The following is a 72,089-nucleotide window of genomic DNA, read 5'->3' as shown; positions in this document are numbered from 1 at the left end:
GACGACTCAAGGTCGGCGGACCGCGTCGCGTCGTTCGATGTTCGAGTTCCCGAGGGAGCATCAGCCCTGGCCAACCACAATTTAGCCAGGAGGTTGTGTCAGGCAACCATTCTCCCGATCGATCGGGAGCTCTTGAAGAGTCGGCAGGTGACCGAGATGCTCTCTTCATTCTACCCAACCATGATCGAGGTGAGTTCTTCTTTTTCTTTCCTCTCCATTATTATTTTATTTTTCTGACGACCGACCTTCTACTTGCAGCTGATCTACAATATGTCTGAGTTGGAGGTCGGGTATCGGAGGTTTGGCGACATCCAGACGGCCTGGAAGGATAGGGGGGAAACCGTCGAAGTCGAGAAGGCGACGCTGGTGGAACAGCTGAAACTGTCAGTCGACCGTGAGGCCAGGCTTGAGGAGGAGATTTTCTGACTCATCGACAGCCTGGCTGCCTCCGAGGTCGAACTTCAGTCGACCCGCGAGCAGGCCAAGCGCAAGACCCGTTCCGTTCATCGGCTGCAGCGTGAGCGGACGGTTGCATTAGTGAGCTCGAGGCCGAACGCGAACAACTTCGGGTCAGCCTGGAAAATCTGGCTAAGCTCGAGGAGAACCTGTCCTCCACCCAAGCCGATGCCGACATAGTGAAGGCGGAGGCGGAGTCAGCTAAAGAGGTGTTGAGTCGGGCGGTGGAGGACTTCCGCAGCTCGGATGAGTACTAGGAGGAGCTTCTCGAGAGCGGCTTCACCTCCTACGAGTGGGGTACGAGGATGCTCGGGATGCAATTCAGAGGCTATACCCGAACTCGACCTGAGCAGCATCGTCCCTCCAGGGTCGGAGGACCAAGCCGCAGAGGAGAGGCTGACCCAATATCGGAGGATCAGATGGCTGCGGAGGAGGCCATCCCTGGGCCGGTGGAATGAGCTATCGAAGGTGAGGTGGCTCCAACCTCCGATCCCACTCCGACCCGAGCGGGTGCACCGGTCGCTTCCGAACCCTTTTCGATCCAGGAAGTCGATTCCGACGAGTAGTCAAAGTATCTGCTCCATTGTTTTTATTTTATTTTTGTTTCACCTTTGATACTTGTAATCGGACTTCGGCCTAATTTTGTAAGTCTAACTTCAACTAAATAAAATCGAAGACTTTTCAAATTTTTTCCTGCATGTAGTTCAAAATGTATGTCTTGTCAAGACATCTCCGAGAGTATAGGTTGTAGATCCGACATACCTCGTTAGGACGTTCGATGAGATCCAGCGTAGTTGATCAAGGTAGTCAGTAGTGTACGCCATGCTAAGGGCAGAGCAAGCCTCGATCGCAGACCGGCATCCTGACTGTCATACAGATTGCGTAAAATTCGATGGTCGAGAGCCATTCGACGCAGTTAGCTTGGGTGTCGACTGTAGGTCGAGCGTCCGTCGCCCAGACCTTGGTCGGCATGCACGTCGAGCCGGGTGTCGATCAATCTCCGAACGTAGCTTGTTGACACGATCATTCCGTAAAATCTAATAGTCGAGTAGTGTCCGACGTATTCGGTTGGGATAACGATGACAAATCAATATCCATTGCCCGGCCTTGATCGGATGTATACGTCATGATGTATGATAAACAGTGGCAAGCCGAATATCCTTCGACCGGTCGTGACCAATTCGGTATGTCGCAAGTGCGACCTCGGTCGTCTTGATATTTTGTCCTTCTTAATCGAAGCCAAGTCGGCAAGTTAGCCAACCATGTTGACCGAGAGTCGACTGTGGAAGGAGCCGGCTTCAACTTAGAGAGGTTTCATCGCCAGCACTGGCCTTTCGTTAGTGTAGGCAGAACAGTTCTCGTAAGAATTCGATGTGTCATCAGCGATCGGGCCGTAGATTCCCAACAAAATGTTGGGCCAAGTCAGGGTGTCGGGGCTCATACTTCTGACGAGGGCCGACCCACGACGGAGAGCCGAACTTTGTTGACTCTGGGGTTTTGAAGAACGAGAGGTATCTCCCAGCTAATCGAGAAATGAATCGACTAAGTAAGATGATCCTTCCATTGAGCTGCTGTACTTTTTTTTTGGTGTTCGAGTGCCGTATATCGATAATTGTCTTTATCTTCTCGGGGTTGGCCTCAATTTCGTGTTGAGAAACGAAAAACCGAGGAACTTTTTCGAAGTCACCCCGAAGGCACACTTAGTCGGATTTAGCTTCATCTGATGTCGTAGAAGTGTGCAAAAGTTTCTTCCAGATCTTGGACGTGATCTGAAGCCTGTGCGCTCTTCACAGCATGTCGTCCACGTACACCTCCATGTTGTGCTCGATTTGAGCTTTGAAGATCTTATTAATGAGTCACTGGTAGGTGGCTCCGGCATTCTTCAGACCGAAGGCATCACTCTATAACAGTAAAGGCCCTTAGCAGTCATGAAGGCCGTATGCTCTTCATCCTCGGGCACCATCCGGATCTGGTTATATCTGGCAAAAGCATCCATGAAGCTGAGCAGTCGATGATCGGACGTCGCATCCATCAGTTGGTCAATCTTCGACAGTGGAAAGCTGTCCTTCGGACAGGCTCGATTCAGGTCGGTGTAGTCGTACAGATCCTTCATTTTTCGTTGGCTTTCTTCACCATGACGATATTGACGAGCCAGTCGGGATATGTGGTTTCTCTGATGAAGTCGCCTCGAGTAGTTTGTCTATTTCCTCGTCGATGGCCTTCTGTCTTTCGGGGGTGAAAGCTGTTTCTTCTATCTCACCGGCCTCATGCCACGGACGATGTTGAGTCGGTGAGTCATTTTTTCGGAGGGATACCAGACATATCCGCTGCCGATCAAGTGAATATGTCGGCATTGGCTTTCAATAGCTCTATCAGCTGCTGTCACTCTAGGTCGGATAATTGCGACCCGACCCAATCACCTGTTCAGGATTCTTTGCCATCGGGATAAAATCAGCTGTTCAGCCGGTTCACCCCATTCCTTCTCTTTCTGTTGGTCCAACTTGTTGACCGACAGAGAATCCTTTGATTTATTATTTTGAGTTGAGATTTGAAAGCATTACCGAGCGAGCCGTTGATCCCCACGCATTTTTTTAGCTCCGTTTTTAGTCGGAAACCGGACCAGCAAGTGATATGTCGAGACCATCGCTCTGAGAGCATTTAGTCCGGGTGTTCCAAGTATGGCGTTGTAGATCGAAAGTACTCGGACGATCGTGAAGGTCAAGTAGATGATGCTTTATCGTGGTTCGGCCCCAGCTGTCACAGGAAGAGCAATTTCTCCTTCCACTGTGACGGCATCCCCGACGAAACCTACTAGGGGCATAGAGACTCTCCAGAGTCGGTCGGTCGACAGTCGCATTCGGAAGAAGATCGAGTAAAATAAAATGTTAGTCGAGCTTCCATTATCAACAAGAATCTTTTTTACATCATAATTCGCTATTGTTGTCGAGACGACAACAGTGTCATCATGGGGAGTTTGGATTCCCTAAGCATCTTCATCTGTAAAAATGATTACATCATCTTGGCATGGCTTCTTCATCGACTCTCCTTCAGCAGTCGTCCCTCGGTCCAGTTGTTTGAAGATCATGTTGATGACTCCGGCAGTAGGCTGATTGTTTGCTGCTCTTCAGTCGGTTGGGATCGTCGGTCAGGAAGGGATCGAGTCGACGGGTCCTTTCGATACTTTTCGAGATACCCTCATCGTATGAAGGCCTCTATTTCATCCTTGAGTTAGAAGCATTGCTCGGTGTTGTGACCGTGGCCTTGATGGAATCGATAGTATTTTCTCCGGTCTTGCCCTTTGCCTTCAGAAGCGGAGGCCGTCGAGATATTTCGCTCCTTCGATCTCCATCAAGATCTGTGCACGAGGAGCGGAGAGAGGGGTGTAGGAGTCATACCTATGATGCGTCGGTCTCAGACTCTGCCATCGGGGTGATCTCGAGCTCCGTCATTGGGGCGAGACCCGTTTATCGGTCGGGGGCCTGCTGGATTCAGCAGAAGCTCGATTTTTCTTTCACTTCTCCTTCTGGCCCTTGCTCTCGGTCAGACATCGGTCAGAAGCTCCTTCGTCCATGCGCATATATTTGTACACGTACTCCAGCAATTCGGCATATGTCCGGAGAGGGTCTTGTCCAAGAATATGTGAATTGGGACCCTCTTAGCCTCCTCTTCATGGCCGAGATAGCCATGTCTTCGTTGAGGTCCCGAACCTCAAGTGTGGCCGTATTGAATCGAGCCACAAAGTGTCGAAGTGTCTCATTTTCTCCCTGCTTGAGAGAAAAAAGATTGTCCGAGGTTCGTGGTAGTTTTCAGCTGGTGCTGAAATGGGCCACAAAAGAATTCTCGAGCTGTCCGAAGGAGTGGATACCTCCTGAGCGGAGGCCGGAGTACCAGGCCCTGACAGCTTTACGAAGTGTGGTGGGGAAGTCTATGCAGAGGAGGGCATCGGTTGCCCCTTGAATTATCATGAGAGCCTTGTAGCTCTCCAGATGGTCAACTGGATCGGTGGAGCCATCATAAGGCTCCACATGAGGCATCTTGAACCGACTAGGGATTGATTCGTCGAGGATAAATCAGGAGAGAGGTTGGGTGGTCCGAAAGTCAATGTCGTTTGAAGACTTCTAACCATCTGCTGGAGCTAGGCAAGCCGACGGTCGATTTCTTCGAACTTACGTTCGTAGTCGTCCAACCGTCAGTGTTGAAAACCCCAAGGGTCGAACCTCCCGACGAATTTGAGAGGGAGGCGGACGATATCTGCGGTCGCTTCTCCTTCCTTGCTCGCTCCAACTGGGAAGGGAGGGATGCTGAGACCGGTGGGTGTCACGCCATGGCTGCCTCCCCCCTTCTCGGTGAGAGTGCTGAGACGGCTGCTCTTGAGGAGGAGACGGAAGTTGACGCGGGCGTCGGCGGCTGCTTCTGGACAGCATCGGGTGCACCGCTGGTTGTTCCGTCGGTGGTTGTGGCAACTAGATCGGTTGTTGTTGGAGATTTTTGACCGCATCCATTAGAACAGTTATTTGCTGCACGATCGCCGCAATCTGTGCCTCCGTGGTCACCACAGGATGCAGAGAGCTGAGTTCCGCCATGGATGGTAAAGGAGGGGTCTCTTCCCGGCAGGAAGAGTGCCTCGCCGATCCGATAACTCTCGATCGCTGAGCCTTGATTTTTGTCATCTCTAGAGGTTTTTCAAGCTCTATGGAGCTCGCTGTCTTACCGCCACTGCGGTCGCTCCCCCTACCTGGCGTGCCAAATCTATTGCGGCCAATCCCCTCGTCGCCTGATCGCCGGAGATGCGCACCTACAAGGAAAGTCCTCACTGACCGGAGATGTCTCCGACAGGGACCCTCCGATCCTTAAGTCAGAGAGGAGACTAGGCAACAGTGAAAAAACCAGAGACTCAGCCAGAGAGAGAGAGAGCTCACCAAAACCGTTGCCTTACCCCATTTTATAGTAGAATGCGGTATGGTCCCGTCATTAATGGTGTAGACAACTGGAGAATTGTCAATCGTCAGAGGCTATCAAATCGTCGTGGGTTGTCAGGTCATTAGAATTAATCCATATCCCTGGCAGGACAACGTCCCATGGAGGTCATACAGCATGTCCTTAGCAGGACAACAGTCCATGATGGTTGTACGGCGTTTGAACGGGCTGGCCGACTATATGTCGGTATTTGGTTGTCAAGACGTTGGGTGATGATTCGAAAATACGTCGGCTGATCTGGTACCTTGTGGGAGTCAGATGTCGGCTGCCATCCCCGACAGTGAATCGGTGATATAAATTTGGCTGCTCGGCCAGTTGGAAATAGTATTGGCCTGTTTGGCCGGTATTCTTTTGGCCGGATATTGTCGGCAGTCATTGTCGGAGTCGTCTATCCGTTCGGTGGATAGAGTCGGATGTCGGTCGGACCGTTCTGAGGATAAATCGTCGTATAAGGGTCAGTCGGTATATCCCAACAGATCATTACGATTTTTTTCATTTAAGTTGCCCGTTTGGCGACAGCCCAATTTGCACTTTTCTTCCGGCTGTTGCAGCCTAATCTAAAGTTGCTGCCTTTAGTGTTCTAACAGTGTGCATCGTTTTGCTGGGTACTTCCTTAATTTCGAAAGGAGCTTCCTTTTCTAACCCCCCCCCCCCCACCACCAACCTCCCCCTTCCAACAAAAAAAAAAAGAGCTTCCTCTGTGTCATGGTAGTGCGAGTGAAGATTTATCCTGTTTATTCACTTTGGCCCAACTTTACATCAAACTACGATTCGTCACCGGAGCACAGAAACACTTGATTTTACCGGATACTGCAAAGATACAGCGAAATAATTTTGTGCAGAAACGGTTCTGAACTTTTGGAATATCAGGCTGAAACTTACGCAAATTACTGTATCGAGATAGCGCTTGTGTGTATGCAGGCATGCAAATCTTGCATGGAAATTTCTCAACAGGAAAAAAAACCAAGGGGAAACAAGAAAAAATCACGATACAATGAGGGCACAAATCCATCTCTTAGGCTGCACCCAAAGATTACCAGTTGTATATATAACTTATATAGGATACCACCAATACACCAAAGACATATTTAGTTGGTGGGAGTTAAGGCTGGAAAAGGCCGGGCCACACTCCTATCTGAGCCCAGCCCGAAATATTTTTCGGACTTTGGGCCAGGCTTAGACCTTAAATTTTTTAAAAATTCAGGCCTGAGCTTGACTCATGTCCACGCCCAAGCCCGGCCCAACTCAATTGGGCCGGCCCAAATTATCCACCATATCGCCTCCTGAGAGCCCTTCATCAGCTCCTTCCACCTCCAAACACCATCGCATCCATAGAATCCCTTCATCAGCCCCTCCACCATCGAGTCTTGTATGCCGGAACCCTCACTGGAATCCACCCTGATGCCTCTAGATCTTCAAAGAAGTTTGGGATCATCAGTGGCTCCTCCACATCAATGACGGTTGGCACATGGCACAAAATCCTCCTCCCCGACACATCCCCCAGCATCACCACCAAACCCATTGGAGATGAATCCATTGCGACGAACGGACAAAAGCGAGATGAGGAAAAACCAAAAGATGGTGGATAGACGAAGGTGGCGGCAAACAGATGAGGGCTAGGACAAAGACAATGATAGGGGAGACTGAAGGGAGATCGAAGGTGGCGATGGAGAAGACCATAGATGAATCTACGACAGCGGACGGACGAAGGCAAGATGAGGAAGACCGAAAGATGATGGATAGACGAAGGCGGCGGCAGACGAGGGCTAGGGCGAAGATAGCGATGGGGGAGACTGAAGACAGTGATGGGGGAGATCGAAGAGAGACCGAAGGCGGCAATGGAGGAGATTGGAGGGTTAGGGCAAAGGTGGTGACAATTTGCCCAAATTTAAAGAAGATGAAGAACAGCGATGCTGGTGCCATGGATGTAAAATGGGAAGCAGAAGAGTGAGGGCTATTTCAAGCTCATTTGAGTCAAACCCAATGCCAGGTCTAATTTAAATTAGGTGGTTAAGCTTAGCCATCTTAAACATTTAGATCTTGACTCGAACCTAAATTGCGGGCTAAAATCGGGCTTGCAATCAGGCTCGGGCTCTGACCGAGCCTAGGCTGGGCTAATGGTAGGTTCAAGCCCGACCCAAAAATAAAGCGGGCTCTATATCTCAGTCCAAATCCGGCCTGATTATGTTCAGACCTAACCTGAAGCCCAACCGTCTGAGTCCATTTCCAGCCTTAGTAGGAGTTAAGCTCTGAAATAGAAATAGAGATGAGCAACTCTCACTGTAGCCAGTTGGATGAGAGGAGTCTAGAAATAGAAATGCTCCAATCTTCCAAAATCCAATCCCAACTTCCCATTATCCAAATTCTATTATGCTAGATTTGAGTTAAAAAATTTGATTTTTAAATCATTTATTTAATTAATTTTTTTAAAATATCTTTCTATTGAATTATTTTTTGATTTCAGCCACGAACCAAATATACGAGGAATATGACTATTTTAATCTCCAATCTAATCTATTTTGATTCTAATCACAATCCAAACATGTGAAAATTAGATATAGAGTTGAGACCAAATCACGCAAGAAGAGGATATCTTTTTCCTTTCTTCCTTTCCTCCTCCATACTTTCTTTATTATTAGTGAAGTTGCCATTGATCATCTCCACCATTGAAGATAGGTAGTAGGCCAAATCACATGAATCTCTATATTATTCTCTTTTTGTATTTGCTTTTTTTTTTTTTTTTTTTGGCACAACATTAACTTTGTGCCTGATGCATAAGAATTTGTGGTTGAAGTACTTACAAAGTTGATTTCATGAAAAGGACAATACACATGGCTAGAACCGCAACTTGCGTGATGGTAGACATGGATGCCCGTAATTTTCCTCCTCGAAATGTTGCCAACTTTTTCTTTGTGAGTGAAAATAAATATATTATTAATACATAAATTTGCTAAATACATGGTATCTTTTGACAATATACCAATCTTGTTGCTCCTCCAGCGAAAGCGTGAAACGAGCCAAAAGATGTGTATCTCCTGACTAGACTAGATAAGCCCAACCTGGGTTAGCACAATTGACTCGTTTCCAGGGTTACCAGGTCCTTTCACGAGTCGTTGGGCACTTTGAATGGGTCATTAACGGATAATTGCTGCTCCATTTTCAGGGAATTAAATGCTGGAGGCTTCACGACGAAACGCACCGTTGTAACGTCACAAATAATAATAGTTGATGATGATGCCGGCATTGTAATCTCAATGAATCTGTGAGAAGTGAAACTGCTATTAATACCAAGGCCAAGGAGCAAAGAGTCTGAGCAAATCAACGAGGAAAGAATGGAGTTGGAAGGAGTTTTGGCAGAGTTGAGAGGAAGTTTCGAGAGCGGGAGGACGAGAAGCCTTTCCTGGAGGCAGTCTCAGCTGAGAGCCCTGTCAGACATCCTCCACAAAGAGGAAGAGGGCATCTTCCGGGTTCTCAAGGCGGATCTCGGCAAGCACCAGGCCGAAGCCTATCTACATGAGGTCACCCAAGAACTTGAAAAAACTTTTTGATCAAATTTATATGGATGCTTCTCCTCTCTTTTTCTTTCTTCTTTGTTTTTTTTTTTCATCCCTTTCTTTTTTTCTTGTAGGTGGGGTCTTCCATCAAATCGTTGAACCACGCAATAAAGAATGTGAAGAGATGGATGGCTCCAACGAAGGCAAATTATTCTCTTCTTTGGTCAGCTTTTATTTATTTTCTTTGTCGAATCTGAAAATAAGAACGTAATTTTTTTTTTTTTTTTTTTTGCCTTTGAGCGGTTATAGGCTGTCGTGCCAATGGTAGCGTTTCCAACAAGTGCGGAGGTGTTGCCGGAGCCGCTTGGCGTTGTGCTCATATTCTCATGTTGGAATTTCCCAATAGGTGGGTACAAAGTTCTCATCTTGGGTGTTGTCTTTTTGAGTGTTGGTAGAAATGGTGACAATCTGAAAAGCTAGAAGGAGGTCTACCTCTATATCCATCATATGCCATCGAAAAAACTAGTGGAAAGATCCTAATATTCTTTTTCTTTTGCTTTTCTTTTCTTTTTCTTTTTTTTTTTTCTTTCTTTCTTTCTTTCTTCTTCTTCTTCTTCTTCTTCTTCTTCTTCTTCTTCTTTTTTGTGTGTGTTGAGGTGAAACAGAGGAAGTGGGAGAACACTTCCCCCAAATTTATTAGAAAAAGAATATTACTACAGAACAAAGATCCAAAAATTCATTCCTCAGGAACATAAATATATAAAACAAAGAAGACGCTCTCCTCTCCTTTATTGAGAGACTGAATCCATCTAAAAGCATTGTGCTTTTATTAAGACGCTCCCCCAAGACGCTCAAAACTAAGAACACTTCCGCCAAGACGCTCTCCTCTCCTTTATTGAGACATTTCCACCTTACGCAGGATCATAAATGGACTTGATATGGGCTAATTTGGTGAAGCACTTTTGGGGCTAGCTAATTGATGAGATCTCAAGGGATAGTTTGAGGTTCCATAATTTTAAAGGATCAAAGTTGTTGAGTGGTTGTTCCGAGTGAGTTAAATCTATGAGTTACTATGGTATACTATGGGTAAGTATAAGCTAGGTATGGTTATTGGTGACTCTAGGAGACCAAGATTTGTTTATTATAGATAGGCCTGCAAATGGGTCGGGTCGGGTTGGATTGGGTCCTGATCCCGACCCGACCCGATTTCTTGATCGGGTCTTGATATTGGACTCATACCCATCCCGATAAAAAATCGGGTCGGATCTAGTCTGGTCCATGATCGAATTTATTGACCCATTGGATCATTCGGATCGGATTAAGTCCATATATAACCTGACCCCAATCCATGAAATGCGGATCCGATTCGGATCAGATCGGATCACGGATTTAATTTATTTGAAACCTACCATCAATGAATACTAATGTTGGATGACAACTAAGAAAGGCCTTTTTTTCTTTTGTTTTCTTCCAATCTTCCAACTATAACTTCTAATAATTAATTGTATTGGATAGCAGAGGGAAACAAGCGGTTTTTGTGAATAGAAAAGATTTCAGAAGTCAATTTTATATAGTGATATAATTATCCCAACCTAAAATATCATACAAGAGGAATACTTGTACATGATTAAAAATGAGACTGCATATGCTGTAAATGACACAACATCTGTGTACATTAGAGCATGTTCTAAAATTTTTTAAAGTCAACAAAATGAATTGGAATTCAAGAAGCCCTCTTGCTTTTGTACTTCACGGCACAGTAAACATAAACCAGAAGGTTTAAAATACTGAGCCCAGTAAGAAGTCAGAAGAAGTAATCGAAATGTTCTTCATTTAAATTATCATAAATCCATCCAATCTTTCCTCTTTGAGTTGTTATAGATGTTACAACAGTCAGAATAAAAGAACTAAAGAGTTTGAAAAATTTTTAGTTTTGGAGATTTTTAGTTTGAGAATCAGATGGAGAAGACCGAAGGGTTTGAAAAATTTTGGCCCAAGCTCAAACCTCTATTTGGGTGAGTCACTCTAACTGGGTTCAGATCCTATGTTTGGGTCCGGATCGAGTCGGGTCATGCATCTTAAGATCCAAATTAACCCAAAAGTCTCCACGGATTGAGTCAGATCGGGTTGGGTCCAAATTCAGAAAATCCAGACCCGACTCGAAAAAGGGAACGGGTCTAATTTTTTAACCTGACCCGGGTCCATGGGTCTTTTAAATGGGTCTGGGTCGGGTCTAACCGGGTTGGATCAGGTCGGATCATGGATCAATCCGATCCATTTGCAGCCTTAATTATAGAAGAGGCCCACAGATTCTAGGCTACAAAAGGGCAGTAGACATTCATTCAATATTCCTAATGCCTCAAAAACCTTAATGATCATGGGATTTGAACCTAGGTCCTTGCTAGAACCATGAGTGACTTTACCATTTTGTTGAGTTGGGGACCACTGACAAAAAATGGTTTAAGGGAAACTTGGTTCATGGGTACAAGACCTAATTTATAACGATTCTACTAAAAATAGAAGCCATGGGTCGAATTTTTAGCTAACTTTTGGCATGTGATCTTTTTTTTAGTCTCTGAATGTGAGGCCTCTTGTTAAACTGAGGGGATTGCTTAGCATAGATGAGGCTTAAGGTTAGTGATTTGATCTAAGAGTTTCGAATTAAGGATCATATTAAGAGAAGGGAGAATTAGTAATTTAGTAGGTTGAATTGAAGTATGATTTAAAGTTGCGAAAATCCAGACTCTTGATTCATGGGGCCTTACAAAATCAAGAAGGCTCCAAGGGAAATAGAGATGACTACAACAATACAACCAATATGATATCCCTATTTTTTACATGTAGAATGTATTCCCAGCCATTGTTCTTCATCAGAAGTTTCGGAAGGATGATGTCATGTCTCTTGTTGGTCTTACAAAGTAGCCTCCTGGTTAGCCTCTCTTGCGACATGCAATATGCAGTTTAAACTTGGAGAAGCCTTGAAATATATCCGAGGGTGCACAATTGTGATCGTATGTCTGCCAATGAGACAAATGATTGGATCTTTTTGGCATGATAGATGCTTGGATACTTAATTGTATCCTGAGCACTTGAACGCATTAAGCTAGCTCTCACCACCATTGCACGTCAATTTCCAATATTTATGTATAAAAGGTGTCAAAGTCCCACATAACATCATAAAATGTCCCATGAATTTTGTCAGATTAGGAGGCAGCTGTCCAACTAATTATCCACTATATGCATGCCTTCGTGAATATTTTAATGCAGATATATAAGATATGAATATCCTCTCTCTCAATTCTTTCGAAGCTTAACATTTCAAAGTTTTTAGTGTTGCTACCAAGAAAATCAATGAATTTGTTGGCCCATCATATTAGCAATCTATTTCAAAGGAGGCCCTACTACAACTATTCCCTGGGGGCACAGATGAAATCTCATGTGAAAAATTTTCAAAAGAAAAAAGGCTCTGCATTTCATTGTGATTCATTTACTTATTAATTTATTCTTTCTTTATTGTCTCCATTGTAATGCCATTTCCAATATTATCTACGAGGGAGACAATAGAACTGCTTCCTTGTTAGAACTCAGAAGTTTCAATGCCTTATACATTTCAATTTAGGAAGATCTTCTTTCACTTGTTACTATTTTGGCCTTTCCCTGTCATGCTGGTATGATGTACTCGAAGTAGCAAATCCACATATTCTTCTAATAACAATCATCACATAGCAAGTGAAACTAACCATTTCTCTTACTATTATTAACTACTCGCATGACTGTTTTATGTAGGACTGTCCTTGGAGCCATTAATTGGAGCCATATCAGCTGGAAATGCAGTAGTTCTAAAGCCTTCAGAACTTGCTCCTGCATCTTCAAATTTTCTGGCAAACAATATTTCCAAGTATTTGGACAATAAAGCCATAAAGGTCATTGAAGGTGGTCCAGATGTTGGAGAGCAACTCTTGGAGCACAAATGGGATAAGATCTTTTTCACTGGCAAGTTCAAGCCATCTAAACTACATGCCAGATGTTTAACATATTTAATGATTTTTTGGCATATTGGAAGCAACAGCTGCTTGACTCACACTGTAACATACTAGGATCCATAGGCCCCATTTTAATCACTGTTACAGGGTCTCTCTTTGCTTCAAATTGATGGAGTGAAAGTAGGAAGCAAATCATACAAGATCCATTTTACATTTATGAAACACAAATGCATAGTCAACCCATTACACATGAATTAGAGTTCAAACCAAGTGGTTAGAGTATTTAATATTTTTGACATTTATCATGTGACACCTGCTAAAGTTGACTCATAATTTCGTAGTGCATTATCTAGCACTTGTGTTTATTTTCCTCAAAAATAAATATTAGTTGCTCCTATCAACTTCTGACAGAACACTTAATTTTATTCAAATAAATTATCTAGCACTCGTGGTGCTAATTTTATTCAAATGAATTATCTAGCACTTGTGGTGCATTATCTAGCACTTGTGTTTATTTTCCTCAAAAATAAATATTAATTGCTCCTTTCAACTTCTTATAGAATACTTACTTTTGTTCAAATATATCTAGGGAGCCCACGGGTTGGACGCATTGTCATGACTGCAGCTGCAAAGCATCTAACACCAGTTGTTCTGGAATTGGGGGGAAAGTGCCCCGCCATTTTTGATTCACTATCAAGCTCAAGAGATAGAAAGGTATTATATTTTAATGCAAGGCAAGTTGATCACAAGTAGTTCTATAATATGTATATGATCGACATAATTTCATCAAATAAAAAAGGGAAAACCAAGAAAAAAAAACAGATACCTACATCTACAAAACATCTACAAAACCAAAAAAGCATAGCATTAACTTGTATAATATATAATCCAGTCCCTATAATAACATTACATGTAGGATGAGACATGCACCCCCTTTCTAAAACCCTAACTAGGGGTTCAACCATGATTTACCCATTTATAGAGATGTCAATATAGGTTGAAGCAAGACATCTTTTTATGATAGCTAAGATGCAAAGCATTATACGAAACATACTTACAATATTCCATCTCAAGGTTTTCAATCTCGGTACCGAATCCTATTCGTGTACCATGTTATGACACTATCGGTATACCTCTTTGGGGTTGGTTTGGCATACCAATACCTTGTACTGAGTATTGGTTCTATACCAGTATGGTATGGTGCACCTAGTATAGGGCAATATACACTGGCATGGTAAACCTTGTTCCATCTCACATGGAGCAATTACATGAAAGGCATCCTTTTGGAATGACATAGATGCATAAATAGATGAAGGGGTGTCATTGTTGAAGGTTGTAGTGTCAATGTGTCTCCACTAATGATACCAATGTTTGGAAGAGATGATTTGATGCCCACGAACACAAAATGAAAAATTCATGCTGATGAAAATAGTACTAGTTGGAGGCTAGGACCCAACATTCATGGTGTACACATATCATTCACAAATAGTTTGTCTGTTGTTATTATATTTTTATCCCATTGTGGATCTAAAAGGTCGTGGACTCAACAGTACTGATACACATAGCATATTGCCTTTTCTTTTCTTTGATGGCCATCACTTTACCAGTCTGTAACTTATGCCTTACGGTGTGCGTTTGAAGGGAACTACCTCTATATTTTTCTTTGTTGAGCTTGGACTGAGAAACAGTGCTAATGTTGTTCTCCCCTCATGCAGATGGCTGTTGAACGAGTAGTCGGAGGAAAATGGGGACCTTGCAGTGGGCAAACCTGCATAGCAATTGATTATCTTCTTGTGGAAGAGAAATTTGCTCCCATTTTGGTAAGCATCAGTCAGGAAGCACTGCGTTTTGAATTCTACTGTTAATATTGCTTCTGCTGCTTGATAAATTCCCAATCTATACATGTGCTATTCCAATGTTTTGGTTCCTAACTGTAGCTGGTCCTGTAATAAGCTGAGATATTCTTCCCCTGCCTTTTCCTTGTTTGTCTTAGGTTGATTTACTGAAGGAAACAATCAGGAGGTTCTTTGTAAGACCTGACTACATTTCTAGGATCATTAACAGGCAAAACTTTGAAAGACTGAGCAATCTTCTAAAAGATCCATCTGTTGCAGCTTCAATTGTGCATGGTGGCTCGCTAGATTCTGAGAAATTGTAACTTCCCAAACATCCATTCTTATTGTTGCATTCTTCCCTTTGATTCCAGCTGATCCTCGGTCTTCTGCCTCCGGAACTAGATCATGTAATCGTGTACTGATCAATCATGCAATGCCTGTAGGTCCATTGAGCCAACTATATTGATAGATCCCCCACTTGATGCTGAAATCATGACTGAAGAGATATTTGGCCCATTGCTCCCGATCATCACGGTGAGAAATCTCTCCGATTTGCATTACTTTCTTGTTTTCCAGTTAAGCAAGAACGTGTATTTTTCACACTCATGTTTCCTATTTTGTAGTTAAAGAAGATTGAGGAGAGCATCGAATTTATAAGAGCAAGGCCAAAACCTCTTGTTATCTATGGCTTCACTAATGATGAAAAGTTGAAACGCCGAATCATTGCAGAAACATCTTCCGGAGCAGTTGTTTTTAATGATGCCATCATACAAGTACTCTCTTGCTATTCTCTAAAAACTTTTCTACCTTTCATCTCCACACTTAATACAGTGTTTTTACATGTAAACTATGTTGCTGCTTCTCACGTTTTATATCAGTAAACTTCTTTTAGGTCTTTGATTGATGTCCTACGTTCATACACCTTTGGAAACCTGCAGCAATTGTTAAATGCACTCGAAGGGTTACAGATTTTAGAACATATCAAACAGCCGTGCTCAAATTTTCCAGTCTTATGAGTCCAACTTGCAAACTAACAAGTGACCCTTATTTTTGTAGTACCTATTGGAAACAATACCATTTGGAGGAGTTGGACAAAGTGGTTTTGGGCAATACCATGGCAAGTTCTCTTTCGACATTTTCAGCCATGGTAAAGCAGTTGCTGGAAGAACCTTCCTGATTGAATTTAGTTTCAGATATCCACCATGGAATGAAAGAAAGCTGCAGTTGATGAGATCTATCTATCACTTTGATTACATTGGATTTCTGCTTTGCTTTTTGGGATTCAAGTGAATTCCAGATTAATTTGATCCTTTATGCATGTCATAGCGATCCATGTAATTATTCCTAATCGCCTGTCATTAGCTACAGTTTTTAAATGTGAAAGGTCTCTTTCATGTTGGTGGGTGCCACTCGATGAAGTTCTTTTGGCAAAAATGTGAATTTGTGTAACTGTTCCACATTTAGTCATGCAAGATGATTAATTTATGCATACTTGTATGGTCTGCAAATGGGTAGGGATTAACATACCCCAAATCACAGATTGAGTCTAGGGTTTATTTTATCAATCCCATTGGGTTCTTCAGGTTAATTCAAGTTAAGAGCATTCAAACACACACCAAAAAACACAAAAAGTTATGTAAAATTATTTTTAAACATGTTATGCAAGAAAAAATGATTTAACAGTGTGTAGACATCATCAGCAACCCACGCACATAAACTTAAAATGATAAATTAAAGCAAATATTAAAGTAAATAAATTTATCATTAGATTTAATGGGGGTTATGAAAAAAATATTCCATCAGTTCTATATTAGTTTGGATTCAGTTTGAAATACTTAGAAATCCAGATCAAATCCATATGTAAAACCAACCATATTTTTCAATGAGATAATAATTAGCATTAATAATATAATAGCTACAAGTTGTATCATATTATGACATTAAAAAATAGAATTAGAATTAATGATATATTGTATTAATCATTAGCACTTAGTTAAAGTATTAATTTTACATAACAGCATTTTTCATAAATGATAAATAATACAATTAGAATGAATACAATCAAGAGAGTCAGAAAACAAAATACCCCGAAGCTGCCTTGGGATAAGCATAGTCCATAGGTTTCTCCCGTGTGTTTTGCTATAAAAGACGCCATCCAATCAACCATCAAATTCACCTCATGGAAGACATGCCTGATAATCAGCGCATTGCATCCTTCTAACAATCTCGCGGCATCATACAAAAGGGAGTAGGAGCTTCCAGTCGGAATACATCTCTGCAGCCAAGCAACCACTGTGGCAGAGTCACCCTCCACCATGAGTTGGGTCGCCCTCAGAAATCACCTGGCATAGATAATTCCTACCCAAGCAGTGCGGAGCTCGGCCTCAAAGACTGAGGGTTCCCGAAAATGGTAACCCCTGACGCTACAAAAACAAAGCCAGATCCACAAATGACAAAATCAGCCCCACTATACCTATCTCTGACACTCCCATCGAAATTGACTTTCAAGTACATTGGAGGAAGGGGCTCTTAAGAAATGAATATCCTATGGGTCGCTACACAAGTAAGGTTGGAGCTTCAGATCTTCGAACACCTAGCAGTCACATTGATGATCTCTGCTGCCATAACTGATGCTCTCTCAAAGATCATCCTCGCTGAAGATTGACTGGAGTCGAAGACAAGACTGTTTTTGGCCAACCAAATATGAAGAGCCAGGTAGGCTGCACGAACCCCTGCCATCCTGGTCTGATCACTTTCAGTGCTACTCTACAGAAACTCCAAAAACACCTGAGTAGAGTCTTCTACCTGAGCAATCCACAAGTCCACCTTAGCCAAGGATCAGACTACTGTCGCCCTTGGGCATCTGAAAAGAGTATACTCTGATGCGCTCTTGTCGCTAGAGCGATCAAAGATAAAAATTAACTCTGATTCAATTATTGGATAGAATAGCATAAGTCGGGTGTCGAATCCATGGGGATCAGAAGATTAAGTTAGTTCAACAAAATAAAAAATTAAGAGAAGTAAAAAAGCTTTTAGGAAAAATTTGTTTTTTGGAAGATATTGATGGTTGAAGAATAAAATTAATTAAGAAATAAAAATGGAGCAAAATATATGATAATGAAAGTTTCAAAATTTCGATTTCATCTTTAATTATAGTCTTAATATTTTCTTTTGAAGTAATCATAATAATTAATTAAGATACTTTTTTATCAAGTTTGATCATAATTTATCTCATCTGAGTATAAATGTATTCTCCTGATCACAAGCCGTCTCCCTATAGTATAAATTATTCGAACTTGAATCATAGAAGATCTTAAAAAGAAGACAAAAAAATATATGAGTAAATCCTTAAGATCGCTTATTTTGCTGGAGCATGGACCTGTATCCTCCGATCATGATCCATCCCTATGAACGCATAAGATATTCAAAGATTAACTATATAAGCATGAAGCACAAGAACTTGAAAGCAAATATAATATTTATTGATAAAAAAAAAACTTACAAGTTTTTCTAATTGCATCAAAGATAAATATAAAAAAAATATTTAAAATAAAATACAAGACTGAAATTTAAAGATTTATTCTACTCCTCCGAAGACTTGAACTTCTAGTCGTGCATGATGTGGATTTCGCTCGCCATCGCTTCCTTCATCCTCCTTCTTGCTCCAATGCTGAAGAAGAGGCTTTATTCTATGATCTTTTTAGGTAGAGGGTTGAGCTTTATTTATAGATGCTAGGAGGAAGAAGACTTATTTGGCTAGGCAATATGAGATTAATAGAAGAGAGTAAATATTTTTTATTTTTACAACTTTGAAGTCTCTCTATTTTCAACGCGTCCCAGGCCTTGTACTCGAACACCATCCACATGAAAACTGCTCCTGCATCCCAGTACATTTGAACCACCTCTTGCTCGGACCAAGCTGCATCTCAACTCCCACACTCGCATGAAGATCGTGCCCATGCACTCACCCAGATGTCCGTCCGTTGGCTGCACCCAAAACCCACTCGCCAACACGCGCCCGCTCGCCCACATCCGCTCGCCAGGACCCACTTAAACCCCTATACACCACGATAAACACCAAGAACTCCTATTCCCGTGCACCGCGCATGGACCGTACGGCTGTTGGTCCATGCACCGTGCAGTAGACCACGCGGCCCTTTTTTTCCATTTCTTTTTTTTTTTGCTGGGTCCTTCTGCTATCGACTTTCCTTTAGTCTCTGTTTTGGGTCCAATCTGCTTCCTTTAAGCCTGCAAATCATGCTTTTTGTAAGGGCGAGCATCTTTCCTGCAAAAGATATGAAGAAGCATCAATTTTTCAAGAATAAAGATCAATTAGTATATGTTTTGATGCTTATTATTAATATATTTGTGGTACTTATCATGCTCCATGGTCTCCTCCTCGGCCAGACAGTAGGGGCATTCTAGCTAGATATCCATACCTCGATCCCGAAGAAAGATTTTGGTCGGAAGTCGACGGGCTATCTTCCAAAGGATTAGACTCATCCTTAGATGTACTCCTATTCTCTAGATCCATCCAAGCTCCCTGTGTCTCCTTGCTTCACTTCGATAGATTTGGTAAAGACCAGCTGTCACGATCCTCGCAATACAAGAGTGGCCCCAAACCCTGACGTCTAAACTATCAAAAATGAGAGTTGTAAGGGACAGCACCCAATTCCCCAGCTGCCCACCAAATAGTTGCTGCACAATCACATGATCCCACCCCCCACCATTTAAGCAGCGAAGATCTGCCACTCTCATAGCATCCATCCTCATAGATGCCAAGGCCACCCTTCTATCAAGGTTGACAAACCACGTCTCAAGCAAGCAAGTGGACTCCACCCCCTCCTCCCGAATGAAAACCCCAAAGAAAGCTTCGAAAATACTGCCCCAGTCTCGCCACCATGACTTGAGGGAGAGCCGCATGAGAAAGTAAATAAATAGGAATAGAAGTCAGAATAGACCTTACCAAAGTGACATGCCCCATCATGGACAGTGCTCGGCCCTGCCATCCCTCCAGCCACTCTCTGATCGTCCGATTAATATCCACACACTCCGTCCTCCTCATCCTATATCCGATAATCAAAACACCTAGATACAGCAAGATCCCACTATGCCCACCGATCCCTAGAATATCCTGGATCATGATCCGCATCTAAGATGGGGTCCTCAAACTAAAAATCACCATCAATTTGAGGAGATTGGCTCTCTGGCCCAACATCGCACAATACTCCTCTAAGATCCTTCGAAAGCCAAATGCATTTCAAGCAAAAGCTCGGCCAAGCAACAAACAATCATTGCAAAAAGGATATACAAGATCGAATGGGCATCGGATGCTGGCAGATAAGGATCTAAGACTAATCTTTGGGCCACAGCACGAATAGCTCACGACAGAGTGTCAGCATAGCTAATGAAAAGATAAAGAGATAGAGGACAACCCTAGTGCAGTCCGACTCCGGAGTAGAAGAAGCCCGATGGCATCCCATTAAGCAATATGGCAAAGGAAGGGCTCCAAGTACTGACCAAAATCCAGCTGATCCAAGTGGGGTGGAAGCCAAACTCCATCAAGGTCCTCTCCAAGAAATCTCAACTCATACGATCATGAGCTCGCTCGATATCTAACTTGATCACCATGAGCCCTCGATGAAGGGAAGCATGATGAAAGTTATGCATAAACTCCTGGGCCACCATGAAATTATAGAAGATGCTGCATCCTCCAACAAAAGCCCCCTGCTCTGGATAGATCAGTCGAGGAAGAATGTGCTGCATCCTATACACCATCAACTTTGCACAGATCTTATAAAGAGTAGTGTACAAGCTAATCAACCTGAAGTGGTGAGGCTCTACGGCATTCGGCTTCTTCAAAATTAGGACGATGAAAGTTTGCTTCCAAGCATCCGACATCTGAATCATAGCAAAGAACTCCTGTACCACAGCAACCATCTTGGTTTGAACTATCGGTAAGTATCATCTGAAAAAGAGAGGAGGAAATCCATCCGGACCAGGGGCTTTATTCTTAGCCATGGTCCATAGAGCCCTCCTCACCTCCTCAAAGAAACCATCCTCCACCAGACACCTGTTCTGCTCCTCCGAGACCACCACCCGAGGGAAAAAGGTGGTCCCACTTCCACCCAGCGGCTCCATCTATCAGGATCTAAAGAATTGGATAAACTCCTGTCTAATGTCCTCCTCCATAGTCATCCATTGGCTCGCAGCATCTTTGATCGTCCTGATCTGATTCCTATGTCATCTGATAATAGTGGATTAATGAAAGAATCTCGTATTTCGGTCTCCCTCACGAATCCACTACATCTAAGACTTCTGTCTCCAAAAAATCTCCTACTGTTGTAGAAGAGAGTGATGGGTAGAAAGTAAGCCCCTAAGGATGGACAGGTTGATCTCCACAAGGCCCCTGGCACTCTAACTCCTGGAGCTCCTAGATGGAGGCCTCAACCACCTAGAGTTGCCTAAAGATGTTGCCAACCTCTACTCTATTCCATCTAAGCAGACGCCTCCTCAGCAGCTCCAACCGCCTGGTCACAAGATATCTGGCATCACCACGCACTGGTAGTCTCCAAATCTCTCTAACAATCTTCTAGGACCAGAGGTAATTGAGCCAAAATTTCTCAAATCGAAAAGGACTGCAGTGAGGAGAGGAACTGTTAGTAACCAACAACAGCAGGCAATGGTCCGAAGCGATCCTTGAAAGGTGGTGGACTCGAAAGGTAGGGTAGTGCTGAATCTAACTAGGGGTCGCAAATATCTTATCAATCCTCTCTCAGATCCAAGCTGTCCCGGAACGATTATTACACCAGGTGAACCACTGCCCAACAAAATCCAGATCTATCAATCCTATATTATGTATGAACTCTCGAAACTTCTTGGAGCTCACATTGTCCACAAAGGGCCGACCATCCCTTTTATCCTCCATGCCAAAAATATAATTAAAATCACCAGCCACCACCATAAGGATCCCCTAGTCAAATAGGCTGATCGCCTCATGCCACACAATCCTTCTATCTCTATATTCAGTGCTAGCATACACAGCAGACAAAAGTTAGATCATTTCATTTATTTCTATGATTACCACATTGATATGTTGAGTACAACGGTGGAACACATCCACCTTAGCGATCCCGGAATGCAGCACAATAATAATGCCCCCCGACAGACCTGGGACTCTATAGCATAGAATCCCTAATTTACGGAAAAATGATGACGAGCACTGGCCACACTCAGCCCCGACAAGTTTGTTTCCGTTAAGATAAATTTCAGGATCATGTTGACGAACAAGCCTCCTGAAGGTGGAGGGGAAAGAAGGCTCCCCAGCTCCCCTAACATTCCATATGAAAATCTTTATGAGTACAATTGGCGGGATCCCGGTGAAGCCCTTTCTGGAGACCCCGAACCATCTAAAGTGCCCCCACAGCCTTCATTAACGCTGTTGTGCCCGTCCATAGCCCACAGGGCCATTTTGAGTTGGCCCACGGACACCTTATGCGACAAACCACCTTCCGTCTCCCCCTCCACTTCTCTTCCATCCCGTCGGTTCCCCTGATCCACCCCCATCGGAGGAGCTACCGCGGTGATCGCCGGCAACACCAGCTCCGGCCCTTCCCCGCCCCATTGTTGGGCGCTCCCCCTCGTTGCACAGTCGCTGCCGGCCAGCACAAGCTCCTTCCCCGACGGGCAGCCAGTCCCCCGCTCGCCCCCAGTGTCATTGGCGTCGGAGCCGCCCTCCTCCGTCGCAGATGCCGGCCGGTGGCACCCTCGCATCCCTTTCACCATGTCAGTCGCCGTCGATGCTGGAGAGGGACAGGAGCCCTTCCCCCCAGTCGAGAGGCCACTGTCAGGCGATCCATGACGCACCCGCATCCCACCCAATGTCCAGGCCCGCAGCACCGTCATGGGCGGAGGCCTGGCTTGCGTCCCAAGCCAGACTTCCAGCCCGTTTGAGCGAAAGCCCAGCAGCCTCCACCATATAATCTGTTGGCGCTATTCCTCCAAGGGCCTATTTCCATGGTTAAGCTCGAAATTCCGTGAGATTCATAGCTCAATCATTAAGAGATTGAATTATAGACTAAGCTAGGCATATGTCTATAACTATCCAGAACAATATTTTATATGGACCAGCCCAAATCACATAAGAGAAAAATAAAGGTCTTGGTATTAAAGATTGGAGTAATTCTTTGTGCACCGCATGCGGTGCAGTAGTAGCACACCGCCCAATAATATTAGGGCATGTAGCGTATTAGATGGGGTGGACATTAAATGTCACCCAACTTCTTTTTTTTTTTAATTTTCAATGATGAAAATATTCTTTTCTCTATACAATAAAGAAATAATAGTATTATTACTTCGTAATGTACTGTATGACTTCTTGTGAATATATATGGCATCCTAAATTATATATACAATTTTCTGTATATTTATGATATTCTGAATAATATATATAGCTTTCTGATGTCTTATATGACTTCCTATGAATATATATGACATCCTGAACGATATATATAACAATTTGAACAATATATATAACTTTCTAATGCCCAATATGACTTCTTATGAGTATATATGATATCCCGAATAATATATATGGCATCTCGTGAACATATATGACATCCTGAATAATATATATAGCTTTCTAATACCTTATATGACTTCCTGTGAGTATAAATGACATCCCGAACAATATATATGACTTTCTGTGAATATATATGATGTCCAGAACAATATATATGACTTCCTAATGTCTTATATGACTTGCTGTGAATATATATGACGTTCTGAATAATCTATATGATTTTCTATGAATATATATGATATCTCGAACAATATATATAATTTCTTAACATCTTATATGACATTAGGAAGTCATATATATTATTTCGGACGTCATATATATTCACATGAAGTCATATATATTGTTCGGGATGTCATATATATATATATATATATATATATATATATATATATATATATATATATATATATATATATATTGACATTAGGAAGTCATATATATTATTTGGGACGTCATATATATTCACGTGAAGTCATATATATTGTTCGAGATATCATATATATATATATATATATATATATATATATATATATATATATATATATATATATATATTCACAGGAAGTCATATAAAATGTTAGAAAGTCATATATGTTATTCAGAACATTATATATATTCATAGAAAATTAAATATATTGTTTGAAATGTCATATATACTCATAGGAAGTCATGTATATTCACATAATGTGATATATATTGTTCAGGATATTATATGTATTCATAGAAAATCATACAAGGCATCAGGAAGTCGTATATATTATTTAGGATGTCATAAATATATAGGAGTCATATATATGGTTCAGAACGTCATATATATTCATGAGAAGTTATATAAAGCATTAGAAAGTAATAATACTATTCCTTCTTTATTGTATAGATGAAAGGGTATTTTCGTCACTGAAAATTGAAGGAAGAAAAAGCTTGTATGTCCCATCGTTAAGTACACTATGTACTTTAAGATAACCGGGTGGTGCGCTCCACATCAAATTTACTGCATCGTACGTGGTGCACAAAGACTTTCTCTTAAAGATTGCTCTGGATAATTGTAAACAAAGGCCTAACGCAGCCTATAAATTATAATTTGATATTTTTGATGATTGTACTAACTTAACTCATGAATTCTATGAGATTTTGGATCCAACCATCTAAACAAGTCCTAAAGAAGCTAAAAAAAAAATTGTGGATACGATGGTACTGAGTTCATGGGTGTATCTTTCGCACAAAATAAGGATTTGCCTTACTTTGTACAAATCGGCCATTGAATTATTGACCATTCTCTTTGAGAGCTGTGCAAGTTGATGAATAACGGAGCTCAGATTGCTTTGAGAGCTGTGCAGTGAGTGATCCAACGGTGGATTCGTGCGAAAGAAGGATTCTCCTTCTTCCTCTCAAAAGACACAAACTCTCCTGGTGGTGGGTGGGAAATTTTATGGATGCTTCAGCTTAAGATGGCCTTTACGTGGGACACACACACACTCTCTCTCTCTCTGTTCATTTTCATGCACCGGTTTCCATTCCAAATACTTTCCTCCTTTGTCATCATCCAGCCATCCATATTCCATTCCATTGGCTTCCAAAGAATCCGAGGCGTCTTGGCAGATCACCAATCTTTGTAGTGACACATACTGGTTAACTGCTGGACTCTGTGCTGGCTAGCTGAGTTGAAAGATTTTCTGAGGCAGTATCGATCTCGGTTGAAACGGGATAGATGGAGGGGTATCTTCCGGAATCGGTGGGCATCATCGGTCTTTGGCTTGGTTTGGGAAGATGGTAGCTCCTTTGCCCTTTCCTTTACCTTATGGAGCTAAATAAATTGAGTTAAATATGTGCTTTATTTATGTAGGTTTCAACACAGCTGTGTTGGGCTGAGAGTGTATCTTGCTGCACTAAGCCTAGAAATTAGTTCGAACATCATGAAAGTTTGTGCTTCTGATACCTATGGATGATGCCATTACTACTGAATTTTGTTCCTTATTCTTCATCATAATTAGATAAACAGTTTCCCTTCATATTTGAAGGTTCACATTATAATATAATGTCTTAATAGGAGCTTGCCCAACCCAGTATTCATTGATCAAAACTTGGAGAGCTCGGTGACGAATCCTAAAAGAGTAGGAAAAACGACAAACTAATGAATGATAAAAGGAAGAAACCGAATAAACGAGACAATGGTCATTTTGCGTCTTAATTTACAAGATCCCACCAGATGATGCAGATTCCACCCACGAGCACATAAGAGTCAACCCAACCCAAGATCCGTTTAGCAAACAAAAATAAGTTCACCTAGTCCGATTTGTTCATAGATATCTGAAGAGATAGCATACCCAATACCGATAAAATACTTGGCACAAAATACAAAAAACATAAATACATCTTATAATATACTATAATAGTATATTTGCCTACATAGCTAATCAGATTAGTCCATATTTTATTATGATTATTTGCATTTAACCTATCAATATTACATTATTTGTAAAATATTATAAGTCCTCTTGAGATAATCTCATGTCTTTGTATGGAAATTCAGTATCCATGGAACCTACAATCGCATAGGCTAAAAATGAAAAACTGAAATATGGCCTAAAACTGATATGAAAAGACATCAGGCTGGACAGATGAATAAACCAAATATCGCCCAAATGGCAAACTTCTGCCACATATTTTAATATACTATTTCACACTGTTTGACACAACTTGCTTGATTTAGACCAACCTCTCCCTAAGCTTCATTTTACTTTACCACTGAAATATGAAGAAGATCACAGGAAAGTTTTGCTGCATCATTAATTCTAATATCTTATGGACTGCCACTAAATTCAAGATCTGAAAAGAGAACCGGTAATCCACATCTCCAGAAATGTCTATGGACTTGGATTGTCTGTAGCAGATACGACTGCCTCTTGTTCTGACTTCAACAGAAGATCCCACTTCACACATAGAATGGGGTGACTCGTTGCAAATTAGAACACAAAGGGGGAGTAGGTGGCGGGGGCAGAAATTTTATGGAAGAGTCTGAAGACTGATGTCCTGTAAACACGTAAAAATGGCCAGCATCGTTGTTGACTACAGGCTGTATGTTGACCTACACAGCGTATGTACATGCAAACCAACTATTCACATTAAAGATTTTGTCAACATGTAAACGGTGGTTGCAAGAGAAATGCTCCACATAGACCAGCAATGGAGCAGTTTGATGCCACCTATGCAAGAGCTACGAAGTGTTCCCGTGTTCTGTTATATTACAGTTGATCCGGTCTGCATGACAAGAAAGAGAATCATATCAAAGGGAAGCAGATGGTAGTAAAAAGCACAAAGACTTGGAAGATAAAATGTTTCTCATTTTGGTGCAGCCTCAAATATGAATGATTGTTGTCCACGTAAACTATCATAGTAACAAGTAATGACATCTTTAACCCTCAGATAATCATACTACATGCATAACAAGGGCATCTTTAATGAATATTAGCCTGTCTAAAATAATAAGGCGTCAGAAAACTGAACACCACCTTTGAAGATCCCTCCCATAAGGACTTGAATGTGCATGAAATGAAATCAAAAGGGATGTAGGTAATATATGTAGCATGTGGGATGTTGATGTGACATGACGAAGTTTTAAGGCTGACCTGTGCAAGGACACTGGCCTCCTAACTACTAGCACTATACGATAAAATTACACACACACAGAGTCAAAGTAATACACTGGAATTTGCCAGAGAACATACCAAATGTGCATGTGGGGGTTGGTTTTCTTTTTCGTTTGGTTTTTTTTCCTTCTTTCCCTTTTTTTTTGTTGGTGGTGGTGGTGGGGTGCCATGATGAAGTTAAAGGAGGCTTACAAGTGCAAAGATGCCTGCCTCCTAACTGCTAGCATTATATGATAAAGTTAATCATATACACACAAAAAGTAATACACTGGAACCTGACACAACATAAGAACATATACACAGCATATGCATATCTGTGAGAATGTGCATATCCGAGTTGGTTTTCTTTTTTGCTTTTTTTTTTTTTTTTCATTTGGGGTGGGGGCGGAGGATGGGGAGCTGGGGTGGGGGATGCTGCTGTGACATGACGGGGTTTAAGGCTCACATGTGCAAAAATGCCCGCCTCCTAACTGCTAGCATTGTATGATAAAATTAACCATATCACCCACAGAAAGTAACGAACTGGAACTTGGCACAAGAACATACCCATGGTGTCCATTGAGACCTCGATCCATTGCATTCTTGGGGGGGGCTTTTAACAGGAACGTTAAAAGCCAAAACCTTGCATCTTCCACCAGACAGCTCGACACACTTAGCAACTCCATGGTGAATCTCCTGTCCAGATCCAATAGAATGAAAACGTATTCAACCCTTTGTCGATCTACCACCATTGATATTATGGCCATTAAGCTCTGCAAATGGCTGTCGATCATGTATTGTTTCCACCTTGGGAAATTAAATCTTGGGTTACAAGCGTCAGCTCAATTCTTTTTAGCAGAAGCATTCACTTTGTCTTTCATGGCCTCCTTTTCCATTTTCTTCTTTTCAACTTCGGCTAACCGAGCATTCTCATCACGTGCTTTGTTGAACAAATTTACAAAGACAACTAAAATTGATATCACTGCAAGATGAAAATAAGTACTTCTCAGGTACCACATAACAAGAATTGCTAAGATAACAAAAACATCTTTGATGAGGAAAAGAAATCCTCGTTATTAGTACTTGATTGTAAAATAAGAAGAGATCCACCTTTTTAAACAGGCATCGAACTACTATCATGTTAGTGATTTCAGAAGAATCTCTGACAGATCTCTTCACCTTTAGATGACACAAAAGGGTGGGCAAGCAAGCAAAATAAAATTTGCAAGAATCCCTCTCACAGCATATTTGCCTCATAGCGTAAGTATCAACTGATAAATTCAATAATCATATAAGCTAATCTATATCAGTGATCAGTGGCATATAAATATACATTTAGAATTAAAAGCACTTACTGCTAAAATCTATACAAATACCGAAACCTGGATTCAAAATTGTAATTTGTAAGGTTTTCCACAGAATTTCTAGAAATATCAAGAAATAAATTTAGCTGAACTCACATTATTAGGAGCTGTAACTGTATAATATAGGTTTAACAGAGAAGTTTTGATGCAGAACAACTGGGGGACATCCTTCCATTTTCCCCTCTTATTCTGTCAAACCACCAAGATGCACCATGGAATAGAGCTATACCACTGGGTGGGAATAAAGGTCGCCTCACAGCATTGATCTATTCCAGCCTTGGGCTCGGATAGATTTACGCTGCAGAATAGGGTGAAAATCTATTCTCCCCATTTACTCTTCTGCCATCGGTGCCACAAATGGTCTATACAGAAGGTCAGAAAATGTCTTCACCTTTCCCTTTCTCCTTACCGCCTTCCACTCCTCCCATCTCTCTTCCCTCTCCTCTCTCCCAACATCCATGCCTTGGAGCACCACAAAGCTAGAGAGCCACTAAAGGGAGAGAGCCTTCATAAGCTACCTGCTTCGAGCTCGCAGTCATCCTCCACCCCTGCACCTCTCATCTGCTCCGGCCTCATCTTCCTGCTGAGCAGCAGCACCTCTCAGGCATCCATTGCTTCAGCTCCTCCACCTCACCAGCATCCTATGCTTCCTCTCTCATAATGACATCCTTGTGCCCTATCTCAGCACCTCCCTCATCAGCATCGCCATCTTTTTGCTCTTCTTCGGTGTGCATCATCTTCCCCTATTTTTGAGGTGCGGTGATCTCAATTTTCATTGCAAAATTTTGATTCAATTTCATTTCAGACATAATGACATGTTCTCAAAAATTAGCAAGATCTCATATAAAATCTAATTATGGAGGCATATATCTGATGAAAGATCTATTGGCTTCTAAGCTAGAGTTGGAACATTTTTTTCTGAGCAGGAAATCTATGTTCTTTTAGGTAAATGCTTCTTATACTGAAAAGAGTTAATTATTTCTCATAGAATGCACAGTGAAGAACCAATTTGTACAAGGGCGAAGCATGGGAAGGGATGTGGGGGAGGGGATCTCCATATTTGCTCCACAACATGACATAATGTCTTCATATTTGCTAGTCCCAATAAATACAAAAGGGCAACTTTGGGTCTTAGAAAAATTACATAACACGGATCGAACCTATGGATGGGGTGAGGGAGGGGTAAAGGGGTCGACTGGTGTGTGAGCTGGGAATCAGGATACATCATAATTGAATGAGAAAGTCCATCCATCCTTAGCCTTTTTTCTTTAAACAGGGAATGGCAACATTGTCCTTAGAAAGAAAAAGCATGCTTCAGGCCCAGGGATAAGACGTGGGGCTTCCTAAATTGGGGAGGGAAGTGGCTACAGTGGTCCTTCAAATTTCCACAACAAAAAACCTCCATGATCATTTTCCAATCACTGATAGAGGGGCAATTTGTCGAGAAATATATAAATCCCACTTATCCCATCAACTTATTTCTCCAACCAAACAAAATCATGATAGGATACATCTCCTGTTTATTCCTCCAACCAAACGCCACAAATTTCTTATCCTTTGGAATAAGGCATAAACCCTCTGCACTCTACAGTACCTGGATAACTATTCCTTATCCCTCAAAATTTATTCTGCAACTAAAGAATACCTTAATAGCATTATCTACTTCTTTTAATAGCCAAATACCAACATATGAGAACAGGACATTAGAAAGAAATAAAATACTTTAAAAAATTCCTTTATCTTTAATAATTTAGACAAGACCACTGAACAGATATACTCAAAAATTGTAAGATATGACAAAAATACAAAATTTAACAAACTACAGCATAACCATAACAAGCCTCCAAGATTTTTCCCAATAAAATCTGAAAGGGAAATAATTAACTGAAAACACAAGGTAAAGATATATAGTGAAAAATAACCTAACCTTGTTCAAATGGACAACGAGCTGGATCTTCACCAAAATACTGAGCTAAGGAATCAGCATTTCTTCCCTACAAAAAGAAACTATGAAGTTGAATTCAAAGAACTCAGAAATGGCGAACAAATTATGACCGAAGGGGACTCACCACTTCAGAATATAATGATATAAGGGACCTCACATCAGCCTCTGCAGTATCAAGAAAACTTTTCAAGGCCTGGAATAGGGGGAAAAAATTTATGTTCCAGTAATTCTTTTCAAAGAAAATCATGTTCAGTGTGCACTTCAAAAGAAATGGGGGGAAGGGAGGGTGTGGAGAGAAAAGCAAATATTAGTTTATTTTATATTCTTAAATCAACATGTGAAAACAAATGTCAAAAGGCAAAGGAAAGTCAACTTTTTGTCCATACAATATTGACCACATTCACTAATAAAATGGTTAAAGTGACTGTTACTCTCACAATAGTTGGTGCCCAATATTCATCAATGTTTACATTATGGAAGACCACATTCAGTGCCTTGAACAAATGAGATGAATTTCAAGTACCACAGATAAAAACGAGAAAATAAAGGTACCATGCTTAAACATCCAATAGTCCAAATCAGGAAAATTCATTCTCAACAAAACATAGAACATTATGCAAACTTCATGAACCATCATGAAAAGGAAAATTTTAATTTCCGGAATGACTTGCAACAGCAAAGCTAAGCAGGGTTCAGATATTAATTAACCTAATAAGTATAAGAGAAGCAATGCCGCATTTGAATCATTAGCGATAGCTTGCAAAAGTTTATTTCTGAACCAAGCAGAATATACCACGATATGGCTGAGACCACTCAATACAAAGTTTCCAGCATCAAAGGTGTAAAACCATATTCATCAACCAGCATATGCCCTCCTCTCTTTTTTTTTGCTCCACAACCACCCCCCGCCCCCCGCCAAACCCAAAAAAAAAAAAAACTTCTCTCTTTTTATCAGGGGCAGGAAGGAGGGGGGCGGGGAGGAAGCTCACGCATATGGACCTTCTGTAACTTGGAGATGCCTGGTATTTACCATAATCAGGATATATATAATTAATATATCAGTATCAAAATGGTACTTTTATCTAGTTAATAATGTTAAAGATTGTTATATAAAAATAATGTAAATCAGATCTGGCTGTCTGGACAGTTGGGCCAAAATGCAACAATTTGGTACATGAGGAATAAATTTTTGCAATTACAATTTATGACCATATAGTCTAATAACAAAAATAGCAATACATAATGTTAGTCAAATTTATTTAATAAATACGCTTGATTCAAATATATTCAAGCTTGAAAGTCTCTAGTTCAACAGTAACAGATCATTGTACGTAAGAATGACCAAGAATTTGTAACTTCTACTTATCATTTATTTTGTTGTGCAGAAGATGTGAAAGTCATGAGAATGACCTTCCGAAAGACCATGGAGATATCACCATCATTTTCAGAAACTGTAAGTTCTTGCTCGACCTTTTCAAGACCCTTGCTAACTGCTTGCATTTCTTCAGCTACCAACTTTAATTGGATCTAGGAATTTCCAACAAAACAGTTGTTGTAAACAATTAAAGAAATAATAAAACACAATTCAACCAGAAAATAATTTAAAACCGGAAAATATGAAAATACCTTAGAGGCTGCTTCCAAATGAACCAAATCTTTATCAAAATCAAGCAACTCAGGCATTTTCTCAGCAAGAAGCTGCAGAAAGGGGGAAATAAAAGAAGTAAAAAAAGAATAATTTTATCAACAATTCCATGCCACTAACTTTGTACAAACCTAAGCAAAAGATTGACATGAGCAAATCCTGCAGAAAGGGTCAGCTGTACAATTTGCTGCTAGCATTAATAACCAAAACAAACAAGAGAACCAAAGTAAATATATGCTCTTTCAATTGAAGACAATGTTTCAAGTATGCAGGGCACACACTATTTGAAGAAAATCTAGATAACCAAAACAAAACAAGGCAACCAAAATAAAGATGAGTATCCAGTTAAAGTCAATAGTTAGAGACTTCACACAGGCAGGTGCAAATGCTGATGTTTATGGACCAGAAAATTGGGTTTGTACACAAAATTTGATCTTCTGCTAGCTCGAACTGAAGCACCATCTGATATATTAACAACTAGGACCAATTTTTTACCAGATAGAGTATGAACCATGAAAAGAAGCATATTCTCTTATGAGAATTTTGTCATGTCAAGCAAATTCTCATGGTTCTCAATCCAGATCAATTTCATATTGTCATCAGTCCATCAATGGTCAAACTACTAACCATATCACAACAAAAAGTCCTCATAATAGCACACCAGCTTCCCAGGAAATGAAGTTTCAGGTGGTGGAAATGTATAATTATATATTTGCTAGTAATTATCAGGTCAAATTTAACATACAAACACCTAACCATACTGAAATTGGTGTTATATATATGCTACAAGGGAGGACCCAACTTTAACTCCCCAACCCATTAAAGTCCCAATTTACCACTCCCAATTTTTGGATCCAAACCCCATAATTAGCTAATAATGATAGCGATGAAGGCCAGGCCCATGCGACACCCCAACCAGGACCCAAAGGGACCAGAAATGATCTGACAGCAGACTCTTTTGCCATTAAAAGGCATCTGATGCCAGGTAGTCTGCCATCAGAAGAAAGCTTACCATCAGAGTGATCTAACAACAAAGAAAGGCCTTCTAGAAGTCCAAGAGCAAAGCCAAGTTGGAGCTAGACACTACCACATTTAATGGTACCAAGATCACCATCCGAAGTCATCGAACAAGCAGTTCACCATCCGAAGACTCAGGAACCAACTCCAAGGAGGATACAAAGACAGCAAGAGTTGATGGCACCCTGGTCACTTTTAAATCACATCTGACAGCAAACAAACTCATCCAGACAGATCTGAACACTAGGTCCATCACCAAATCCATGTTGCTTCTAGCTCGGCCCATGACAAGTTTGCTTAGTTTGATTGTCTCAGTACTTTGTTTTCTTTATTTTTTTCCCGAAACTCTAAGGGTGCCCACATGCCCCTATCACTGTGTGGGGCCCCGAAGCCAATAACTACCCCAACGTGCTCCAGTTTTTCACAGCTGAATGTAGATGCTTTCCCTTTGACTACAAGCTCACTCATGATTGCTATTAAATTTTCTTTATATGGTGGATTCCACTCAACCATTGAAGATTCTATGGAGCAGCAATGTGATCGGTTGATGGAGCCTTGGCCGCTCATTCTGAAGGCATCAATTCGTGGGGTCCTGGGTGGGCAATAAGGCCCTTAAGCAAAGAGGCAGTAATGTTACTATTTATTCCTCAGTATCTAGTTTCCATTAGCCTTCAGATTTTAAAATTATATTTGCTTTCTTACCTCTAGGCTTAGCTTAATCTTCTGCTTAGTATTAGACTTTCACTGCAAAGCTCAGACACTAGTGGTAGGCCCCATAGCCAGTGTCAGATTGTCAGATTATATAGTTTAGTTTACTCGCATGTTACTGATAAACATTCGCCAAGGTCCATTTTCATGGTACGTGCATCTAGCTATGAGCAAAGCCATGGGGAGTGAAGGGGGATCTTGTTGCCCTTGAAAATTCAGGAAATCTTAAATTTTTCTTTACATCACTGAGAGTTATAGAACGACCAAATCCAATGAAACTCATCCATTGCCAAGAAAAAGCTACAGCCCTTATAAAATTCTTCTTAAGAATGACTTACCTGAAAGTCTGCAAGTTTTCTTTAACTTGCATCCAAATAAGCGTCACCAGACATGCACAGAGTTGCATCCACTACAAACATAAACTCAAATGAAGAATAAACATGCTATGTATGACATACGTTCTATAGATACTACTAATATACCATCCATATCTAACATTAAAGATGAAAAAGAGAGACAGAAGGTTGAAAAACAATGCATGAAAAAAGAAACAGAAACAATGAAATCAGAGAGAGAACAAGATGACTAGGGCATAAGTCCCATGCACAGGGCCTAGCATACTATATCTATAATATCCTGTCTTCTACATATTCAAGCAAGTCAAATGATGATCACAAGTCAACAGAAGAGGTTGCCATTTTGACATGCTGACACATTTATCTTGTGCCAGATGTGACTGAAGAGATTCATATAAAGATGCTAACGAATAGGTAGGACTAAATATATTTGCAAAGAAAAAACCTGGATCTAAAAAGTGCCCATATTTTTGCATAACTAATTTCAAAAATGCATAAGTCTGAGTAGGCAAGGTTCCCGAAGCCGGAACCGGGACCCGTGCCGGCTGGCCGGCAGTATGAGTCGGTACGGATCCGTACCGGATCAAACAGGTGCGAACCAACACAGCAGAAAAGGGCCCAGAGGGAGAAAAAAAAGAGAGGAAGAGAGGGGGGGAGAAGGAGAGGAAGCCAGAGGCCATCAGAGCTCCTTCCAAGCTCGGTACAAGTAGAGGGAGGGAATGAGAGAGAGGGAGAGACTCACTGGATCACCGAAGGCCGTCGGAGGTCTCCGAACGGACGCCGATGCGACTTCTCCGATGGCCAGCAAGCAAGGGTCGAGGGCGGCCGACGCTGGGCATGCCGAGGACGACCTCCGCCCTCCTCCCATGCAAAACAAGGGTTCGCCCTTGTTCCATGTTTTTTTTTTTTAAATAGACAAAGTCGACAAATGATATGCCGACTCCACCTTATTTTTTTTAAAAAAAATCGTGAAGTCGGCAACTGGATTACCGACTTCATGTGTTAAAATCAAAAATAAAATCCGAAACAGAGGCGAACCCCTGTTTCGAAAACGAAGGGGGCGGAGATGCGAAGGCCCTCCTCCGGCTCAGCCGTCCTCAAGCCCCGTCAGCGTGGGCTCACCAGCCACTGGAGATCTCGTGACGAAGGCGTCGTCCGTCCGAAGGCCTCCGGAGGCCCAATAAGGACCTTCCACTCTCCTTCCCTCCCTCCACACGTACCGACCTTGGCAAAACATCGAACGGCCTCTGACGGCTACCGACCTTGGCAAGACATCGGACGGCCTCCGACAGCCATCGAGGCCCTTTCTTCCTCTCCCTCTCCTTCTCTCCCCCCTCTCTCTCTTCCTCTCTTTCTTCTCCATCCCTCCGAGATCGATATGGACGCCGGAACCATCCCGGTTCCCCGCCGGTCTGGCTCGATACAAAGTGTACCGAACGGTTCGACACGATTTCAAAAACCCTAATCTTAAGGCTCAACAAGTACATTGTTAGAATTAAAAATGTAATTTTCGACAAAATATTGTAGAAAAGTGTGTCACATAGATATTATCATGACAATAACAAATAAATGCCTACTTTCGGATCAATTCACACAACGTCGGAGCATGGAAGGAAGTCGAGTCCGCCCATCAAATGACTCATAATTTGAAGAGAACCATGAGTTTTTAGTAAATTTGCCCAATTCCAAAAAGCTTTCTAACCATAAGGCCGCTACAATAAGACTGTAAGAGCATGACTTCCACTTGGCTTGTTAGATATAGTTCTGGAAGGTTTTTTTTATTTATTTATTTACTGTAATAGAAATTTGCATATCAAGTTTTTTATTTAAGAAAAAGGAACTTATGCAACCTAATATACCTTGCATAAATAATGCATTAATGTCATTTTGTTATTTCTCGCACGAGTATCTGATAGTTTAAGAAGGCTGTCCAGTCTGAATCCCACAGCAGAACCTGCAAAATAAATAGAAATATAAATTTCATTAACCATTCCTTACATTAAAACTTAATGATGATTTTGCATATTCCATGTATCAATACCTCGTGCCGTGCCTTGGTTTAGTGCATTTCCTAATGTAAGAATTGTCTGCATTATTTGTCGCAACTTCATAGACTCTTTTACCTAGTTGAAAAATGAAATATTACAATCAACTCAATTCAAAAAGTAACATTTTTTTTTAAAAAAATTTTGCAGTGAGAAGATACCTCTCTAGATGCACCATTGATTGTATTCAAGTTGGCTCGTAACTCCTTCACCTGTTTATATTTGAATATTTTTCATCGTCTTCAGTTGCAATATAAAAATTAAGGCATAATGCGATATATGCCCAAAAAAAAAAAATATCCAGCTCATAGAGCAATGTACCTGAGTGGAGAAGGTGATCCTAAAAGAGAAGACCCTTAACTTGGATTCTACTCGAGGAACCTTCATGAGCTCCATGAAAAACTGGCAAAATAATTGACATCAACAAAAATAGCAAACATGATAAACATATGCACTCAGGGATCCAAAAAGACCTGCTCACATCTCCCAAGCATTCCTTTGTTGCCAGTGTAGTTCTGAGACATTGTAAAGCATAGAAAATTGTCAGAAAAAATAACATATTCAGTAGATCAACCAAGAAATATATAAAACAAAATGAACTAGCGAACTGGAATTAATAAACTGAATTCTAAGCCCTCATTATTACACTACCCAGGTAAAGGCCAGGATTAGAGGGTCTCATTTTCAAAATCATGTTTTCCTTAATTAGAAAAATGAAATTTTGCATTGAAATCTTTTATATTCCGTGTCACTGATTGATTACAAGTCAGTAGTAGTTAGAAAAAAGTATTAATGTAAGATGCAGGAGAAGTCAAAACCGATAATACTACCCTAAGTGCAAATTTCTAATTCCATGACCTCAGGGATGTTTAGACATTTCTCAAACCCTTCCAAGTATTCCAAGTATATTTCTAAAGATAACTATAACTTGCTTTTCCAAAAAGCATGCAACATCACAAATTTTTCGTGATTTTTTGGTACATCCAAACCCAAACAAAATCGTAAAGCATCAGGTTTCACAAGATCTGTATACTATGTACAAAAATCCAGAGCTGAGTGAAATATTAAAAAGCCTTGATTTTTCTAAATTTATTTTTCTTCAATTTAGAAATCAATTAAATCATTGTATACTTTAATTTATTTCTATATAATTTAATTTTTCCAAACTTATTTTCCTTCAGATTTGGAAGTCATATTATCATTCAACCAGTAAGTTGATTACATGCATGCCATGATTGTTACAGCAAATCTACTCCCTCTTTTTTCGTTTCTTCCTCTTTTTTCTTTTTTCGTGATACACGTGGGCGATCACACCACTCTAGTGTGAGTACCGTCCATAAAGTCATAAAACAAAAGATCCTACAGGGCCCGTACGCATGTCTCACCCTGTTGTCAGGTCCAATCTCCGGTATGCTCAGCAATGTAAGTTGCGTCCCAATTACTGAGCTGTTCGCCTCCCGGAAGACATGCCAAACAGACACCACGACGGACTCACAAAAGGTCCAGATGTCACAGAGCAGATAGGCCTCCAGCTACATCGTGTCGTCCCGAATCCAACTGATAACGATAGCCGAATCTCCCTCTATACAAATCTTCTCCATCCACAGCTCCTATCTGGCACAAATAATGGCCTCCCAAACGGCTCGAAGCTCAACTCTCGAAACGGAAGGCTCATACAGATATGAGCTCCCCCGCCGCCAGCAACCTGACGTCCGAACCCTGGATACAAAATCAAAACCATCCCTGCCAAGGTTCGCTGTACCGGTACCAAACGGCGTGCCGGTGCCAGACCAATACGATATCGTACTGTACCGTACCGTACCGACACACGGTATGCCTAGGCATACCGGTCCGGTACCAGTACACTATTTTTTTTTTATTTTTAAATTTTTTTTTGAATTTTTGAAGTTAATAATTGATAAATACAACCTCAATATGGCATTATATTGCATATTATTAACATATTTGGGTTCAATTTAAAGTTAGATTGCGGTACAAAGACTCTTGATCCAAAATTTCAAACATATATTTATTTACATTATATTTCAACTATGTCATCTTAAAACTAAAGAAAAAATATATAAAATACGTATTAAAATGTATCTAAATATTTAAGTACAAAGCGCAATAACTGATATACGAATCTTAAGATGTACTCTGCATTTAATTTCTTGTCGAGTGTCTATGATGTCGTAGATGTCTGGATCATCAACATAGTCTGAAGGGATATCAGTCCAACCCTCTAGCCAAACTGCACCGTACTCTCGAATATTCATCATCCCATAAGGCATCCTCTCTGGATTGTAAGACATCTCAGACCTCTCGCTAAAATTCTGACTCTGAGAAGTATCCTCGAGATGATGGTACGATTGTGAAAGAATCCATCCAAATATGCCAGTAGCAAAATCTGATCCGTAAGATGCTCCAGACTGCATAGGGTAGTAACCACTAGAAGATGATGCCTCGGATGCACCATATGCAAATGGATCATAAAGTGACTGTGGATAATAGGATCTATAATGCGAGGATGATCCAGATACATCCATGGACCCTACTCCACGTGCAAGATCGTCCGCAGGATATATATAATTAAAATATATGCAAATATAACAAAACACAATAGTTTAATGATAACTAAAATAATTATATATAATTTTAAAATAATTACAATAATTATTTTAAAACTTATAAATTCAAAATAAATATGTTATATGCTTCAAATAATATTTTTAAATTAACTAAAATATAACACTATTTTTATATATTTTTATTTTATAATTAATTTTTTTTAATTTAAATAATTAAAAAAATAATTTTTTTAATTTTAAATATTTTTAAAAAAATTTAAAATTAGATTTAAGTAGCTTGAATCATTCTAAACATGATTCCCAAACTCTAATTTTTTTTCTAAAATTTATATTTTTTTATTTTTAAATAAATAAATATTTAAAAATATTTAAAAAAATATATAATTAATGAAAATTAACAATTTTGATGTCATCGTGTAGATCTTTCAAAGTTCTATCACATATAATTAAATCATACCAAAATCATAAGATTTTGACATGATTTTTTTCTATTTTTATTTTACCTCATTTTTATCCTATTTCTAACAATAAAAACAAAAAAAAATATTTACTAACAAAATAACAGATTATCTTACCTCCGACCAAAGATCAGCCTCTTCTCAAATCACTCCTCCAATTTCACAAAATTTTGCCTTCTTTTCTAATTTTTTGGAGATCTCAACGATTAAGTTGTCCACGGCCATGGATGTTCTCTGAGAACTTTCAAAGAATACCGAAGGTCTGGTGCTTTAATAAGCACCAGGTCCTCCCCCCATGTGAAGTGGGCCACGCCCATTTCTCTCCCCCCTCCCTCCCCCCAACTACGTGAAAAAGCCCCCACCTTCCCCCCTCCCCCCTTTCTCTGGGCGGTACGATTCGGTTCACCCCGAACCAATCCAGAACCGAACCGTACCGCCCGATTTCGGGCAGTATGGGCCCGAACCACACCGAATCGGGCGGTTCGATGCGGTTCGGGGTCCTTTTTCGAAAAACAGGCCCAAACCAAACTGATAAGGGACCGATCCGGCTCGGTACGCCTCGTACCGGGCGGTTCGGCTCGGTACGGCAAACCATGATCCCTACCATCCCTGACACTGCCATCAAAATTGATCTTGACAAATATTGAAGAAAGGAGCTTCCAGAAAATCAAAATAACCCTCTGGTTCACTCCAAGAAAAACATCGGAGTTCCAAAAATCGAGGGCATCAAAAGACAGACTAGTAGCATCGAAACAATAGTACTCTACCACCAAGTTGATGGCTCTCTCCAGCATCCGATGTGCAGGCACTATCTTGGCTTCGAAGACCAAACAATTCCTGGATAGCCAGATCTAATAAATGACATACACCATCCTAACCCCCAAGGTACAAGTCAACCCCCCAGCCATACTCCTATGGATCCAATCCAAGAAAGGATCCAACCAAAGGCCATCGCTTGCCTCCCAAGACTAGCCAAATGTGCTCCAAATCAGCCTCGTCCTTGGATAACGCAGGAGGACGTGATCCATCGACTCATCCTCCAACCCACAGATCGGATAAAAAACTGAAAGGTCCATGCCCCTATCCCTAAGTTACATGCATGTCAAAAGTCAGTCCCAAGCAACCTTCCAGAGAAAGAGCCTCACATTAGGATGAGCAGCCACTCTTCAAATCCAAGCAGCCTTGATCCTCCTATGCGGCGTCGACCTGCACATCTCAGGTAGGTCCCTCGTAGGGGCCTTAGTGCAACAAAAATGGCTCCACACCCTCAAATCTGGATCCGATGAACGGACATCGGAATGACGAGAATCCGATCAACGAGCGGACAACCAAAAAGATGGATGACATCCTATGCTCTTTAGCCTTTACCGTCCACCACCATGCTTAACATAGGTCGGCCATCGAGAGAAAGACAAGTCGAAAATTCAGGCATCCTGGCTCACATCGATCGATACCCCATCTCCAATCAACCATTTGACCTAGACCAGCACTGCAAGAATGTGGACACAAATTTACGTCTAGATGGAGCAGCCGTGAACAGCCCAGATCCAAGACCCCTGACTCCACGCCCCATATCGAGCCCTCATCATCCTGCTCCATAAGCAATCGGACTGGAGCAATCATAGCCTCCCTCCTGACCAACAGAAATTGAATCTCAAGGCCTTCATCCCTCACAAGCTAGCAGACTACCTCCCAAGACACCAGGTGGAGCCCCCGACCATCACACCTTGAGCCCCATAACAAGTTCTGGAATAGCTGCTCCAATCCTCTCAAACAAGAGCTCGACACAACTATGTTCACCAATAGCATACCAAAATGGAGCTCAGGATCGATCCGACAAGGGTCATCCGACCCATCATAGAAAGGACATTGGCTTGCCAGCCTTTGAGACGATCCTAGACCCAATGTTCCATGGACTTACAGTCAACCCTCCGAAAATGCTGTCTCGTGATAGAAAACCCCAGATAGATCAGGATCTTGGTCTGCTCCTGGATCTCCGGTCTATTCCAAATCATCTGTTTCACCTAGACCTTCATCTTAGGGCTGAAGATGATCGTAGAATTCTACAAATTCATAAGCTGGTCAGATATCCGACAAGAGGCCTCAACATGGATGCAAAGTACCTTGCATTCCAGATCGAGGCCGACCAATAAGAAGACAATCACCTGCAAAAAGGTGCAAAAGCAGCTGAGCTCTAGGAATGGGCCAGCAGGGCTCCAGCTTCACCCCCTGAACCACCGCTCTCAATGCTCGGGACAGAGCATTAGCATACAAAATGAACAAATAAGGAGAGAATAATCTTGACAAAGTCCGACCATCGAGTGAAGGGACTCCGTTAGGGCACTATTGGTTAGAATAGCAAAACTCGAGATCTCCACACAGTTTATGATCCAACTGATCCACCTGTCCTGAAAGTCGGTTCCTACAGCATTCGATATAGGAAGTGCCAGCTCATCCGATCATAAATCCGCTCCATATCCTATTTGATCGCCATAAGGCTTCGATGAACAAGATCTTGCTGCAGATCATGCATGAACTCCTAGACGAGCAAGATAATTATCGGTGATGCAACAACCACTGACAAAAGTATCCTACCCTGGGCTAATCAGACGAGACATAATCGGCTTCAACCATCCGACCAAGACCTCAACACACTTTGTAGAGAGTTGCAGAGGCTGATCAACCTGAAGTGCCTCAGGGCAGACGCATCAGGATGCTTCAGGATGAGGGTGATCAACATCTCTTCTACTCCTCCAGAAGGCCTCTAGCATCGAAGACCAACTGCACCACCTTCCCCTTAACAATGGGCCAATATCGATAGAAAAAAGGGGAAAACATCCGACCCAGGGGCCTTATCCTTCCCAAGAGATCAGAGGGCTCAATGCACCTCCTCAATAGACACCGGGCGAGTCAGGGCCTCATTCTCCTGATCAGAGATGTAGATCACAAGCTGGAACCCCTACAGTGACGTATCTCCATCCAGAGGTGCCATCCAACGTAATCTGAAGTATCAAAAGATCTACCCCCTGATCTCCTCACTATCATCTACCATTGTACCATCGCTCTTTCTCAGCTGATGTGATTGGCAGACCTCCAAATCATCATCGATTGATAGAAGAATTTAGTATTCCGATTAGCCTTCTTAATCCATCGTACCCTGAATTTTTGCCTCCACAACACCTACTGTCTCAATAAATAGTGGTGCATCGAGAGCTTGTGACGAAGCTCTCCCAAGTCAAGCTCCTAGAGGCCTCCCTCCTAATCCTTTCTCATCTGCAACTCCGCAATGTCCACCTCCACCCCTCGATCCGTCTGAAGATATCACTAACCTCAAGACGGTTCCATCGAAAAAGCCTGCGCCTAGCCAACTCCAGCCTCCGAGTCATCCGACACCTTGCATCCCCACGGACCGATATCATCCACACCTCACTAATCAACTCACACAATCTCGAATAGAAAGTCCATAACTTCTCAAATTTGAACGGAAACCTAGGCACGTGTGGCCTGTCAGTGGTGATGAGAATCAAACAGTGGTCCGATGCGATCCTCGGAGATGCTGAACCTGATGCCTTGAAAATCATTGGAACCAATCGATGATGGCAAGGGCCTGATTGATCCTCTCCTAAAACCTAGCCATGCCCTACAAGTTGCACCAGAAACATCTGGGTCCAGGATAACCCAGATCAATCAGACCCGTATCACCAATGAACTTCATAAACTCTTTGAAGTCAATGCTATCCATCTACTACCTACCGCCCATCTTCTCATGGGACCCCACAATGCAGGTAAAATCTCTGACGACAAGAGAAGACAAGCCCTACGACACCATCTTGGAAATCTCAAATCAAAGCACCTTTCGCTCCCCACACGATGCTCGCGTACGCTCCAGACAAAAACCATAGGCCTCCGATCTACTCCAAGATGACTAAGGCTTGCATCTATGGAAAGCATCCACTATGATCGAGCCGCACCTCCACATCACCATGATCCCCCTGACAAACCCCCTAGACTCCACCGTATAGGTACTACACGCTGCTAGAATCCACCATTTGACATGGACAAGACACCCCCAAGAGTCAGATCTCAAGTACAACACAAATATCAAGACAGTGCTGTTGAATAATTCTGCCGAATGTCATCCGAAATGAGGGTTTCCCCACCCCCAAGGATTCCAAATCAACAATCTCAATGTGATAGTTGGCGGAAAAGGGGATCCACACCAGAATCTCCCTCAGCCTGAATGTCTACCTCAATTCCTATCGCCATCGAGTCCATAGCTGACAGACTCTCCCCACTCCCGAATGGCATGCCTCAGCCGAACAACAGCCTCCTCATTGTTCAAGTCCTAACCACTCGTCGAAGCCTCCATATGCATCGAACCCTCCCCTAAAAAGCAGGATCACACTCCATCAAAGGCCCCATCCCCTGCTCAGAATGCCCCTTCATGGCTAGGGCACTAGGGTCATTCGCTAGCTCCTCAGACTGAGACATAACCTTTCCTCTCCCGAGGTTCTGGCTAAGAAAATGAAGACCTCAAGGCCGCAAAAGCCAGCTGTCAACTCCGTCCGAGCCTCCGCAAGGGTTAGGGCTTTGCCTTTGGCCCTATTCTTCTTCCCTGGGCCTTTTTTGGATCCTCCAAGACCCACTTCCCGCCCACTGGGCCTCCTAGGTGCCCGACCCGCATCAAATTCAGGGGGCCAGGCATGCTTAGGCTGGGATGAGCCTAGCCCCGATTTTTTTGCTAGGCTCAGAGGGCCCACCTGCCACAGCACCCGCAAATGGGCCATCGCTTGCATCCTAACCCAGTGCCAATGGGTCGAACCGTGCTCAGGCTCAAGCTCGCCCCATTTCTAGCACACATCTCAACGCCCCCATCTTCCAATCCAGCCATTGATCTAGGCCTAGGTCGAAGGTGCGATCGCCGTCGTGCGATCTTAGCTGACTTAAGCCAGACGTTGGTTCCCGCTGGCAAGTCACTCGATCCAAGCCCATCCAACTCGATTGAGGCTTCGACTCAATGGGCCAAGTCGACTCGACCACCTTCCTCCCCTTATTGACCGGCACCTCCGGCCCAAGCAACTTTGACGAACAGCCACCAGCCATGGCCCCAGGTGCGGCCCTTTGTATGCCGCTCCTATCTCCTCCCCTCTGGTCGGGTTCTTTGGGCACAGGCCAACCACCAAGCTTGCCCCTCCGACCAGGCATGCCGTCTCCGAAAGATGGAAATGCCCACACCGGAGACACCCCATCAAGATTCTTATATACGAACATCTGCCAAAAATGGCCCTTCGGTCCCTTGATCAACACCCCAGATCGCAGCAACCGAAAAGATCTATCTTCCGCCATGCACTCATCCACCAATGATAGTTCCCTGACCAGATGAAGAACGCCCCGAATCGCCGTCTCCCCCCAAAACTCCATTAGAAGCTACGGCAAACAGACCCAAACCAAGCTCCGATCGGACGGCCCCCTCCAACGGAAAAAAGCCAAGCCACCATAACCCCACAACTAGCGCCTAGCCAGCGACCACCCACAACCGATAAAGAACCAAGTCCCCCTCCCTGGCATCCTTAAAACGGAAGAGAAGGTGGCCCTTCTCCAGTCTGTAGCCCGCCACCTCCCCCTTCAACCTTGCCCGCAACTGAAAGTCCCTTCCCACCGCTTCCACTGCCAATCTCTGACCGAGACTCACCACCACCACTGCTGAGGCTGCCCACCCCTCCGATTCCTCCCTCACAACCTCCTCCGGGAGTTCGACCACCTCCGAGAACTGCCTAATGAGCTCTGTTCCGTTGATCCTCCAACTAGATTCCGGACTATCCCGGGCAATGAAGCCCCAAGATGGGTCCCAAGGTGGCTCACCATCCACATCGACGCCGACGCTCGCTGCAACCAAGCCAGTCGCAAGCGATCAAGGCGAGAAGGGTATGGGCGTGAATCTTAAAGCACAAACGGAAAAGGTCCACAATGGTCACTATTCCAACGATGACCGAAAATCTCTTCTTTTGTGGTGACCACATAGATAATTTTCTTTTATCTAGGATATCAGCATATTATTAGGGATGAATTTTTTGGAATGCAAACTTAGTGACATGGCATGAAAAGAGGTATGCAAATAATGTGAGATGATCCAAGCAGAAGTGCACAGACATGGATCTGACACAAGCAGAAAAGTTTGATACTCATCCAACAAAAAAAAAAGGACTTTTTTCTTCATTATTACTCATCTTAATGTTCAGTTGAATTGAAATCTGTCAAGCATCTAAGATATAGAATAGATGATTTTGAACTAAGTGCAAGACTAATAATCCACCACCTCATCATCCTTCAAATACTTAATATTTTATACCTTCCATTTTTGAACAGGTTAAAGTCATGCTCCTCTTTTATTAAGCTCAGGGAAACCACATTAGTGGTTAACATTTGATAGTTTGGGTTACCGTTGATCAATATAGATGCAGTTTCTCACGTCCAGAGCATGGTTATATCTTAAAATATGGAGAATTTACACATTAGAAATTTGGTATACATGTGGTATTACTAATAAAAAACAAAATAAGATCAACACATTCTATTTTTTATGTAATAATGTTATTATATCTTGAATAAAGAAAACTTTGCCTGGATCTTTAACACCTAACCGATCAGAGGATGAGGTAACTATTTATCTCAAAACTTCGAGTAGGTATATTGAGGTTCTCCTATATCGACTTGAATGCCTTCTGTTGATGATTCTGGGCCTGCAGACAGGTACATTCATCTCTGAAGGCTGCATGATCGGCAATAATACATGCACACAAGTCAAAAGAAAAAAGAATCAAGGTTCAAAATCTAGGTTTCACTTTCAGTCATGCCTATCCAGTTGTGCCAGGTAGTTTTCGCAAGTTCCCTCCAAGTTTTGGAGTTTCAAAAAAAAAAATTAGCTTAAATTGAGAAAATAAAAAAGAAAAAGAAAAACAGCACAAGCCATGATATCATATATTGCACAATTTATAAGTATTTTGAATCACTCAGGATCATTGTATGTATGATTTTAGCATACCCAAACTGAAAGTATGGAACTTGAAGAAATCAAAAACCAATGAAAATGTTCAATCATCATATCAGACATCAACTTAAACAATAATATATTGTTTAAACGTTTGATAAAAATCTAATATCTAATACATAATTAAGCATACTTAAAAAGCTACAATTTGCATACATTAAACCGTATAAGGATTTAAAAAATCATAAAACATTTACCATCATGTCAGGGACCAACTAGCAATTATCACCATATAAATTGTAATGTATAAAATTCACAAAGAGGAAAACAATCAGATGTAGTTCACCTAACTGCTTATAAGACTTGAACCCACAACTGGCATAGTCAATTCCCAAGCTCATGAATCGACTCTCAAGGGTGAATAAGGGAGTGTAATAGACATTTTATTCATTCTTATCTTTCCATCTTCTCAACCTTCTCTTATCCCAGAATGGAACTCTCAATTACTTGCAGTTTTTTAAAAATTGAAAAGGATAATATCAATCTTAAAAGAATGCCTACTAAAAGCTAGATTAATCACCAACAAGCAGGCAAAAGCACTCTCTAGATGATTAATAGTCCAAATCTTGAATAAAAAGTGATCTAATTCTAAACTAAATAAGAATCCCGAAAAATGTCAAAGATAAATAAATGTTTACTCATCTTTTACTTCTATTGTCTAATATTGAGAATTAGTTGCAAAATTAAAATATGTTTATTAACACTTTTTTTTACCAACTCATATCCTTCTAGGACTTAGGCGGATATCTCTCTGAAAATTAATTTAAGTTTATTTTTTTTACAAATTATTCTATGACATAGCATATTAATCCATGTCTTTTTAGTATTTACATAAAAATCATTGTAAAGTCCTCTGTTTGTGCAAATAGGTCCTACTAGGTTTTGTTGATCAAACCCTGGTCAAGTTTAACCAAGATTGCAAAGGACAAAAATGCACTTGGCCTAACAGTGAACGAGGCTCAAGACTCAGCTACTTCTCGTTCGCTTTGCCCTTTTCTCTACTCTATTCTCTCCTTGCTCAAGTTTTGGCCACTAGAGGACCAATAGTGGAAGGGCATGAATTCAAGGATCAGTTAAATATGAGGGCTAGGGCCAAAAACATCCCAAAAATATGAAATCAACACCATTCAGCGAATTGAATATTACCATGAGGGACACGCAAGCAATAGTTACAAGATTTTAGGGATGAAAAATACAAATACAAAAAAAAAAAAAATTACCATGCAAATATAGAAGATTTCAAGGACAAATCTACAGAAAACTCTGAATTCAAATATACCTAAAAAGGACTGGTGAATAATTTGTTAAACTTGGAAAATCTGAAGAAAATTACTTGAACAACTAATTTACACAAATAGAATGTTGCCAATATAAGTTAGAATTCCTTAATTCAACTAGAAAAAGAAAACCACAAAATTGACAAAATCTACCTAACTATACTTAGAGAAATGTAGTAGTCCAAAATGAGATAATGGAGTTACATAATCAATAAAATAGCATCCGTGATCCTTTTTTTTTTTTTTTTTGCCTTTGCTGGAACTGGCAGACAGCATCAAACTGGTCAGTTGTGGCAAATATAGATTAGCTAAAGATAATTGTTGAATCCCCTTTGAACATGATAGAATCTGACTATCAAAAGTTAACCGAGAAGACAATTTCTCGTGCAACATAGATGAAGTATCACAATGGTAGTCTACCATTGTTTAGTGTCTTCTCTAAATAGAGACGAGTCAGCCTATATACTTGAGGCAATCAAGACTTGTTACAAATGCAAGAATAAGTCCATAGAATACTAATAGAGCTAGGTATCTAACTCCCAGAGCATTGCATGCAATGGAAGAGTTGTTTGGGAAGGAAAATAAGCTCATCTGTATTCAAGACCAAAGAGGTCCAACGGTAGAAATTTAAGAAGCCCTCCCAGTCAGTCTAAATCTATGGTCTCCACTAAGCAGAGAACATACTGAGTCCGCCTGCATACTTCAGGCAATCAAGACTTGTCACTCATGCAAGGATAAGCCCATGTAACAGAGTTAGGTCTTTAGCTTCTGGAGCATTATGTGTACTGAAAGGAATTGATCGTGAAGGGAAAAACAAAGCACAACTAAATTCCTGATCAAGAGGAGCCAACAATCGAAATTTAGAGTCATAAAAGCAACAAGCTATCAAGCAACTTAAGGTGGAGTCAATCAAGTAAATCAAAGATGCTGAATTCCAGAGGAGTGAAAAACTTAATTCTTTTATAAAGATTTTTTGATAAAGAATGACCATTATATTGCTTGGAGAATGAAGAAATTGACACCTCATGGAAAACCCCAAATTTCAAAAGAGCGGAAGGTTTAAATTATTATTGAAGAATGTTTTGGTATCACTGTTATTATACTTCTTGGACCTGCATGATTTAAACATGGATACATTTAACTCTCTAAATAACAGCTACCTGCAATTTGAATATCTAGGTTGGAAGCATATTGTGAGCAATGACTATACGAAACATATAATTTGAATGTAAACGGCAGATCATCAAATTGTCATTAAAAAAGTCCCAATAGAAGGAGAATGTAATGGTGGCAAGTTACCAATAATGAGTTTTAAATCATAACAGCTTCTTTGAGACAATTTTCGTGTAAGAATTATGATATAAGTTTGGTAAATTAGGGCATACATACTAAATTTAACAATTAGAAAAACACCATATTCCTCATTCTATGATCCTACATATATTATGGTTGGAAAAGAGTCAAATCTCTTAAGTTTGATAATATCTGAATATCAAAAAACTCTAATGGGACAAGGATCCTGCATTAGTCATATAAAAATATCACTGTATGCATCACCTCAAACTTCAAAGTTCAAACTGCATAGAAATTTTTCTAAGCAATAACTAGTTTCCTTTCTTCATTAATAAGCATATGTAAACAAGCATTTCAATGCTACAACATTAAACTAAACATTTTAACAACAAAGTTTACAGCAGAACATCTTCATTCTAAAACTAGAAAATGCATACAGATATGGCTGCAAATCCGTTAAAATCAGAGTGTCCAATTAAAAGGCTCTCCTCAAATTGCATTTGTTTCAATCATCTATTCATAAGATTAACACACTTTCGAAAACAATGAAATCTTCTACCAGAAAATAGCAATAATGCGATAAAAGGAATGACATGGAAACACAACACAACAATTATTGATTTTTCATATTCAGTGCTCATGCATGTAACTCCCAACGCCACCCCACCAAACATTAAAAAAAAAAAAAAAAAAGAGTGATTATTTACATGTATGCACAGATGTAAAAGCAACACTTTACCTTCAGCATCTCCATTTCTTCTTTTGTTGGGCAAAATTTGATCAGATTTTCCACTTGGTCAATATCCAAAACTGAAGCATCCAGAGCTAAGATTGCATTCTGAGGACCAAGCATAATAAAACCAAATCATATGATGACCTTGACAAAATAAATATATCATTCCATCTTTAAACAAATAGGAAATTATAAACAAAATGTGTATCAAAGAAAATAAGACACAATGTTGTGATGATTGACTCACTTATATACATGAGCTTAAACTGTGGCCGGTAAGGTAGATCTTCCTACCTGCCAACTGGCCCAATAGAGATCATGGCAAGCAGCTTCTTAGCCTAGACAAAGAACTTGGCACTAATTCTAGAGGGCTGTTTTATAACCAAGCAACAACTGGTCAGATCAGCTCAATCCTTCAATTCCCAGCTGAGTTGTACGCTATAGTTGACCCCTTGATAGAAGGCTCAAATGATGAAATTATGATAATGATGGTATCCAACTCTCCATTACATCAATAAACAATGATAGCCATAAGGCAAATGGCATGTTCCAACTAGTCATTAAAAAAAAAATAGCCACGTCATCACAGATAGAAGTGGAGAGAAAATATAGGTGAAGGTGGATCTGAAGGTGAGAATAGGAAACCACCATCAGAAACAAATAAAGGAAGCTTATGCTACAACAAACATGCACAAATGTTTGTTGGACCCAGATCCCTTAAGATTAAAAAGTGCATTCATTAAATCTAAAATAAATTTTTAGCACTTGAATTCATAAGGGGCAGAAAAAATAAGAAAAAGAGAGGAAAGTGACTTCACCGGACTAGCAGAGGCCAATAGCACTAAGGAACGATTAAAATGGTGTGAGTTTGTGGCTGGTTAAACAACACAACTATTACATTTTGAGCAGCAGGATTTGTAGGGAAATTAAATGGTCAATGAGCACGCTGATTCACACCAAAAGGCATGACTTGGTGGAATTTTGTCTTCCAAGGCTAAGCCTCAGGTTGATCTATCAATAACAGACATTAGAACTTGTTCACTTAAACATGAACAATGTACATTCAATACCTTTAAAGGAAACCTTCAACTTGACTTCATAATAAACAACACATATTACTTCCAAATGCCATGTGTTTATCCAACAAAAGAACAATATGTTACAATTTAAATAGATGCATTTAATTTTACTAGTTCGTAGAGATAGTTATATTTTTTTAATCTATTCAAAACCAGAAAACCATATGCAAAAAGATCTCGACAAATACATTGTACTCCAAAATGATGCCTTGCATATATGTTCTCTTGGGGTGTATATTTTCTTAAATTTTTCTCATTCCCCTTATATGTATTCTATATTTTTTTCCTTTGTTTTTTTCGGCTTTGAACTTAAACTGCCAAAAACAAAAATTTGAACTGAATCATAACCGGGCTACTTAACTGTTGTTATAGGCTATTGATTGAAAATACTAAACCACACCTCGGGTGAGAGTGCAAATCTCTCTCAAATGTCCTTCTAGATGGATCTCAAATATATATGCAGATAATCAAAGCTGGTCCTACATACTGCAAGATTAATGCTATATGATCAACTTTAGGCTTTTGGGCTTCTTATCAGGCACAAAGTTAACAGGATGTTGTTTGTGCATATTACAACTCACACATGTTTAATGTGTTCCCCACATGATTATATAATTGTTGGGAATTGTGTCCTAAAATCAATCATCTAGGTTGTAGATGATTGTGCTCCATACATGTATATGAATTATAAAATGATAAATGTTATCTGGTAAAATTCATCGTAAAAAATACATCTTCCTAAATAGAACTCATATGTTATGATGAAGTCCTTAGAGCTACTTCCAAAATGATAAAGGATGATATATCGTGTGGTTCTTCTTAAATCCTGCTCGCAACCAAATGATACAATTGTTACAAAGACGATAATTGTATCGAGTGTAGATCGTTGTGTGCCATATTAGTTTGTTGTCCTCTTAACCAAGGCGTGTGGTGTCACGGATATGACATATGGATGATTTGTAGGAGTACATTTCACTGAGCGTGACCACTTTCGGAGTACTCTACCGTCAAGAATTGCTCTGATGGGATATGGGTATATGTGTCCCTCAAACCTGAGACTGCCTTGGTGATTACAAGCAACTCACTGTATTTTGGTGTCGGACTATCCGAATTTCTAATTCGGTGATGGAAGGTTTCTGAGTACAATAAAGTCTTGTGAAGTCTGAGTACGAGTCAAGATGGGATTGACCGCTCCAAGTAAAATTGGAGATGATACATCACTGTGTTTCAATTTAGCAAAACTTTGTTCAAAATAGTCCTAATGAGGAGTCACAAAATTTTTGAGGTTGAGACACAATGTAGACCACTCATCCTGAGTTGACAGTTTAACCCAAAATCGTCCTTGAGCATTGAGTATCAAAGGGATGAATTACACGATAACTATATCCACATGGATTCTAGAGTATTGTTGGGCATACATTCGGCCTATCCAGATATCGAAAACCATTGCTAGATTGTAACATCGATTAGTACAAGAATTGTTCTTATGCTACCGGTTTAGGTTCGAACCTATGGGGCCACACACATAAAAATACCGTCTGATCAAATGACTGATCAACAATTATGAATCGTTGAAGGATTTAATTATCAATGTGATTGATGATTAATCCTTTGCAAAGATTGCAATAAATTATTTACTAATGGTTGGTAAATTAGAGGAATAATTAATTAACAATTTGATTGTTATTGGCTCAATTTGATTGAGCAATGGGGATTGGATCAAATCTAATTGAATTGGATTCAGTTAGGTTTGCTTTGGATTGATTGAATCCAGCCCTATTGGATAATAGAGCTTGCTCCAATTGATCTTAGGGATGCAAATCAAATTTTGAGTTGAATAAGATTCAATTTAGTTTTATATAGACTTTGATTAGATCAAATCCTATTGGATAATAGACTTGATTGGATCAAGCCCTATTGATCAATAACTTCCCTGATATCCATTAAGAATCAATCTCTGGATCAATGGAATTTTAATCTAACTAATTTTCTAATTCGATTGGGGCCCAATTGATTTCATAATTGGGCTAGGACATAATTAGTTTGTTTGTTATAACTAATTCCTAAATTAATTAAGATTTGATCCAAAAATTAGTTAGAGTTTGATCAAGATTCATGAGTCATATTTAGAATAGGGCTGAACTAACTCCCTCCACCCATCTATTTAAGTCTCCACGCCACATCTCCTCTTCACCGTGGAATATCTCACGCCCCACACAAGGTACCACGTCCTCCCCTCTCTTTCGTGTAAAAAAGAAGCCATCCCTCCCTCTTTTGGTCGCCAAAAAGAAAAGAGGAGCGTCCAAGCCCCATATCCCATGCATCTAGGCTTCCTTCCCAACCCCTTTTGAAGAGATTTTGTGAGGCTGTTGCTGCTGGTTCTTAGGCATCAAAAAGGACTTCTCTTGCTGGTTCTATAGCAAAAAATTGGAGAAGAAAAGTTCTTCCCAACGAGAGAAAGAGAAGAAAGAAGAAGAGTCTTCTTTCTTGTGCGCAGCCTTGGAGAAGTTCTTCTAGATTTTTTCTCTATTTTTCTATAGGATGAAAATCAGATTGGATCTGATTTCTAACATGAGAATTTAGAGAAGAAATACTAAAAAAATCTGGATGGATGTTTGGAGCTTCCTAGAGTTCTAGATCAAAAAGTAAAAAGGAGAAGAAGAGAGAATAACGGTTCTTCTCTTGGGTCTCTCTTTTGGGTTCTTTTAGAGCTTAGGATTTCATGTGATTTTCAGTATGAGAAATCAGATTAGATCTGATTTTCATCATGAAAAATCAAAGAAGAAATATTCTTCTTAAAGGTGTAAAAGGAAAAGAGAAATGTTCTCTCTTGTGCATGAGAGAATTGAGAAGAAAGAATTCTTCTCTTGATTTCTATCGTAGAGATCTGATACGTAGATCCAAGAAGAAAAGGAGAGGGTCTTCTTTTTCTTCATCTTCATATTCCTCTTAGATCAGCCAAAATATGGTGTCTTCGCAAGCTAGCACTCCCGAGATCATCGATCAGCACATGGACTTCGTTTGGATACTTATAGAGACCGGACACGTGTGCGACTGCCGAGCATCGTGAAGAACCAACTACCACGGATTTCGAATACGGTGATCTGCTATCCGCGCTCAGGTATGGAGTTTTGAACTCTATTCATATTTAGATATGATCTAATTACATATAGATATGATCTATACTTGCTGAATTTTAGATTTCAGATGTACATACATGTATATTAGTTCATATCATGGATCTTGTTTGGTAGTTTTAGATTTGATCTACGCATGCATTGTAGATTAAATTGTTTAATCTATGTTTGTTCCATTGCAAAATTTTAAAAATGCATGCACAAAACCACCACGCTTCCCTTCAACTGATATCAGAGCGAAGGTTCATTATGACATGAGCATATATGCATGTAGAGTTAAAATCTAGATTTAGCAATGCATGAGATGTATTATGATCTGATTTTAGATACGATCTAATATAAAAATCAGATCTTATATAATTTAGATTTGATCTAAATTTTTACATATATGATATGTGAGTAGATTAGATGATCCGATTAGCAAGTACTTGAATTAGGTTAATCACCAAACCGTCCGATTATAGGAGCGAAAAGAGTTTAAAGGCCCTCTCTTTCTATTTGATAGAGTGCTCTTATGACGTGTAGGGGTACCATGTGATTTAATCCCATGAAGAAGAAAGCGAAAGATAGAACTTACTTTTCTGTAAAACCTTAGATGTTGAAACCCTAAGAATTTTTGTATGTGATACAAAGCTTGAGTTGTATGAAAAGTAAAACATCTAATCTATATGATTAAAATTATTTTAATCATAAAAAATAAAATTTGAAATCATAAAATGTTTAGATATGATCTAAAGTTTGTTATGATTGATTTTATTTCAATTTATGTGAAAATTTTCAGATCTGAAACTATGTGATACTTGTAGGCACGCTAACTGAGCCGACTAGTTTTGAACTGAGTCCAACCAATCCCCTGATTTAATCGGTTCAGTGCTGACTGACCCGATCCAATTGTCTCAGATCGAACAGTAATGGTTACTGTTCATGATCAGTTAGTCGATCAAGTATCAGACTTAGTCGACCTACTAAAGTGAGCCAACTCAATTCAGAAGTGAGCTGTTCTAGTTTTCAAAACAAAAAATTTTGTATAAATTTGATGTAAAATTATTTTATAAATTGAAATGGTTTCGATTAATAACCTTAACCCATGTTAATGCTATACCTAATTAAAAATTAAAAAATATATTTTAGATCTAGAATTGTGATTAAAGATCTAATGACATTGCATAAAATATGAGGTATGGGTTAGCTCAAATCAGGTCTTTTAATTGGATTAGATCTAAGGCTAGAATCAAAGACCTAATGGACTAAAAAGAGTAGATCAAATCTAACCAATAGTTGATTTAGATTAGGTCAAGAGTACTTTAGATCAAACACAATAGTTGTAGTTGATCGAATCCATATCTTTGATTAAACCAAATAGATCTTGATTGAACCCAAGTCATTAGGCTGATTAGATCGCTAAGTGACTCGGATTGACCCATGTCATTAAGGTTAATCAGTATGACTGATTTAGGTGCCTTGGACCGACTTGTCTCTAGTTCTTCTCATGATTTGGTGAAGTCAGTAGAAAAATTTATGACTTGCAGATCAACTGATTGCTTCTAAAATGCATTAATCAAATCTTCTAAATTATTAGATCTATAAAATGAGCTAGTTATAGGGATAACTAGATCATAGCCTCCCATTAAGGTATGTGATAATGAGTCCAATATTCTAAATAGGCATTGGAGGCACCACACGTCTGGTATCTATTACATATTGAAATTATCATCCATCATATAACCATCTTGTTGTATCTTCAGATCAATGCTCAGATTAGTCGAGCCACATTCAGATCTGGACATCCATTTATTGGATGCACTTGATGTTGTCATGTTAATGGTTGGATCTAATCAGATTTTTCAGTGGAAACGCCACACGCCTGCTGAAGAGATACCTGGGCAAAATCTGATTGCTAGAAATTGTTTGGAGAAACAATTAGTTATGAACCTATCCATGGATGCACTAAGATTGGCCGAGCCACACTCGGACCTGAATGCAGTCTGTGTGGATTCTAATACCCGCTAAGAAATTAAAGTAATTCTTCGGATTGAAGGTAGAAGCTACCAATTCGTATAAAATAGTGGGAGATCCTTTAGACTAAAGTCCAAGTCTTTAAGCTTAGAGTAGTTCATATACTGATAGGTCAATTGTTCTCTTTTCAGAAATGGCTAAAATATTGTCGCTCTGTTCACTGTTAGACAGTGACAACATTATCAGACCTAACTTCAATAGCCAGTATCGGAAGTTGAATATAATTTTTGAGCGAATTGATAAAGAAATCTCAGGCTAACCCAAACAGACTTAAAAAAAAAAATCAGCAAATCATTGCTGGTCAAAAGATAGTTATATGATAACTCCTTGAAGTTTCTCTATTGGTAATACTACTACCTGGGTATAGGATATCGACAGTACAAGTCATGTTTGCAAATAGTTACAAAAGACTTCAGGATAGTAGAAGATTTGTAAACAGCAAGAGACTTCTGAATGTAAGAGATAGAAATCTGTTCCAGTCTTAACATTAGGAATCATCAAGCTTGTTTTCAAACCTGAAGATGCCGTTTTAAGTGATTGTCACTATTGTCCAATCTTATTGATGGTGTTAATAAGAATGATTATTGTGATATCATTGTGAATGATACTGCAATAATGAGTGGATAATTGAAAATGATAAAAACTCAGTACCATAGCCTGTTAGTGTTAAGTACACATCTAATTAGCATCCTAGATTAGATAATGTCACTAAAACCTGTGTTTGGTATAATTGACTTAATCACCTTTTATTGAAAAGGATGAACGAGCCAGTGATGTTCTGAGTTTGATACATATTGATGTATTTGCACTCATGAACATAAGTACCAGAAGAGAGCTTTACTACATTAAAATCTCTGACGATCTATCTTGACATGGATGCGTCTTGCTTATGAAGCAAAAATCTGAATCGATTGAAATGTTCAAACGATTCCATAATGAGGTAGAAAAACAAACTACAAAGAGTATTATAACTCATCAGTTAGACTAATGAAGTGAATATCTTTATAGTAAATTTTTTACATGTCTCGAAGAGAATTGAATTCTCTCTCAATGGACCTCTTGGGACACCACTGTTTAAAAGGATATTTGAAAGGAGGAATTGAACTTTGTTAGACATGGTTCGGTCAACTATGGGTTTGCTAGTCAGCCGGAGGTTATGCTTTAGAAACTATTTGATATGTGCTCAAGAACGTTCCGAATAAATTGATCACCAAAACTCCATATGAGATATGGACTTGGGTAATTCGATACTCTCTTACCTCAAGATTTGGAGTATCGAACTTATGTGAAATGTTCACAAACCGACTAGCTTGGATCTTGGTCTGATAAATATTATTTTAGAAATGTTTCTTCTACCTTTCTGATAGACATAAGATGTTCATGAATCTTAAGGCATTCTTTTTAGAAAAAAAATTCCTTGATGAAGGAACTGATGTCGTTAAAAGCAAACTTGATGAAGCTTGATAAGTAGAGGAACCGACTGTGACACAAACCAACAGAATCGGAGTTGATTTGGATCAATTTCGGAGCCCAATGTAAACACATCCTTGAGTAGACAGTAGAGTACCGTGTCAGCCGAACAGATATTTCAATTTTTAAGTTCGAAAAGGAGATTTGATCTCCCATATGGATGCTGTACAGGGATCTAACTTTGAGAAGTGGCTTGGAGTCATTAAATTTGAAATGAAGTCCATGAGGATCGACGATGTATAGACATTCGTTGATTCACCTGAAGGGATAATACCCATAGGGTGTGAGTGGATATTAGATGGATAAGAGGCACAAATGGAAAGGTGGAGACCTATTAATTCTGTCCAGTTGCCAAGGGATTTCATCAAAGTTATAGTGTTGACTCTGACGAGACGTTTTTCTTGTGGCAAACCTCAAGTCCATTCAGATTGAATTAAATTCTCGAAGTTGGAATATACGTTTTGAACGTATGGCTTCGTTAAGAATGAAGCAGAATCCTGTATATACAAATGGGTTAATAGTTCTATAAAAATATTCTTTATATTGTTTGAATGAAATTCTCTTAATCAGAAATAACATCTCTATATTACATAGAATAAAAGCTTGATTATCATCTCTGTTCTCCATAAAGATTTGGAAAGTTATAAAAATCATCTTTAAGTATTTATAAAATACTAAAGACCAATGGCTCATTTATGGAGAATCTGATTTAAAATCTCTAAAATATTGATTCCAGTTTCTAATCAGACCGAAATGATAAAGTTGTGTCAGGTCATGTTTTTATCCTAAAAAGAGAAGCGACATGCTGGAAAGGTTCCATGCAGTATTTAATAGCCAGTTTTATTTGCGATACGGAGTTCTTTGCGGCATGTAATGCTGGTAAAGAAATTATTTGGTTATGGAAGTTCATTAGCGAACTTGGAGAGGCACCCTCCGTTGATGGTCCAGTCCTTCCGTATTGACAGCAGTACTGGAGCCATAGCTCAAGCTGAAGAACTGATGTTCCATCTGAGAACCAAACACTTTCTATATTGCAATCATCTTGTTCGATAAGATCGAAAAAAAGTCGACCTTAGGAAGATCGATCGAAAGGAGAACTTGACTGACCAATTGACTAAAGCAATCGAATCTAAAGAGTTCGATGATCACAAATGAAAAATGAGTATTTGATACCAATCTGATTGGCTTTAGTCCAAGTAGGAGTTGTTAGAAATTGTCCTAAAGCCAATCATCTAGGTTGTAGATGATTGTGCTCTATACATGTATATGAATTATAAAATGATAAAAGTTATCTGACAAGATTTATCATAAAAAATACATCTTCCTAAATAAAACTCATATGCTATGACGAAGTCCTTAGAGCTACTTTCAAAACGATAAAGGAAGATTTATCGTGTGGTTCTTAAATTCTACTCACGACCAAATGATACAATTGTTACAAAGACGATAATTATATCGAGTGTAGGTCATTATGTGCCATATTAGTTGGTTGTCCTCTGAACCAAGGCGAGTGGTGACACGAGTATGGCATATGGGTGATTTGTTAGAGTACATTTCACTGAGCGTGACCACTTTCGGAGTACTCTACTGTCAAGAATTGCTCTGATAGGATATGGGTATATGTGTCCCTCTGACCTGAGACTGCCTTGGTGACTTGCAAGCAACTCATTGTGCTTTGGTATCGGACTATCTGAATTTCTAATTCGGTGATGAAAAGTTTCTGGATATAGTCAAGTACTTGTGAAGCTTAAGTGCGAGTAAAGATGAAATTGACCGCTCCAAGTAAAATTGAAGATGATGCATCACTATGTTTCAATTTAGCAAAATTTTAGCCAAAGTAGTCCTAATGAGGAGTTACAGAATTTTTGAGGTGGAGACACAATGTGGACCACTCATCCTGGATAGACAGTTTAACCCAAAGTCATCCTTGAGCATCGAGTGTCAAAGGGATGAATCATACGATAACTATATCCATATGGGTTCTAGAGTATTGCTGGACATACATTCGACCTATCCGGACGTCAAAAATCATTACTAGATGGTAACATTGATTAGTACAAGAATTGTTCTTATGCTACCGACTTAGATTCGAACCTATGCGATCACACGCATAGAAGTACCGTCTGATCAAATGGCTGATCAACGATTATGAATCATTGAAGGGTTTAATTATCAATGTGATTGATGATTAATTTTTTGCAAAAATTGCAATAAATTATTTACTAATGGTTGGTAAATTAGAAGAATAATTAATTAATAATTTTATTGTTATTGGCTCAATTTGATTGAGCAATGGAGATTGGATCAGATCTAATTGAATTGGATTCAGTTAGATTTGCTTTGGATTGATTGGATGTAGCCCTATTGGATAACATGGCTTGTTCCAATTGATCTCAGAGATGCAAATCAAACTTTGAGTTGAATAAGATTCAATTTAGTTTTATATAGGCTTTGATTAGATCAAACCCTATTGGATAATAGGCTTGATTGGATCAAGCCCTATTGATCAATAACTTTCTTAATATCCATTAAAAATCAATCCCTGGATCAATGAGGTTTTAATCTAACTAATTCTCTAATTTGATTGGGCCTAATTGATTTCATAATTGGGCTAGGACCTAATTAGTTAGTTTGTTATAACTAATTCTTAAATTAGTTAGAATTGGATCCAAGAATTAGTTAGAGTTTGACCAAGATTCATGAGTCCTATTTGGAATAGGGCTGAACCAACTCCCTCCACCCATCTATTTAAGTCTCCACGCCACATCTCCTCTTCACCATGGAATATCTCATGCCCCACACAAGGTACCACTTCCTCCCCTCTCTTCTGTGTAAAAAAGAAGCCATCCCTCCCTTTTTTGGTCGCCAAAAAGAAAAGAGGGGCATCCAAGCCCCATATCCCATGCATCTAGGCTTCCTTCCCAACCCCTTTTGAAGAGATTTTGTGAAGCTTTTGCTGCTAGTTCTTAGGCATCAAAAAGGGCTTCTCTTGCTGGTTCTATAGCAAAAAATTGGAGAAGAAAAGTTCTTCCCAACGAGAGAAAGAGAAGGAAGAAGAAGAGTCTTCTTTCTTGTGCGCAGCCTTGGAGAAGTTCTTCTAGATTTTTTTCTCTATTTTTCTCTAGGATGAAAATCAGATTGGATCTGATTTCTAAGATGAGAATTTAGAGAAAAAATACTAAAAAAATCTGGATGAATGTTTGGAGCTTCCTAGAGTTCTAGATCAAGGAGTAAAAGGGAGAAGAAGAGAGAAGAACGGTTCTCTTGGATCTCTCTTTTGGGTTCTTCTAGAGCTTAGGATTTCATGTGATTTTCAGTATGAGAAATCAGATTAGATCTGATTTTCATCATGAAAAATCAAAGAAGAAAGATTCATCTTAAAGGTGTAAAAGGAAGAGCGAAAGGTTCTCTCTTGTGCATGAAAGAATTGAGAAGAAACAGTTCTTCTTTTGATCTCTATCGTAGAGATCTGATACGTGGATCCAAGAAGAAAAGGAGAGGATCTTCTTATTCTTCATGTTCCTCTTAGATAAGCCAAAACATGGTGTCTTCGCAAGCTAGCACTCTCGGAGTCATCGATCAACACATAGACTTCGTTTGGATACTTGTAGAGACCGAACACGTGTGCGGCTGCCGAGCATCATGAAGAACCAACTACCATGGATTTCGGATGTAGTGATCTGCTATCCGCGCTCAGGTATAAAGTTTTGAACTCAATTCATATTTAGATATGATCTAAATATAATTTAAATATGATCTATACTTGCTGAATTTTAGATTTCAGATGTACATACATGCATATTAGTTCATGTCATGGATCTTGTTTCGTAGTTTTAAATTTGATCTATACATGCATTGTAGATTAAATTGTTTAATCTATATTTGTTCCACTGCAAAATTTTAAAAATGCATGCATAAAACCACCACGCTTCCCTTCAATAATTTCTTCCAAATTTTAGATATGATGTTAGATAGTATTGTATGCATAGTATATAAATGGTTAAATACACGCTCACCTTACTTTCTCATCATGGTGTTCAAAGACATGTAATTTTTTCTAGTTGTATGCGAATAACTTGCAGCTCTAGTAAATTCCTATATCCTGGCCCCTCATGTTTCAAACTCAAGAGAAGGAAAGGACTATGAAGGCCGAGAGGCTTAGCAGCTAAAAGATCAAAGGATGAATGTCTTCCTGGAATCAATCATTAGTATGACAGAGGAATCTTAGAATAAACTCTTCCAAGAGACAAGGGCTCACGAGACATTGGGAAGAATCCGAAGGGTACCTTCCTAAAGTTAAACAGGTGCTTGATCATTATGATATAGCAATAGAGGTGCAAATTAATGGTACACACATACAAAAGTATGTCACACAAACACCATTATGACAGGAAAATATCCTCTTCACTGCACTTCTAAGGCAGGGCAAAGAGATACGTGATAAAGCAAAAAGACATCATAGAACATAACTTAAGAATAATAAACAGGAGATAGATCTCCATAGACCCTGGCAAAGATGAATTGTTGCTCTTCATTCAAAGCATTTTGAGCAAGAAGCAAAGGAAAGAGGAAACTTACGATCATATCTGGAAGAGGCATTTTAATTTTTGTAAGCATGATTTCACAATTATTTGCTCTGCGCAAGTCAACCTGAGAAAAGTGCATAGGAAAAACATATAAATAATCTGTAATGCAGAACAGCCAAAGAAGCTTATTAGAAAGGTCTGAAAGCACAATTTCACAAGCACCGAGGTTAAAGGTGTCTGGTAACAGAAAGATGTCACAAATGGAAAAATACTTTAAAAATGTGTATTACTGTGCACATGCACCCACACATGCATAAAAGTGTTCTCAAACAACAACATAACAATAAAAAATCATCATGCAGGCACATTCTATCCCACTACAGAAAAGAAAGAGATGATAACAGATGAATGGGGGAAAAAATTGGGAGGCACCTTCTGCAAGGTTGGGACCACCAAAGATGATGAATACAGGATATCAAAAGCAGTAAAGTCACCTTCCACAACCAGCAAAACAAAAGCACATGCTGACAAAGCTTGAAGGCGATACATTAAGAGCTCACAAATAGAAAAAGAGAAGAAAAGAAAATGCCAGTCAAGCTCAGCATGCTTGGACATATTTAAATTCATATTATAAAGTCAAGCCATCCCAGAACTGTTAATCATATGTTTACAGAAAACAACATAATGCAATTTATAAAATGATGAAATCTGGTAGTAGAATCAAGACCAAATTTTAGGTCATCTTTCTCAAAACCTGAAGTAGGTAATAATTTTCAATTTATCACAACACATTACTGAAGGTATTTCACAACATCTATGATTATTCAACTGGAATATATTTTGTGATAATCTTGTGAAGAATGAAAAGTAATGCTAGTAATAGGTGATTATTACAAAATGCAGAGGTCTAGGCCTAAAGATTGGTTGACATAATCATCCGCAGCTTTTGAGCTGGGGACTTGAACAGCAATTGTCTGTCTCACAGGAATAATTAACGAAAATAAATCTTCAGAACCAATAATACTACTAAATACCAAATCCCAGATTCACCATACCGGTGTGTACCACTCTATACTGGGTGTACCAAACCATGCCAGCACCAAACCAAGACTTACTACATAAGGCATACCAAGGCTCAATACGGGAGGCGTATCAAGTCTTGGTACGCCAATCCGACCTCTATACCAGGTCTATAAACATTGTACTAGCATAGTACCAGTACGAAGTCCGCTATCAAGATGACAAACCTTGATATAGTCTATGCACCCCAGTGATAACGATTATTTACAGTCAAACTTCAGAATGATGTTAAGAAATTAAGTGACCAAAAATGACAGAGCTAATTGGTGAACATGCAGTATGTTCATGAATATTAATATGCATTTCTTCCACATGGGAGTGGGAATGTTGTTATAACTTGAGCCCAAAAACTATTAAGTCACTATCATCGATCAAGCAATGGAGTCAAAATGCATAAGTCATCAAAATTAAGAATTTATATTGTTAATCATGATCTACAAATCTTAAAACTAAAGGTTCAACTCCAGTGTTGTATGTATATGCATGCATGTATCTATGTATGTACGCATGCCTGCGTGCATGCATGTATGTATGTATATAAACTTTCAAATTGTTCCTTTGCAGACCAAATAAATTGTAGGCAGAAAACCTAAAATATAATTGATTTTTGGTTTTTAACCACGTATCATCCAAGTCTTAAGCTATGTTAGCAAAGCTACCCAAAGATTGAACCTTGGTGAATAAAACAAAAAATATATATATTAATATAGATATGCATATCAACATGTTTTAGTATGCATGTCCCTGCAGAAGGCACATGAACATATAGGTGTTAGTCCGCATAAGTTGCAATAACACAAACATTCATAGTATTTTGACCGATCATGTAAATCACAAGATTTGAATGCGGCCTATATAAAGGGGCGAGGAAATACTGCTAATTTCAAGTATTTTCAATATATTCAAAAAATTATTCAGAAACCTCAAGAAGGGTATCAAAACATATAATGCAAACAAGCGTATGTCAGCAGAAAATGACCTGCCACTGCTCAGCACCTGTAAGACATAATCCATAGTTCACCAACACATGCGAGAAAGAATATTCAACTTAAAGTTCAAAATTGTAGAAAAGATCTAAAAGAATATTATATTAAATACCAGCTGAACTATCTCTGGCTTGCTGATGCTAGAACCACGTCGAGTTCCAGCCTTATCTTTCCCACTTCCATTAGTTGCAACATTAGTGGAGAATAGACTTTCCAGCTCAGAAAGATCAATCTCAGGGGCCCTATCCAACACATTTTACTGATGAGAATTTAAGATTACACAAAATTCATTTGCATGCAAAACCGATACCCGTAGAAGACATTGGCATGTAATTGTTCAGATATTTAAAAAAGCAGTCTTAAAATAACAGCTTCAATATAGGAATTTTGGGTTTGGAGAATTTGGTGTTAGCTCAGTGTCATATTCTAGATCATTCGGTTAAGATGTCACAGAAAATATATGGCATTCTTCAAACCTAATGCACCTTGGGAGGAATGATAGCATATTCTGTTACTCTGCATTGTTTCTGGATAGAGAGATTAAAGACGGAAGGTTACAACTGCAGGGCCATGGTTTCCAATGATCAAACAAGACCATAAGACCATTCAGTTCCATTAGGTTCCATAGAATCCTCCCAATAAAGCAAGCCAACACAAGCTTATCAGTAAAATTTTTGGAAATTCCAAGGTTATAAAAGTGCAGTTACCTTGTCTGATTCTCTTGTTTCTGATTATCAGCCCACAGACTTCCTTGCATTGCACGAGTAACTTTCACCCAATGTAATGGCTTCAATGAAGCCTTTTTTGGTTCACTAGCAGGTTGTGTAGATCCACAACCTCTTCCTAAACTTGATGAACTAATTTTTCCCCTACTTAATGTTGGAGGGGATGGTGCTGGTGCATTTGAAACCTTGGATCCAGGAGGCTGTGGTGGACCTGGTACTCCACAACTTCCTCCATGTAAGGGTGGCGGAGGAGGCACAACCCCAGCAGGTTTTGCTGCTTGAAAAGGCAGCAGAGGAACAGTCCCTCTGTTGCTAGGTACCAAGGGAGGAGGAGGAGGTGGGACTGGAGGGCTTGGTCGTACAGAATTCAAAGGAGGTGGGGGAGGTGGAGGTGGAGGTGGAGCCCCACAAGCAGTACTGAGGTCAACCCAACTTGAACTTGGAGGAGGAGGTGGCGGAGGAGGATGGGGAGGAGGAACCTTTTTAGACACGGTGGGTAGAGGAGGGGCAGGAGGAGGAGGAGGAATCTTATTAGGAATAGTAGATGGAGGTGGTCGTGGTGGTGGTGGAGTTGGAGGTGGGGCCCCACGACCCATACCAAGGTCAACATGAATTGAACTTGGAGGAGGAGGTGGCGGGGGTGGGGGACACTTTTTGGACATAGAAGGGGGAGGAGGAGGAGGAAACTTATTGGAAATAGTAGGGGGAGGTGGAGGAGGAGGAGGTGGTGGTGGGTCCCTATTTGATTTAACAGGAAGAGGAGGTGGAGATGGTGGAGGAGGAGGCAAAGGGTTAGAACTATTTTTAGTAGGAAGACTAGGAGGTGGTGGAGGAGGGGGGGGAGGACCCTTTTTAGACAAAGCAGGTGGAAAAGGGGCAGGGGGAGGAGGAGGAATCTTATTAGGCATAGTAGGTGGTGGTGGTGGTGGTGGTGGTGGTGGTGGAGTTGCAGGTGGAGGCCCATAACCCGTACCAAGGTCAACATGAATTAAACTTGGAGGAGGAGGTGGTGGGCGTGGAGGAGCCTTTGTAGACATAGAAGGGGGAGGAAGAGGAGGAATCTTATTGGAAATAGTAGGGGGAGGTGGAGGAGGAGGAGGAGGAAAAGGAGGTGGTGGTGGTGGTGGTGGTGGGTCCCTATTTGATATGGCAGGAAGAGGAGATGGAGGTGGCGGAGGAGGAGGCAAAGGGTTAGAACTACTTTTAGTAGAAAGACTAGGAGGTGGTGGAGGCAGAGGACAACTGGTAGATACATTGACAGGAGGCACTAAAGGACCTTCATCAAATGTGACAGGGAGAGGTGGAGGGTGAGATGGAGGCCCTGTAGGTCTTGTGGTTGAAAATGGTGGTGGTGGTGGTGGCAGTGGTATGGACTCACTAAATAAAGTTAACAACGATGAGGATGATTGGGTTTCTTTAATTGCGAGACGGGATGGTTCAAATGGTAGAGATGACGGACACATAGGCGAAGAAGGGGAAGGATGGGACCAAAAAGTAACTTTATTTGACGAATCATGAGGTGGAGAGGGAGGAGCTTGGGGCAGAGCAGTGAGTGTTTCTGATGGTTTAGATGTGAGACTAACTGCAGAGGGAGGAAATGAAGGTCTTGAAGGTGGTGGCAATGGAGGCATACTGTTGTCCTGAATCATAACCATAGAGGAAGTTGACTGTGCAAATCCTGTTATGAAAAAAATGTATTATCAGGCATAACTTTTCAATTCATGAGATGAGCACTAGTACATGGAAATGTAACCTCACCTGTCAAATTAGAATCTTGATTTGTATTATCATTAGGTGTGTTTTCTAATTCTGTAGTGATGCTTGTACCATGTTGAACCTTTTCATGGTCCACTGAAGAAACAGAATCTGAAGTTACAGACTCTTTTTCTTCATCAGAGTCTAAAGGTGAGATCAGTGGCATCCCTATACCAACTTTACTTTGCAGCCTTGAAAATTCCTTCACATCAAATTTTTCTTGCAGGTAATTTGCTGAGATTTGTTTGACCAAGCAAAAGGCAGCAGCATCATTGCTTTCAACCCATTCAACACCACTAAAAAGTTCTTGCACCCTTGAAAAAGCTTCTAGAGGCAATCCACCTTTTATATCACCATTTAAAGTTGCAGTTGGAACTCTGGGAGGAGAGATTTTTTCAATGTCGCCAAAAAGCACCTGAACTCCGAATTTATCGGGGAAAACACATAGAAGAAGATAAATTAATATTTCTAAATTCATCTTGGCATGAAAGACTACACAGAACACCAAGCTATTTCTTACCTCTGCTCTAAAACCTTTTGGATACAGGTACTTTGAATCCCAAAGTATGTCCACATCATCACAGTTCAGCATCAATATATTCGACCGAATGAAAGCAGTATTGAACATGATGCGGAACATCATAACCTCCCTTTCTGGATCAAAATCAAGATGAACACATTCCAAGACAACATCACCTTGAACTAAGCATTGGATATCAATTTTAATCACATCACAATCTTCCTGTATGAACAAATCATCTTCCAGTGCTTCAAATACAGGAACTGGAGCAAAGTGCAGCACGTTAAGAAGAATAAGAAAGCGCATTACCTGTCTGTAGTGTCGCAAGGATTTCTTCTTGGGCATTGAAAAAAGCATGCTGGTTGAAAGGCCATCTTCGCTATGGAGATTACAGCCAAAAATACGGACTAATGGTCTGCATCCATTATCAGAATCAAAGCTTGGAAAAGCACGAAGAATGAGGCAATCCAAAGAAAGAGCTCGTTCTATAGGAGGCCATTCTGGAGAAATATTCCTTCTAGCAACATAATGCAAGTAACGGAGCTGGGATGGGAATGGATTCAGTGGTGATAGAAGTTGTAAAAATCCTTTAGGAGCCTCACGATGAATAATTTCTAGAGTTTTCCGTTCTCCACTGTGCAATTTTCTAAATATCAAAAAACAAGCTAAAAGAAATGCTAAGAGTGGCCAACCCCCTCTCTCACAATGGAGCAAAATAATGTTTTGATTACTCCTGCGAGACAGCCAATTTTCACTGACACGAAGGAAGTGCTGAATAAGAGACAAAGGAAGAAGAGGGCAGCCTTCATACTGTCGTGGGTAATCAATGACAGTGATATCATATTCACAGAGAACTTCTGCAAATTGGCTTCTCTTTTCTCCCTCTCTGAAGTTAAATGCAAGAAAGGAAGAATCGGCAAATTCTTCGTGGAGCTCAGTAACAATTTCACGCAAGTAGATATGGTATATTCCATCAGATAAAACCTCGGTAGAGAAGCATGAATCAAAAACTGCATAAGGAAAAAGAATATCTTATACAGGTAAATATCCAGATGTACCCAATTTAAATAGTTCAAACACTTACCATAAACTCTGTCAAGGAATTCTAGCAAACCATCAGGAGGCCTCCTATAAAAGAACCTGCTAAAGAGAGACATTTACAACAATTTGCAGATTTGCTGCCGAATCAGAAAATGAGTCCTGAACTGCAGGTTCTAGATAAACTTGGCATACCAAGCAATGTGAAATCTTGAACAACATGGTACATGACTCCCAACATCAAAATCAGAAGGATGCCTTGATGTAAATATCACTTATCTGATCCCTGAAAACAATGAACATAAACAAGAAAATGTAAATTCATGAAATATTGAACTATAACAGAAATACAACCCCATATACCTTTCTGGTTTTTTTACAGAAAAGTCAAAAATAAAGCTTTAGGATGAAAAATTCATGACAAAACGTTCAAAATTTAACACCAAAATTAGAAGACACACAAAACTCTACACGAGTAAGACATCCTCGGGCACCTGAATGTCTGCACTCGAGAAAGGAAAAGTAAATCCTCAAATCTTAAAGAGCTGAAAGCCCCTCCCAATAGATTGGAGTAGACTATGCTCAACTCACTCCCAGACAGCACAGAGATTAGACAAAATAACTCAAATATCTTTACTGATAAGTTCATAGTCATGCAAATCATGATCTTTATGTAATTAATTTTAAGAGGAGTGTCTAGCATTTAAACGGCAATGCCATTTAATAGTTTGTGTGGATTAGCGATGTCTAATCACCCTTGAGCAAACCTAAAAGAGGATCATCCTCTTTCCAAAGTTTTCTTTTAAGCTATGACCTCTAATCAACCAAATACTCAAGTGCCCTTAATGTGCAGTCCTCCCATTTTATTATTCGCTTGATCTTCAAGAGGGCTCGCCAAGTTTATTAGTGTTTCAGGTGGGAACCAAACAAAAAATAGCTACAGTAAATTGAAGCAGGGACCCACAAGCAGGGTTACGTTTCCAGAATATAGTTGTAAAAAGGGCACATAGCAAGCATTTGAGAAGGCAAATACACATTTCATTTACCATAAATCAACTTTGAACAACAGACTGCCGAATATGTGACAGATACCAATTCCAGTACTGGAGGCCTGATTATATATGAACAAGGGATGACAGCACTTACTGAGTCAATTTGAGCAAAAGTACAACCAAAGCCTAAGCATAAGTCATTTGCACGGATATTTTTCCAGGCAAGAGACAAACTGTAGAAGTTTCACTTGGAAATTGTCATTTATGATATTCAAAGCCTGGTTGAAATCTAAATGGAAACAAAAAAACAATATGGCAAATCATTCTTATTTTGTAGGGATGGCAAATCTTGAGCGGACCCGCAAACCAAATCTGGGTTACCCCAGTCAAACACAAAATAACTGAGGTCAGGTTTGGTTTGGGCCCCAAACCTGACAAGTCAACTTGAGCTGGAGAATCCTTAAAATGTAGCCCTAGACTCCTCAATTGTGATAGTGTGGTGCACCATGAACTAACTTGGTTCAGTTGATCAGATAAGTTGTGCAATTAAAGGTTAAAAAAAACAAAATTTGTGGAAGATAAGTAGAGTGGAAAGCATGTAAATGATTTCTTCTAGATCATTACATTAATTTCTTCTGACAACTCTCCTCACTCTACTTTGACACATAACACTACATCCTCTCTTCTTTGCCCCACCTTCTTTCAATTTTTCTGAAGTATATAATTGAAAAATGAAGTAATGATTGTGTGGGCAGATTGGGTGGACGCATATATAAATTAAAAAAGATCGAGTATGGATACATTATTGTCAGCACATTTACAATCTGTTATCAAGAACTGTAACACAGAAAGGATAAATTTTTTTTAAGAGAAAGACAGACTAACACTCTAGAAGAAATAAAGAAACAAGAGGATATGGAAAACATGTGAATAAATCTATGGCATATAAATCGAGTAAGATGCGGTATTTATACAAGCAAAATTTCCATCACCTCTAAAGTTATTTCATGGACCAGTGAATACGGAAGAAGTGAAAGATGCAAATATATTTTCAATTTATCCCTTAAGTTGAAGCATAACTCTGGCGCTCCCACAAGCACTCTTCACCCACCTTGAATTAAAGTAAATGGTTCCGAACAAACAGAAGCATGTACCGCATACTCATCACATTGTTTCTCAAACCTAAGCGAGCCCATCGGTCAAATGAAGCAACCAACTTACATCACTAATCCTCTATTTTGCTGCAAGAGCCCTTTCCTCCGTACTTGTGAAACCACTGTACAGTTAATTTCTTTACCCAAACAAGTCACTTGGGTAACAGAACTTGCCCTAGTAGGCCGCTTTCAGTATTGAACTATTAACAGAGAAATTGCCGCCAAGAACCCGTTGGCAGCTCGGATTTGCAAATTTAGGGCAAAAAATTCTCCCTAAACCACCAGGAAAACATAATTTCCGCTACCCATGGCCATGGTATCTTTTACGCAAGTAGAGAACCCTTTCCAGAAACGCAAATCAACATCCCTTGGTAGAAAACACTAAAAGATAACCGGAACCGAGTGCTAAACCGTTCTCTAAAGCAGATAAAACCAAAGATTATTACCTCGGCGAGTGAAAAATCCAGTCCGCTGCTGCGAGGGTTTCCGGATGGTGAAAAGAGACCGCTGGTTGAAGGATCGAAACAGCGCACTGGTTTGAGAAGGTTTTCTGAATACCCAAATTCACAGGGAGAGAGGAAAAGGAAACGGCACTCTCTTCTCTGCTACTTTTCTCCTTTTTCTTTATTGGGACTGAGATGGACTGATGCGGTGCACGGAGCCCGTATCTCGCGGAGCGTTGGAGGGGGATGGATTCGAAATTAAAGATCTAGCGAATCTTGATTGTTCGGATTTATAGATCCGAATCCGCGTCTTCATTAGCCCGACCGTTGGGTTTAGGATGCGAGCGCGAAGTTTGACCCCCGCCTGACCCATCTATTTATTTATGCTTCGTTCCGTGCTCTCCCGACGGTGATTAAGATGTCAGAACCATAGCCCTACTGATTTATTTCTAAAATTCAGCCACTTTAGTATTTTTTTTTTTTTATAGATGACTGCTTGCCCAGCCTTCAATCCGATATTCGAGATACTTTATAACTATTGCCGAAGATTACAATCAAATTTTTGGCCAACTCATGAATTTATAGAAGTCTACGGTCACTTTAATCCTAAAACGGGAGATTCAAATGAAGCTGATAATTCAGGATTGGCTAGGATCCCAGAGCAGATCGAGACTATGATCTATCTAGTAGTTCCTATCATGGGACAGAGACTTCGAAGGACCAAGTGTAGGCTCATGGAGCAACAGATCCAGGATCACCTAGATGATTGACAAGCTAACGCCCTTTCCATGATAGGTAGGACCATCCTCGTGAGATCGGTTCTAAGTTCCATTCTGATCTACCTCTTGGCGAACATTGTTATGACATACTCTTATCTCAGGAGACTAGAGTAGCAATTCCGAAATTTCCTATGAAGCTCTAGATAGGACGATCATAGGCTTCACCTGTTGTCTTGAGAGGTAGTTTGTTGGTCTATGCAAGACAGAGGCTTGGGGATTTAGTCCCTACTGATTAGAAGGGAGGCTATGATTGTCAAATATGCAGTTAGATTCCTCATCTAGCCTGATTGTTTGTGAAGCAGAGTGATGAAGGCTCAATATAGGATATGGAGTCAGAGGTCCTAGATCCGGATTGATCGCAAATGCTTCTTTATCTAAAAGGAGATTTGTATCTGCACCCCTGTAGTACTGGCCTAAGTCAGATGGCTGTTTAGAGATGGAACTTCGATCAATGTGAGTCAAGATGCTTGGATTTCCAGATTCCCCCTCTTATATTAGCCAACATACGTCGGTATGGAGGTAGAAAACCACTTGCGAGTCTATGAGTTAATCATTGCCTACGACAGGGGTTGGAGGGATCAGGATGTCGCCTATCTTTTTGATGATCAGCTGGCTGAGAGGATTTTTGCTATTCCGAATCGTGTCCATCATAGCCCATATTTGAGGGTGTGGCGATGGTCTTACTATCCTAAGGTTCTTATTAGGGGCCTCATCAAGATAAAAGAATCAAGGCTGTTTGGATCTAGAGAGTGGTTATCCATCCCCTGATCAGACTTTTTCTCTGAAAGATCGCTTGAGATTGGCTTCCAATGTAGATACCTCTCAGGGATAGAGGCATGAAGCTTCTGGCCACCTGCCCGATCCATGGGCCGAAGGATGAGTTGACAAAGCATACTCCCCTTCGTTGTCCGAGGGTGAGTTTGATTTGGAGGATGGTGGGTGGTCAGCCTTAAGGGGCAA

The 72,089-nt window shown here is 40.2% G+C and overlaps 2 protein-coding genes across 5 annotated transcripts; one reads left to right on the top strand and one right to left on the bottom strand.

Annotated features, from left to right (window-relative positions):
• The first annotated feature begins 8,729 nt into the window (after positions 1 to 8,729).
• Positions 8,730 to 16,154, top strand: LOC105043499 (aldehyde dehydrogenase family 3 member F1). 2 transcript variants are annotated; one of them, XM_010921063.3, is made up of 10 exons: positions 8,730 to 8,951; positions 9,062 to 9,130; positions 9,237 to 9,333; positions 12,714 to 12,920; positions 13,500 to 13,624; positions 14,626 to 14,730; positions 14,904 to 15,064; positions 15,189 to 15,279; positions 15,369 to 15,518; positions 15,802 to 16,154. In XM_010921063.3, the coding sequence occupies exons 1-10, from the start codon at positions 8,766 to 8,768 to the stop codon at positions 16,033 to 16,035; spliced, it is 1,425 nt and encodes a 474-aa protein (XP_010919365.2). In that variant the 5' UTR covers positions 8,730 to 8,765; the 3' UTR covers positions 16,036 to 16,154. The 2 variants fall into 2 exon arrangements, with proteins under 2 accessions (XP_010919365.2, XP_073111885.1); XM_073255784.1 differs by having other exon boundaries at positions 8,733 to 8,951; positions 12,714 to 12,924; positions 13,504 to 13,624.
• Positions 16,155 to 25,949: 9,795 nt separating this feature from the next.
• LOC105043500 (formin-like protein 3) lies at positions 25,950 to 70,575 on the bottom strand. Of its 3 annotated transcripts, none has more exons than XM_073255781.1 (20): positions 70,354 to 70,574; positions 67,808 to 68,047; positions 67,033 to 67,733; positions 66,724 to 66,945; positions 66,207 to 66,618; positions 64,431 to 66,126; positions 63,836 to 63,965; positions 61,710 to 61,781; positions 49,436 to 49,534; positions 36,506 to 36,547; positions 36,354 to 36,434; positions 36,194 to 36,244; positions 36,029 to 36,110; positions 35,847 to 35,941; positions 31,888 to 31,959; positions 31,672 to 31,788; positions 30,386 to 30,454; positions 30,244 to 30,310; positions 27,520 to 27,934; positions 25,950 to 26,584 (listed from the first exon to the last, which is right to left on the bottom strand). In XM_073255781.1, exons 2-19 carry the CDS (start codon positions 67,878 to 67,880, stop codon positions 27,795 to 27,797), a joined length of 4,221 nt encoding a protein of 1,406 aa, XP_073111882.1. In that variant the 5' UTR covers positions 67,881 to 68,047; positions 70,354 to 70,574; the 3' UTR covers positions 25,950 to 26,584; positions 27,520 to 27,794. The 3 variants fall into 3 exon arrangements, with proteins under 3 accessions (XP_073111882.1, XP_073111884.1, XP_073111883.1); XM_073255782.1 differs by lacking the exon at positions 25,950 to 26,584 and adding an exon at positions 28,413 to 29,059 and having other exon boundaries at positions 27,796 to 27,934; positions 70,354 to 70,575; XM_073255783.1 differs by lacking the exon at positions 25,950 to 26,584 and having other exon boundaries at positions 27,785 to 27,934; positions 30,386 to 30,426; positions 70,354 to 70,575.
• Between the last annotated feature and the right edge of the window lie 1,514 nt (positions 70,576 to 72,089).

This window comes from Elaeis guineensis, chromosome 4 (genome assembly GCF_000442705.2).
Source record: "Elaeis guineensis isolate ETL-2024a chromosome 4, EG11, whole genome shotgun sequence".
NCBI classification, from domain to species: Eukaryota; Viridiplantae; Streptophyta; class Magnoliopsida; order Arecales; family Arecaceae; genus Elaeis; species Elaeis guineensis.
The sequence above is the reverse complement of the archived record's forward strand: the minus strand, read 5'-3'. Positions and strand labels throughout refer to the sequence as shown.

Coding starts and splice junctions, on each gene's coding strand:
- LOC105043499 (XM_010921063.3), top strand. CDS start 8,766: ATGGAGTTGGAAGGAGTTTTGGCAGAGTTGAGAGGAAGTTTCGAGAGC. Junction 8,952..9,061: donor CCGAAGCCTATCTACATGAG/GTCACCCAAGAA, acceptor TTTTTCTTGTAG/GTGGGGTCTTCCATCAAATC. Junction 15,280..15,368: donor CATTGCTCCCGATCATCACG/GTGAGAAATCTC, acceptor CCTATTTTGTAG/TTAAAGAAGATTGAGGAGAG.
- LOC105043500 (XM_073255781.1), bottom strand. CDS start 67,880: ATGTCTCTCTTTAGCAGGTTCTTTTATAGGAGGCCTCCTGATGGTTTG. Junction 67,734..67,807: donor ATTCCTTGACAGAGTTTATG/GTAAGTGTTTGA, acceptor TTCCTTATGCAG/TTTTTGATTCATGCTTCTCT. Junction 66,619..66,723: donor CAAAAGGTTTTAGAGCAGAG/GTAAGAAATAGC, acceptor TTCGGAGTTCAG/GTGCTTTTTGGCGACATTGA.